Source organism: Trichoderma reesei (assembly GCF_000167675.1).
Source record: "Trichoderma reesei QM6a unplaced genomic scaffold TRIREscaffold_8, whole genome shotgun sequence".
NCBI lineage: Eukaryota > Fungi > Ascomycota > Sordariomycetes > Hypocreales > Hypocreaceae > Trichoderma > Trichoderma reesei.
In genome coordinates this window covers 1,286,133-1,351,318 of record NW_006711155.1, presented here as the reverse complement: position 1 = coordinate 1,351,318, position 65,186 = coordinate 1,286,133, and the positions used below count along the sequence as shown (strand labels likewise).

General features: G+C 55.0%; 20 protein-coding genes across 20 annotated transcripts in view; 11 read left to right on the top strand and 9 right to left on the bottom strand.

Moving 5' to 3' along the window:
• TRIREDRAFT_3847 (uncharacterized protein) overlaps positions 1-263 on the bottom strand; it is a gene marked incomplete at both ends in the record, with an annotated part of 1,166 nt that extends 903 nt beyond the window's left edge. Inside the window, 2 exons of the mRNA XM_006964767.1 lie at positions 9-135; positions 201-263. Coding sequence (XP_006964829.1) covers positions 9-135; positions 201-263 — 190 coding nt within the window. The remainder of the gene's footprint in view (positions 1-8; positions 136-200) is intronic.
• Positions 264-633: 370 nt separating this feature from the next.
• On the top strand, positions 634-2,353 carry TRIREDRAFT_22264 (uncharacterized protein; the record flags this gene model as incomplete). The annotated part of the gene is made up of 2 exons (XM_006964784.1): positions 634-688; positions 753-2,353. 2 exons carry the CDS (start codon positions 634-636, stop codon positions 2,351-2,353), a joined length of 1,656 nt encoding a protein of 551 aa, XP_006964846.1.
• A 648-nt stretch (positions 2,354-3,001) lies between these two features.
• TRIREDRAFT_77749 (uncharacterized protein) lies at positions 3,002-4,366 on the top strand (the record flags this gene model as incomplete). The annotated part of the gene is made up of 2 exons (XM_006965143.1): positions 3,002-3,962; positions 4,026-4,366. 2 exons carry the CDS (start codon positions 3,005-3,007, stop codon positions 4,364-4,366), a joined length of 1,299 nt encoding a protein of 432 aa, XP_006965205.1.
• A 687-nt stretch (positions 4,367-5,053) lies between these two features.
• TRIREDRAFT_60627 (uncharacterized protein) lies at positions 5,054-7,958 on the top strand (the record flags this gene model as incomplete). The annotated part of the gene is made up of 4 exons (XM_006965142.1): positions 5,054-5,346; positions 5,789-6,854; positions 6,913-7,179; positions 7,236-7,958. The coding sequence occupies 4 exons, from the start codon at positions 5,054-5,056 to the stop codon at positions 7,956-7,958; spliced, it is 2,349 nt and encodes a 782-aa protein (XP_006965204.1).
• A 2,654-nt stretch (positions 7,959-10,612) lies between these two features.
• On the top strand, positions 10,613-12,763 carry TRIREDRAFT_60931 (N-terminal binuclear Zn cluster-containing/DNA binding domain-containing protein; the record flags this gene model as incomplete). Its single annotated transcript, XM_006965141.1, has 3 exons — positions 10,613-11,310; positions 11,376-11,813; positions 11,920-12,763. 3 exons carry the CDS (start codon positions 10,613-10,615, stop codon positions 12,761-12,763), a joined length of 1,980 nt encoding a protein of 659 aa, XP_006965203.1.
• Positions 12,764-13,207: 444 nt separating this feature from the next.
• TRIREDRAFT_107172 (4-aminobutyrate aminotransferase-like protein) lies at positions 13,208-14,614 on the top strand (the record flags this gene model as incomplete). The annotated part of the gene is made up of 1 exon (XM_006965140.1): positions 13,208-14,614. One exon carries the CDS (start codon positions 13,208-13,210, stop codon positions 14,612-14,614), a length of 1,407 nt encoding a protein of 468 aa, XP_006965202.1.
• A 4,619-nt stretch (positions 14,615-19,233) lies between these two features.
• TRIREDRAFT_77747 (uncharacterized protein) lies at positions 19,234-20,391 on the top strand. Its single transcript, XM_006965139.1, has 2 exons — positions 19,234-19,376; positions 19,434-20,391. The coding sequence occupies exons 1-2, from the start codon at positions 19,300-19,302 to the stop codon at positions 20,209-20,211; spliced, it is 855 nt and encodes a 284-aa protein (XP_006965201.1). The 5' UTR covers positions 19,234-19,299; the 3' UTR covers positions 20,212-20,391.
• Positions 20,392-20,780: 389 nt separating this feature from the next.
• On the bottom strand, positions 20,781-21,079 carry TRIREDRAFT_61078 (uncharacterized protein; the record flags this gene model as incomplete). The annotated part of the gene is made up of 2 exons (XM_006964982.1): positions 20,781-20,861; positions 20,951-21,079. The coding sequence occupies 2 exons, from the start codon at positions 21,077-21,079 to the stop codon at positions 20,781-20,783; spliced, it is 210 nt and encodes a 69-aa protein (XP_006965044.1).
• Positions 21,080-23,443: 2,364 nt separating this feature from the next.
• Positions 23,444-24,676, top strand: TRIREDRAFT_77744 (uncharacterized protein; the record flags this gene model as incomplete). The annotated part of the gene is made up of 2 exons (XM_006965138.1): positions 23,444-23,761; positions 23,867-24,676. The coding sequence occupies 2 exons, from the start codon at positions 23,444-23,446 to the stop codon at positions 24,674-24,676; spliced, it is 1,128 nt and encodes a 375-aa protein (XP_006965200.1).
• Positions 24,677-25,218: 542 nt separating this feature from the next.
• Positions 25,219-26,571, bottom strand: TRIREDRAFT_107168 (uncharacterized protein; the record flags this gene model as incomplete). The annotated part of the gene is made up of 1 exon (XM_006964981.1): positions 25,219-26,571. The coding sequence occupies one exon, from the start codon at positions 26,569-26,571 to the stop codon at positions 25,219-25,221; it is 1,353 nt and encodes a 450-aa protein (XP_006965043.1).
• A 756-nt stretch (positions 26,572-27,327) lies between these two features.
• TRIREDRAFT_60988 (uncharacterized protein) lies at positions 27,328-28,869 on the bottom strand (the record flags this gene model as incomplete). The annotated part of the gene is made up of 3 exons (XM_006964980.1): positions 27,328-27,688; positions 27,790-28,764; positions 28,829-28,869. 3 exons carry the CDS (start codon positions 28,867-28,869, stop codon positions 27,328-27,330), a joined length of 1,377 nt encoding a protein of 458 aa, XP_006965042.1.
• Positions 28,870-30,394: 1,525 nt separating this feature from the next.
• TRIREDRAFT_61304 (Prolidase/Aminopeptidase P-like protein) lies at positions 30,395-31,780 on the top strand (the record flags this gene model as incomplete). Its single annotated transcript, XM_006965137.1, has 1 exon — positions 30,395-31,780. The coding sequence occupies one exon, from the start codon at positions 30,395-30,397 to the stop codon at positions 31,778-31,780; it is 1,386 nt and encodes a 461-aa protein (XP_006965199.1).
• A 115-nt stretch (positions 31,781-31,895) lies between these two features.
• Positions 31,896-33,468, bottom strand: TRIREDRAFT_77743 (uncharacterized protein). Its single transcript, XM_006964979.1, has one exon. It carries the CDS (start codon positions 33,389-33,391, stop codon positions 31,955-31,957), a length of 1,437 nt encoding a protein of 478 aa, XP_006965041.1. The 5' UTR covers positions 33,392-33,468; the 3' UTR covers positions 31,896-31,954.
• A 2,075-nt stretch (positions 33,469-35,543) lies between these two features.
• TRIREDRAFT_121717 (uncharacterized protein) lies at positions 35,544-36,425 on the bottom strand. The gene is given in 6 exon segments (XM_006964978.1): positions 35,544-35,573; positions 35,589-35,712; positions 35,770-35,953; positions 36,042-36,093; positions 36,156-36,324; positions 36,387-36,425. 5 exon segments carry the CDS (start codon positions 36,277-36,279, stop codon positions 35,554-35,556), a joined length of 504 nt encoding a protein of 167 aa, XP_006965040.1. The 5' UTR covers positions 36,280-36,324; positions 36,387-36,425; the 3' UTR covers positions 35,544-35,553.
• A 4,344-nt stretch (positions 36,426-40,769) lies between these two features.
• On the top strand, positions 40,770-42,471 carry TRIREDRAFT_77739 (homogentisate 1,2-dioxygenase; the record flags this gene model as incomplete). Its single annotated transcript, XM_006965136.1, has 2 exons — positions 40,770-41,074; positions 41,136-42,471. Exons 1-2 carry the CDS (start codon positions 41,007-41,009, stop codon positions 42,469-42,471), a joined length of 1,404 nt encoding a protein of 467 aa, XP_006965198.1. The 5' UTR covers positions 40,770-41,006.
• Positions 42,472-42,736: 265 nt separating this feature from the next.
• TRIREDRAFT_77736 (uncharacterized protein) lies at positions 42,737-45,303 on the bottom strand. Its single transcript, XM_006964977.1, has 4 exons — positions 44,524-45,303; positions 43,970-44,432; positions 43,763-43,899; positions 42,737-43,689 (listed from the first exon to the last, which is right to left on the bottom strand). Exons 1-4 carry the CDS (start codon positions 44,886-44,888, stop codon positions 42,960-42,962), a joined length of 1,695 nt encoding a protein of 564 aa, XP_006965039.1. The 5' UTR covers positions 44,889-45,303; the 3' UTR covers positions 42,737-42,959.
• Positions 45,304-46,925: 1,622 nt separating this feature from the next.
• TRIREDRAFT_107158 (uncharacterized protein) lies at positions 46,926-49,677 on the bottom strand (the record flags this gene model as incomplete). The annotated part of the gene is made up of 3 exons (XM_006964976.1): positions 46,926-48,853; positions 48,930-49,151; positions 49,314-49,677. 3 exons carry the CDS (start codon positions 49,675-49,677, stop codon positions 46,926-46,928), a joined length of 2,514 nt encoding a protein of 837 aa, XP_006965038.1.
• A 1,452-nt stretch (positions 49,678-51,129) lies between these two features.
• Positions 51,130-52,258, bottom strand: TRIREDRAFT_77732 (ubiquitin-conjugating enzyme; the record flags this gene model as incomplete). Its single annotated transcript, XM_006964975.1, has 3 exons — positions 51,130-52,025; positions 52,081-52,160; positions 52,232-52,258. The coding sequence occupies 3 exons, from the start codon at positions 52,256-52,258 to the stop codon at positions 51,329-51,331; spliced, it is 804 nt and encodes a 267-aa protein (XP_006965037.1). The 3' UTR covers positions 51,130-51,328.
• Positions 52,259-52,988: 730 nt separating this feature from the next.
• Positions 52,989-54,632, top strand: TRIREDRAFT_61208 (uncharacterized protein; the record flags this gene model as incomplete). Its single annotated transcript, XM_006965135.1, has 3 exons — positions 52,989-53,096; positions 53,157-53,343; positions 53,401-54,632. Coding segments are annotated over 3 exons (1,527 nt in total), but the record flags the coding sequence as incomplete, so codon positions are not given.
• Positions 54,633-59,782: 5,150 nt separating this feature from the next.
• Positions 59,783-64,727, top strand: TRIREDRAFT_47897 (uncharacterized protein). Its single transcript, XM_006964824.1, has 4 exons — positions 59,783-60,437; positions 60,744-61,783; positions 61,840-64,245; positions 64,314-64,727. Exons 1-4 carry the CDS (start codon positions 59,963-59,965, stop codon positions 64,698-64,700), a joined length of 4,308 nt encoding a protein of 1,435 aa, XP_006964886.1. The 5' UTR covers positions 59,783-59,962; the 3' UTR covers positions 64,701-64,727.
• The last annotated feature ends 459 nt before the right edge of the window (positions 64,728-65,186 follow it).

Below are 65,186 nucleotides of genomic sequence, written 5' to 3'. Positions count from 1 at the left end.
CCGCATACCTGCAACTGTGCTTTTGCCGACGCCGCCTTTGGCTGAAGACACTGCGATGACCTTGTCCACTCCGGTGATTTTCCGTCTTTGAGGCCGTTTTGGCCAGGTCGGCGGAGTGCCTGATCGAGGCAGGCCCTGATAGATTCTTCTTATGAGTATATACATTGCTTGATTATCTCGTGAGGTTGGTCATGACTGACGAGGGGGTTTTCATGTTGAAGAGCTCTTGAAGCTCGAAAGAGCAGTGAGGAAGTAGTCCGCATTGCCGATACCGAAACAATAGAGACTGGGGGATAGCAAAGAGTTACAGGCAGTTTTGGCTCAAAACAGCCATCCACTCGAAAATACCGTCAAATGCCGGCCTTTGTTACGACCTGTAATAAGCTTGGGTGAGTTTGACGCAAGAATCGAAGCTCTCTCATAATGAATGCCAGGTGACCCACCTCCTGGAGTGCGATGCTTTTCCGGGTCTGGCAAAGGTACAAAGGTACATGTAAGTCAACATTTTTGCCGCCACTCACCGCCTAAAAGTTCAGAACCCATTGACTGGCAGAAAAAAAAATCCCAGCTTGAGTCGCCCCAAAATAGGTTGCCTTTTGTTTCCAAGCCGAGCCAGCATCACATTCAACAAACATGGCCAAGGGACGCGCAAAGGATTTCAAGGATCCGGATGAGGAATTGGCCAAGGGTAGGATTGACTTTGATATGAGTTTATGTACAAATGGCAGGCAGAGATGCTAACTACTTCTCAGATTACGATCCCGAAGCCAATGGGCACAGCGACAACGACAATGGAAGCGGCGCAAGCGAGGATGAGCGTGCTGGCACCGAGCACTACGTGACTGTAGGGCGCAGCAAGCTTCGAGAGAAAGAAGGCCTTTCTCTGGGACGCCAGTACCGTGGATCTCGAGTGTCGCGACAGGCTTTAGAACAGGAGTCGGACGATGAAGTTGACGAAGACGAAGACGAAGACGAAGACGAAGACGACGAGGAGGAGGAAAGTGAGGACAACGAAGAATACGATGATCCAGAGGAGGCCAACTTGGAAGCCGACACCGCAGAGGCCAGCGACTCGGAAATCAGCAGCGACAACGCCCTGGCAGAGTCCGACGATGAGCGATTGGGCGACTTTGTGTTCCGGGGCAGCTCGAAGCCGAAGAAGCCCAAGAGCAAGCGACCTTCTGCGGCGGACTTTATGTCTGCGTCTGAGGATGAAGAGGGTGAGGATGAGGTGGACGACGAGTCGGACGAAGACGAGGATATGGACGACGGCCTCGACGACTTGCTCAATGGCATTGGAGGTTCTGACGAAGACGAAGATGACGACGAGGAAGAAGATGAGGAGGAAGACGAAGAAGAAGACGACGACGAAGACGATGACGAGGAAGAAGATGACGGAAAGGAATCAGAAAAGCAAAGCGCCAAGCCTTCACTGGCTACTCCATCAGCCCAGACCGAAGTACAGAAAGGAATTGCTATTCAGCAGCAGCGCAAGATCTACGACGGGCTCTTGAACATGCGCATCCGACTTCAGAAAGCGCTCGTTGCGGCAAACACCTTCCCCACGCTAGATGCAGACTCAAGCTCGGAGACGGAGGCTTACGAAGCCGCTGAAGAAGCGGCCATCAAACTGCTCAACACCATCAGCGACCTCCGAGAAAACCTGGCTCCCCCAACCGCCGCAGGCAGCAAGCGGAAGCGAACATTAGAAATCGGCCTTTCCAACGAGCAGATTTGGGAGCAGCTCCAAGAGGACCACCAAAGAGCCGTCAGGTTCCGAGAAGACAGGCTGGACAAGTGGTCTCGCAAGGTGCAGAGCGTGACCGTCGCTGCGCCGGCGAACAAGCTCGGCGCAAAGCCCAAGACGCTCATCGAGGCCCTGCAAGACCAGCTCGCCAACCCCGACGACAGGCTCGTCAAACGCACGAGGGTGCCCCGATCCTGCGCACCGGCCCAGGCAGCCAAGAAGATCACCGAGAGCGAGGACATTTACGACGACGCCGACTTCTACCAGCTGCTCCTGAAGGAGCTCGTGGACCAGCGCACAGTGGAGTCGGCGGCGGAGCAGTCCAGCGCGGTGGCTTCCGTGATGCTGACCGCCAACAAGGAGGCCAAGACGCGCAAAGTGGTGGACCGGAAGGCGAGCAAGGGGCGAAAGATGCGCTTCACGGTGCACGAGAAGCTGCAGAACTTCATGGCGCCTGAGGACAGGAGGAGCTGGGAGCAGGAGGCGATTGATCGCTTCTTTGGGACGCTGTTTGGTCAGAAGATGGAGCTTAATGAGGACGAGAGCGAGGATGATGAGATGGAGGCTTTGTATAAGCAGGATGAGGGACTGCGGCTGTTTAGATGAGTTTCCGAGGCCTGTGTTTATCTCTCTCTCTCTCTATACATATTGGCATTGATAGACGGTTGGAAAGAACCAGTCAGGTCGGGCTTGGGATATAATACAATGGTGTAAATGTTCAGCAGGAATCTGTCTTGATATTGGTGTTCTTGATTGCTGGGTTAGTAGGTGTGAGCTGAGGCTCTCACAATGCTATCGCACCATTTGGCACTCATCGTTACGACAAATAGCTACACATCGGTGAGATCCGCAATTCACACAGGACTCAAAGCGATGCATTCTACCGTCTCATTACCATGCAATTGTTTCCAAGCGCGCAAAGCGCAATTGACCAATGCTTCATTGATTGCTTCGTCTCGTCTCCTCTCTCTCTCTACCTACCTATTCTTCAGAGGCCTTCATCGAGAGCGGACCCATTTCCGAATCCGAATCCGCCTCGGAACGCATCTCCCCGTGCGCGGGCGGGTTTCTTCGGCTCTTCCCCACAAACGCGGAAGTGCCCCGTCGCCATTCAATCCCACTTTGGGGAATGCCGATGATGCCCAGAAAGCTTCCAAGCTTGGAGCTTCTGACTTTCTGAACTTCTTCCTCCTCTCGTCTTTTCTTTTTTTTTTTTCCGACAGCGCATAGATTTTTGCAGAAATTCTGGATAGCGAAATGGCTTCATTAACTTCTTGGGTCCCGCTCGACCGGAACGGCGACTTTTCGATTCACAACCTGCCCTTTGGCATCTTCTCAGACGCCGGCAGCTCGCAGCCCCGCGCCGGAACTCGAATTGGCGACTTCGTTCTTGATCTCAGTGCGCTCGCTGGCGATGCGCAGGTGAAGCAGCAGCTGGGCTCGTTCAGTGGCCTGGAGGGCGTTTTCAGCCAGACTTCGCTCAATGCCTTTGCCGAGCGTGGTCGCGCAGTCCACCGTGCTGTGAGAGCCGATCTGCAGCGCCTCCTCAGCGAATCCACAGACGTGCCGGCGCTGCTCAAGGACAACGAGGCGCTGAAGCAAAAGGCGCTGGTGCCGGTCGACAAAGTCACGATGCACCTGCCGATGCAGATTGGCGACTACACCGACTTCTACGCCGGCTACCACCACGCCTACAAGGTGGGCGTCCTGTTCCGCGGCCCGGACAACGCCCTGCAGCCCAACTACACGCACCTGCCGGTGGGATACCACGGCCGCTCGTCCAGCATCGTCGTGTCCGGGACGCCCATCCGCCGGCCGCGAGGCCAGATCCTGCCCAACCCGGCGGCGACCCCCAAGCAGCCGACGACGGTGCCCTGCCGCCGACTCGACTTTGAGCTGGAGCTCGGCTGCTTCATCAGCAAGCCCAACGAGATGGGCGATCCCATCGACATTAGCAAGGCCGAGGAGTACATTTTCGGCTTCGTCCTGCTCAACGACTGGAGTGCGCGCGATATTCAGGCGTGGGAATACGTGCCTCTGGGACCGTTCAACGGAAAGAACTTTGGTTCGACCATTAGCCCGTGGGTTGTTGTTCCTGATGCCCTGGAGCCCTTCCGAACGGAGCCGCTGCAGAACGACACTCCTATTCAGGATTATCTCAAGGAGACGCAGAAGCAGAGCGTATTTGACATCCAGCTCGAAGTTGGCCTTACAAGTGAGCAACCGTTTCCTCTGATATCACTCGTGAGCTTTACTTGCTAACATGATGTGTGCTAAGCCGCGGACGGTGATCATGTCGACCTGACCAAGACGAGCGGCCGCAACCTGTTGTGGTCGTTCCCGCAGATGATCGCGCACCACACGGTCGGCGGATGCCCTCTGCGGGCCGGAGACTTGCTGGGCTCAGGAACGATCAGCGGCACAGAGCCTCGCGAGCGTGGCAGCTTGCTGGAGATGACCGAGGGCGGCAAGGCTGACGTTCAGCTTGAGAAGGGTGGTGTTCGTCGGTTCATTGAGGATGGCGACAGCGTGAACATGCGAGGCTATTGCGAGAAGAACGGAGTGCGGATCGGATTCGGCGACTGCGAGGGCAAGATTTTGCCGGCTCACGGATCATGAGCTGTAGTTGGAATGAGAACTGAACAATTCATCAGGTAGACGACCTGGGAATAAGAACGTCGCACTGCCGTGGATTCTTACTTCATCTTGCCATCTGATACAACCTTGTATTCTTGCTATGATGCGTGACGAAATTTTTTGAGCCTGGACTCGAAAGGTATGCAGATGCGACAGATTGAGTATCGGGATGTAAGAAGCTTGAAGCCCTGAACAATTGATTGTACCTCGGCGCAGGCGGCTCATTCTCCACCTCGCAACCTGCAAGTTGCGACTCCGCTGTCAAAACGCAGTATGAAGCAATCACAATTACAAAGCCTATATCCAACTGATATCGTCCCCGTTTGTATAATCGAGAATATACGGTTCAATACGTAATAAGAGCATGAGACTCGTCTTGTTCTCACGCTTCTTTCCTTTCCATCTTCTTCCTCACCATTTCCCCAGCTTCCGTCGCTGGCCGTTGAGGTCACGTGGGCGCGGCTTTCTGCTCGGTGCAGGAGCGAGCCACAAAGTCCGAACAGTAGCAAGCACCTTGTTACTTCACTACCCGACCTTACCTTACCAACTTACTCACTTGGTAGCCTTGTCATACTAATTCTTCCCATCTTATCAGCCTCGAAATCTCATACAGCCCATGGATAAAGTCGCATAAGGCAAGGGGGAGCAGAGAAAAAAGAGACCTTTCGAATGGAGCAGATCGAGACGCAGGCCTCCGACCTGCGCTACCTCACGGCGCCAGTCGCCGCTTTGAGCGACTCGGCCAGCGTCTCGTACGAAACGCCGCAGCCACGGCCGCACATGAGCCCAGGTTCCGCCATGTACGGAGACAATTCCGCGCTTCACCAGCAGCAGCACAGCGATGCCTCGCCAGGGTTGGGAGATGCCGATGCTGGAGCGGGTGCGACCAAGAGGAAGTCGGTGGACGAGGCGGGCGGCGCGAAGCAGACGCGGAGCAAGAGGAACCGGGTGAGTCTCGTCATGTTGTTGCTGTTGTTGTTGTTGTCATGAAATGCCAAGCTGGCAGCCGATGTGAAGATGATGAGGAACTGGTCATGTTCGATATGCCCACCTTGAGATGGGAGGGAGAGATGATGAGATGCAATGAGACGCCGAGGCGGTGGGAAGCAGAACGCGCCATGGCGACAGTTTCACATAGCCTTTCCTCTCACGTCGCGCATCTCGTCAAGCCCCCTTTCGTGGAGTCGCGTCTACTGTACTCATGCCCTTTTAGTCGAACCCTCTCAGCTGACTCGGTGGTCCAGTACATTTCTATCGCCTGGTAAGCCCACACTCGGTGCTCTCTGTCATTCAGTCGTTTTGCAGAGGGCAATACTGAGGTTCGATTGGAGCCCATGAGAAGATCGAACGACTGCACGACGAATGATGGAACCATGCTGACGCTTTGGCGCAATGCTTGCATAGCAATGAGTGCAAGAGACGCAAAATCAAGTGCAACGGCGAAACGCCATGCCAACGCTGTGGCAACCTCAACCTGGCGTGTCTGTATGCGCCCAACTGCTGCTCCAACAATTTCAAGGACTCGGATGAGTTCAAGAAGATCACGGCGCAACTGAGCCGCCTGCAAGACGAGGTCAACTGGCTCAACCAGAACATGCGCACCATGCAGACGGAATCGCGATTCGCGCCCCCAGCTTCGGATCGCATCGTCCCAGCTCCGAACTCAATCATTGCCCCTTCTCCATCGCAAAGCTCAACATCCGGCCACCGACCGGACTATCTTGGAAGGCAAACGCCCTTTCAGGGCCCGACGAGCACGGCATTTAGTCTCGACGTGGCCAGAGAGACCATCAGCAGCATGGGGTGGAAGCCGACAGAGGAAGGTGATGATAACGAGCCGCCACCTATCAACCACATATCCTCTGCAGTCTCACCGCATATATCAGAGCCACTCCTGGAGTTTGACAAGGACGAAATGGTGCGCCTGTGCCGAGTTCACGAAGAGGAGATCGGCATCATGTATCCCGTGATCAATATCCAATCAGTGATTGCCCATGTCAAAAATGTTTCGTTATACCTCAGGAATCAGCGACCAACCGAGCCCCTGAACGATCTTCAGACCCTCCAGTTGAAAGCCATCATGTGCTGCGCTCTGGTTGTGGAAGGCCACGGCCACTGTGAGAAGGCGGTGCGGCTGTATGAGAGCATGGAGAATATTATCAACCGAAAGCTCATGTCGGACGTTCTTGAAGTCTCTGACCTCCCCCTTCTGGCACTTGTTGCCGGCTACAGGTTCTTGTCCAACGAGGAGGTGCTCGCCTGGCGAGTCATGGGCCAGGTGGTGCGCTTGTGTATAGAGCTCGGCATTCATCAGAAAAGAGGGCTGATGATGATACAAAACGAGACGGAGCGAAAAAATGCGCTCAACAGCTTCTGGTCAGCCTACGTTCTCGACCGTCGATGGGCGTTTGGGACGGGTCTGCCATACGCCATTCAAGACGATGAGATTGATCCGACTTTGCCGATGCCTGTGAGTTGAGATGCTGCAAGAGAATGTGCGACAAGGTGGTAGACTGACTTGTGACCAGGACGAATATCCCTACCTCGTTGCCATGATCACATACTCTCGAATAGGCGCCAAGGTCTGGCGCCAGGTATCCCATTTTGGGCCCGTTCTTGCGCGAGAATTGGGCCAGGAGGAGATTGAGCGGCTTGACCAAGAGATATTACGATGGTACGAGAGTGTACCAGAAGAAATCAGGATGCGTAGCTGGGACAAGGATACCCAGATGACCTCGACACCATCATATAACCTTCAGCGGCTGAGGATATGGACCTATTTGCGCTTCAACCAAGTAGGTGGCGAAACAGGTGACAAACGTAAATTCTCATCAGCTAACAGAAGCTTCAGATACGGACATGGCTGTACACTCCCGTCCTACATAGCGCCACCAGCATCATGTCGCATCCATTGCAGGCACAGCGCGTCGTTGATCTGGCCAAGGACACGATCCAATACCTCCACCACCTTAACAGCACCACCAACCTCTACCGGAGAACGCAGGTCTTTTACCACCAGTTCCTCGCAGCCGCCATATCCGTCGTCTTTCTTGCCTCGGTACACGCACCGGTGCGGTTCAGCGCAGTCTGTCGGGAGGAGTTCTACATGGCCCTCGACTTAGTCAAGGATCTGTCTGCCAAGAGCTGGGTATCACAACGCCTGTGGCGAACCATCAAGTCGCTCAAGGATGTGGCGCCGCGATTCGGCCTGAATCCGGACGAGGACCCTCACTCGAGCGCCGCTCTGGGTATGATTGGGCTCGCAAGGGGACACATGGACACCATGCCCGGTAGCCAACCTCTGTTTCAACATCCTCCAATGCCACCCAGGCAACCTACGGAGACTCCGATGAGCAACAGCAATACTAGTAAGAACAACAACGGGCAAAGGATACAGAGCGAGATGTCGCGTATATTCGAGGGCTACGTTGGCCTAAACGGGGTCCAGTTTGGGGGCAATGGAGAAGACCAACATGTGTCTCCCCACGCCGCCTTATCTTCTTCAGATTCGCAGAATGCCATGTTTGCGCCGGCAGACGGGACAGTTTTTCCTCATATGCGCGAGATGTTTTGAAGGAGCTTCTTTTTTCTCCCTTGTTCATATGGAGTATAGCACTGGTTGCTTTACGGGCGGTGTTTAAGGTGCTGAATAGCGACCACTTGTTTCTGTAAATAGTCAGAATAAAAACTCCCCTACTGGTCATAGCCACGAGGGGAAGTTACAATAACAAAGTTGCAGATGCTTGACCGTTGCTTTGTTGTCTCTACCTTGAGTACTCTGGTGGTGAGTCGGGAAGCGGAAGAGGCAGAATTGTCGCGGGCGGTCAAGTCACGTAGGGAGACGTCACAAATTGGTCTTTGCAGATTGTAGTCCGTTTGACAATTTCACCCACACTTCTCTGGCCAGCCAGTCATTCTGACAGCTCAGGTTGAGCAGCGAAAACAGGTTCAAAAAAAGTACACAATCAACGAAGAAAAGACCAAAAAAAAAAGCATCGTGTCATCGCCTGTTCACTGCTGATAACATACACGTATGTCGGTGATCTTGGAAAATCAGCCCAAAGCTGCCCGCGGCGTTTTTTACGTATCGACTGCGACAAAAGGTCGGGAAACGCCTGCATGTGGCACCATCCGGGGGGGAAGGGGGACTGAAGACCCAATGAAAAGAACAATGCACCCCTGAGCAAGGATTCCAGTCGATTCGATTGCTCAAAGCGGAAGTTCTCAGCAAAAGTGACCACTAGGAGTCCGCGGTTTATTTTTTCAGGGAGGGTCGGGTCCAGACTGGGTTTCGATTCATGGCTTTTTGCCTCCTGTGAGTTTCCCGCGGGCGACAGTGGGGGGAGGGTGGCCCGGAGCTTCTTCACCTTCTCCAGAAAGGAAATGGAAAGGAAAGGATTACGCTTGGCTAACGTTGATGATGCAAAGGGCGGTAGAAAGAGGAGGACGAGCATGGACCGATGACGGAAGGGCGCTGTTTGTTACGGACGGCATCGAGACGTTTTTTTTCGGATGTCGCCGGAACCTGGACCATCTGTCTTCGTTGCTTGCATTGTCAGGCGGCTGGTTTTTGAGAAAACAACGGGGGAAAGATAACGTCTGACAGCGGCAGGTTCAGCCACATTCTGCCGTCCGTTCTATCAGTGCTGTTGGTCGAACGACACACGACCGTGCAGCAGCAGCTTGTCCAGTATAAGCACTTGCTTATCTGCCCCATCATCTGTGCGAGAACCATGTGGCATCGATCTTTTCGGCAAGACTCGTATCTAGAACGTGTCTGGAATCGAAACCTCTTCCACCTGGTCCGGGCAGACTTGTCGGTATACCTTTCCCGCGGGAAAATACTAGGTATCCATTAGCTACTGAACAAGGATGATCGAATCAAACCCGCTGCGGCGCCGCTGCTACTGGCCCGACGACAGAGTTTCGACAGGCAACGCCCGATGTTGCAGCCGTCATCGGACGTCCTTTTACTTGTCAAGATTGGCCCTTTCAGAACAGTTTCTATGACGAGTGGCTTTGGTGCCAAGTCGACGTGGCACGGGAGCGGAGCGCGAGATGCAGTGAGGATGCGGCATCGCACGCCACCATCTGATTCGGCATGCATCGCCCGATCATGCAACAGCGGACCAGCCGGCTGAGCGTCGTTGTCTTGATAGGTTACTTGTTTTAGTATTTGTTCCGAATTCAAGGTCTGGCTTTCGACAGTTCTCCAGCAGCTAGCGAGGGCTTCGACGGCAGTGTGACAAGGAGCTATTGACGAAGAAGCTTGAGGGCCCTGGATCTGTGTACCACGAGCGGACCTCTTGTTTCTCTCAATGGCCGAGTCGTTCAAAGAGCGATGGCCGTACGGAGTTACACCGTCGCCGGTGTCCTATCAGCAGTGCAAGCAGCAGAGCTCTTTCACATGCCATCTGTCCAACAGGGGGGGGTGCGCTTTTGACAGCTGTACGGAGTACCCATCAATACCCCAAGAAGTCATTCCCCCTGTTCACAAGTTCTTGATAGTACTCGATTCAGACCAGGTTACAAGATACCTGACCCTGCACTCCACGCTCTGTCAAGAGGACGGGCAGAGATGTGTCATCCCAGCTGTTATATCAATGAGCAGTTTGATGATCTTGCCGGGTATTTGAAACACAATGCTCGCAAGCTGATCAACGGCTCGAAGACAAGACTTAACATCGAGAACGAAACTACGCCGACAATGTGCATCAGCTCGACTTGCAAGTATCTGGAAAAGGGCGGCGACACTGCATTTGACAGAAAACGAGAAGCGCTCGCTGGTGGATGTCATCGCTCAACAGCGGCTTACGGTCACTCAGCATGTTCTACCCGGATATCTCGCCCCCCCTTTTCATACAACTGGACTGCAGTCTACATCAAGCCGCCTGTGGTCGCCATAAACAAGCCAACGTCGCATGCTCCAGTTTCTGGCCTTCGAGCAGCTGACAGCTTAGGTATTCATCATTCTGAGCTAAGACTGCCGGCCCGGGCATCTGGCTTGCCTGGCTGTTGAGCGGGCCTCGTTTACTACTAGAGTTCCTAGCGTGGTCGCTTGGAGAACTCAATTGCTGCTTGTCTTTCCCGCGGACAACTTGGACCTGGCGGGATTCTTCTCTCCTGCATACATGCTTCAGCATAAGGTATGGTCTATATGGTTGTGCATATTGCCTACCACTGCTGAAGATTGATTCGATGCCTCAGATGCCAAAAGCGGGAGCGAACATGCACGAGAGTCAGCAGCGGCAGAGCGGCGGCAGGCCGTACAGATCTCACCTGCGGCCGGCGTGTGTGCCGTGCCGCCGCAGAAAGTCGCGATGCCAGACCGCAGGCGATGCTGCCGTCTGCCTGACCTGCCGTGCCCATCAGACCGAATGCTACTTTCCCGGCGACTCGCGGGAATCTGCATCTTCGGAACCTGCCCGCCGACGCCGCCGTGTGGAAGCCCGGCCCTCGTCTTCTGAGCCTTCCGGAGCGAGCCCCCTGAGGGTTGCACAGGCCGCGGCATCATTCCGCGAGGGCTCCAAGGCCAATACATCTGCGCCTGTGGTTGGGCCAGTGCCGAATATTCCTCCGAGACCTATCGCCGGCATGTCGAGAACCGGTCAAACCTATCACGACCCCGAGGAAGAGTCAACGCTGGCACTGGGCTCCGACGATGACCAGCACCTCAATCTACACATAGTAGGACCTGCTGCTACGAACGACAGCCAGGTGTTGTCCACATATCTCTCGGGTATCCCCGGTGCAACCCGGAGTACGCGGATGATTATCCCGGAGCCCGCAAGCTGTTCGCGGCCAGTGCTGTTTACCGAGGTTCAGAAGAGGCCGTTCGGCGTCAAGTTGAATCGTAGCCCTTCAGCTGAGAAGCTGGAGATCATTGAGAAACTCCTGGAGCCTCATAACGAGGCTGTTATTGACGAGTTGGTCGTCCTCTCTTTGACATCTTTGCCTTCTCACGTAGCTGACTCTTCTTCTTCTGCTGTAGATACTTCAGAAAAGTGAATGTGTGCCTTCCGCTGTTGGATGAAGCCTCATTCCGCCGTCAATACCAGGAAGATAAGACGCGGATCTCGCCGGCGCTCATGGCCTGCCTGTACGCGCATACGATTGTGTATTGGCAGAGCTCGCCTATTCTGAGCCGCTACAGGTGCCCAGAGAGCCGCTTCATCTGGAACCTTGCCAACGAGGCAGTATATTCCGAGCTCCATCTATCACCTGGCATGTCTATCATCAAAGCGATCGTGCTGAATGTAGGCGGACGCCCTACTACCTCTCTGATAGGCAACGGGGTGTTACTAGGGTCTGCAGTTTCAATGGCACATTCTCTAGGGCTGAATCACAATCCTCTCCCGTGGAAGATTCCGCAGCAGGAAAAGTATCTTCGCATGAAGATTTGGTGGGCGCTGTTGGTCCATGACAGATGGTACGTGAATTTCGCCTGTGAACGGCCAAGACGGATTAGAAGGGACTGAAGAAAATGGGAATGGAGAGAGAAGCCACAATGCTGACTTCCAGTCATGAATCTGCAGGACAAGCCTGGCGCACGGCACGCCGCCTCACATCCAGAGATCACAGTACGATGTGCCTCCGCCGACTCTGGAGTATCTTGGCGAGACTCTGACAGAGACCAACAACCCACGGTCTGAGCTGAGAGCCAACGTCTTTATCTCGCTGGTAACGCTGAGCGAAGTATTGGGCCGGTTTTTGCAATATGTGTACTGCGTTGGGCGAGATAAGCCGACGACCACCGATCTCGAGCATGCATTGCATCAATGGATTGAGACGCTGGAGGGCCCCTGTCGTCGGATTGTCCTCCGCGGGTCTCATCTGGACGTCACCGGGGCAGCAAACCTTCGCCTGGCATTCCTGACTGCTAAACTGCTTCTGCAGCGGATACAGCTCGAGGCCGAGAAGCAAGGAGACTGCGTCAACGAAGAGGGTGTAATGAACCGCTATTCGGAAGCACGCATGACTTCCGAGGAGATTCTCATGCTCATCCAGGACCTCCAGCCGGAGAATCTCGGTGACTTCTGGATGTCCGTGAGCGCCTTTTCCTTCCCGGCCGCCGTCAACTTTTTGCTACGATGCGCGCTGGAGACGGAGAATTCTCCCGAAGGCCTCGCCCAGAGCCCCTCGTTCAAAATCGCCCGCGATCTCATCACCACGCTCCGCTCGCACCAGGAGCAGCACAGGTGGGATCTGGGCGACGTCTGCCTTGCCCAGCACGCCGAGATTGTAGACAAGATGCTCACGGGCGCGGTGCCGGACGAGCAGGGCGGCAACAATAGCAGCTTGGACCTGCAGGACTTTGACGTATCGATCCTGGACCACATCTTCCCAAGTGTATGGGACCCTTTGCAGAATGCTTGGTAGATGCACAAATCCGTATCGACTTTCTGCTTCTGGGATAGACATAAAGGGGTGCGCAAAAGATGCTTGTGGAGTTGAGTCAGAAGCTCCGGGAAGAGTCCTGGTTTGCTCGCTGTCCGCGGCCAACAAGTTTCCCGCGGCCAAGCTAGGGAAGCCAAACACACTTGTCCGGCGAGATATCCACCGTCGCGATACGATATCGGAAGTGAAGAAAGTTGTGTTTGATAAAGATGTCTTTGGTTTTCTTTAAAAGGTCAAGATGGTATCAAAGTTTCCATTGTCCTTCATCGATCATCAGGAGTTGCAAGTCAAGATCGAGACTTATATATCAACACATTGCTTTACCTTGCATTTACAAGGTGACCTGCTTACATTGCGATTTGACATCTCCATCCAAGATCAGATTCACCTTCAACTCTCATCTCTCAGACTCTACAACCGTCCGACATGGCCCCAGGAGCTCTCATCGGATCCGAAAGTCCCCCTCTGGCCCCCCTGCCAGGCAAGCTCGACGTCGTCCCTGCCCTCTACGCCGAAGTTGACGAGAACGACCTCCGCGAAAAGGCCAAGGCTCACCTGGCCTACTACGGCACCAAGTTTCACGACGATGTGATTATTGGAGCTCGGGGGATGTACCTCTACACAGCCTCTGGCCACAGGATCCTTGACTGGACCTCGGGCCAGATGTCCTGTCTCCTCGGTCACGGACACTCCGAAATAGTCAAGACGATCCATGACCACGCCATGCATCTCGACCATCTCTTCTCAGGCATGGTCTGCCCGCCCGTCATCAGGCTAGGAGAGCGCCTCTGCAAAGCCCTTCCCGACGGCCTAGACAAGGCCTTCTTCCTCTCCACCGGCGGCGAGAGCAACGAGGCCGCCATCAAAATGGCCAAAATCTACACCGGCAAGTGGGAAATCGTCGGCCTCGGCGCGTCCTGGCACGGCATGACGGCGCAAGCCCTCGGCGCGCAGTACCACTTTGGCCGCAAGGGCCAGGGCCCGACCATCCCCGGCCAGTTCATGCTGCCCTCGCCCAACGCGTACCGGTCCCAGTTCCGCAAGCCCGACGGCTCCTACGACTGGGAGGCCGAGCTCGACTACGGCTGGCGCATGATTGACCTGCAGTCGACGGGCAACCTCGCCGCCTGCATCGTCGAGTGCATCCAGAGCTCGGGCGGCATGCTCGTGCTCCCGCCGGGCTACCTCGCCGCCATGAAGCGCCACTGCGAGGCCAGGGGCATGCTGCTCATCGTGGACGAGGCCCAGACGGGCGTCGGCCGCTGCGGCGACTTCATGGCCATCAACCACGAGGGCGTCGTCCCCGACATCCTGACGCTCTCCAAGACGCTCGGCAACGGCCTGCCCCTGAGCGCCGTCGTCACCAGCTCCGAGATCGACCGCGTCTGCGAGGAAAAGGGCTTCATGTTCTACACCACCCACGTCAACGACCCCTTGCCCGCCGCCGTGGGCGACAAGGTCCTCGAAATCGTCTTCCGCGACGACCTCGTCCGGCACGCCCGCGCGGCGGGAAAAGTCCTCCACGACGGCCTCGCCCGGCTCATGGCGCGGTACGGCTGCATCGGCGACGTCCGCGGCCGCGGGCTCATGGCTGGCGTCGAAATTGTCGCCAGCAGGGAGACCAAGGAGCCCGCCCTGGAGCTGGCCAAGCGCATCGGCGACGCGGCCTACCGCCTCGGCGTGTGGGCCAACCTCAGCAGCCACCCGAGCTTCGGGGGCACCTTTCGCATCGCGCCGCCGATTACCGTGACGGCGGAGCAGATTGAGGAAGGGTTGGACATGTTGGAGAGGGCCTTTAGGGAGACGGAGGGGACGATGCCCCTGTACGACTGAGGGGGTGTTGAGGAATCAGTGTTTGGAGATGGCGGTGGTTAAATGTTTATGATCGGGCTTTGGACGTAATACCATGAGAATCAACGGGTTTGTTTGAAACGCTGGCATGAGGAGATTTGAAAAGGGGGGTTTAACCCTTGATTTGCATTGGGCTTGTTTGGTTTGCGAGTTATACTGTTATAGAATGAAAGTCAGGCATATAGAATGTTGATATTAAATAGCCTGTGATGGATATACAAAGGCTTTCTCTCGAGATGCTTGTGCTAATCGTTTGAAAGAAGAATACCGCGGCCAACGTAGAGTCCTCCTACGCCGCATCACTCGAAAGTAGCTATCCAGGGCAACGATTTTGTCTTACCTATATCACTGGTGTAAATAATCTCTGTTTAAGAGACAAGAGGTAGAGAGACTTCTACTGTGGCTATGAGAGACAGAAGAGGAAAAAGGTATCATTCATAAGCTCATCATACAAAACCCAGCAACCTTCGCCCTGCCTTATCAATGAATCCGAAATATCACACAGTCCTCGCTTGCTCAGTTGCTTTTCCCCATTTTCATACCATGAACTTTGACACAAAATAAAAAAACAAACAAAAAGCCCCCTCGAGTCGGGTATAGTTGTTCCAGTCAATCAAAACGCCTGCTGTCGGAGTAAATTTTCGATAGAAAAGAAAGCCGCCATGCTCGCTCGCTATATGCCGCAACGTGGAGATCCGTTGAGAAAAATGAAAGATCTTCCAAGGAGTGTGTAGTTGTGAATTTTCGTGCTGCTCAGTTGACTGTGGTTCGCGTAGTTTAATTTTTGTACGACTGCGGACCTTTTCTGCTATGGATATCCGGGATTATGTGCGGTTTCGAGTGGTTTATCGTCCTTCGGTATCGTATAAATTCATTGTGACCGCAGTTTGAGGTGTGGGCTCAGCCGTCTGAAGATGCTGCGCGCAGCGACGCCGAGAACCATCAGGACCTCCAATCCGACAATGCCCATCCAAACGGTGTTGAGGAGCTTCTCTTCGTAGTCCGAAGCGTAGCCGTTGAAATAGTCCGAAGACATGGAGTAGCTGGACATGCTCCGGGCCATGATGAATATCGATGCGTGGACGGATCTCCTCGACTCAAGCTGTGCAACAATTGTACGCGGACAGGCTCCAGGAGGCGCCTTTGGACCTTGGGTGACAACTGCCCTGAACGACACTGCGGAATCCTCGTCAGAATAGGTGATGAGGCACGAGGGAGAAGGATATAAAGACAGCGAGAACCAGCTGGCTTGAAACACATTGGCATCACTGCATGCCCAACTCGAGCCCAACTCACATCCCCGCCGCAAAGGTCGGTCACGAGTGGCATACGAGGGTGGCGGCCACGGCAAATGTCGCAAAGGATCGGGCGATTTCCTTACCTCTTCTTATAGCAGGCTATCCAAGATTCACAGCAGAAGACCGTCGTATGGCATCTGATGGGCGCCAACGATGTTCACGGCTTGGGGGATGTCCAAGTCAAATCCTGCCACTTCGTACAGGTCACAACCAACTGCAAAGGTCCCGCTGGCAAGTGGGAGAGTGATTCAACGGCCGGCTGGCTGATCTGTGATGCGAAAATCTCCAGACCCTCAAGAGCGGCGGTCGGGGCGCAGAGATCGAGTCGGTGCTAGTTTGTATGCACTCGAGTGGATTCTTCCCTCCAGCAAGTGCGTCGCGTGAGCGAAGAATCTGGCTGGCCGTACCCTGTCCTGGCCTGGTCCAGCAGCGACTATTGGACGGCTATCGCGAAGGCGTCGAAACAGGGCCTCGAGCAAGGCGAAGTGAGGGCTGCTAGGAGGAAGAGCGAGGAGAGTGAGAACCAAGTTCGGTGACGCTGGACAACGGAAGGGACCGTGTTGAAAACGTGGCTTTTGCCGTCTTATGGTTCTGCGGGCGGCTGGCCTCCTGCTTTGCTGGGGGATAAATTCTCCTCTTGGCTGTCTTGTCTTTTCCATGGTAACGGGTTGCCCTTGTCGCCCTTCAGCACTCAGCCCCACGTGCGACCAGCTTCATCGTGCTCGGGTCAATGAGACCTACATGAATGTGTGAGCAAGACTAGCCACGGGCGAGATTGAGGCTGTTTTACGGCTGCCGAGAGTGGAGCCGCATCCCGGGCACGACAGACAGGTCTCGACGCCCAAAGTTCAGCCTCTTGAGTGTCTCTCGAGGATCAATAACGGAGGTTCATCCGCCAGACGAAGCGGCGTTGGTCTTTGCTTCGTGATCCGTACGGATACGCGAAGACGCTGGAAAACTTGCCTCTGCAAGTTGGCGGGTTGGGGCTTGCAGCATGCCAACAAGGGTCCAACTCATAGCCCCCGCTCGGTATCCCTGTTGTGCCCTATGGGGAATGTAGCCGTCGGACAAGGGTAGTAATAGAGGCAATCGCTGAAAATGCGGTGACGCCGATTCATACAAGTGCATTTGGCTTCGACATGGTGATTCGAGAACCATTGTCGATAAAGGTTCGCGATAGTACTCGTGTTGTAACGCTTTCTTCATCGTCACCTCGATAGCCCAGGATGTAGCTGAAGTTGCCAATAAGAGCCGCTCAGATATGCATCAAATGATCTCAAGGCTGGCAAAAAGCAAGAGTATACCCGGGCGGCGCGCAGCCGCACTAGCCGCAAGCAGGGAGGTGCAGCCGCGTTATTGGCAGTGTTGAAGGCAATTTCGTTGTCAATGGCTGGCTGTAAGACATGTTCCATATTGCTGAGTATGTGAGCACACCATCTTGAGGAAGGGAACCCCCTGCCTTCAGAGTGAGACAGTCAAAACCATGCAGTCGAGATCGTACTGTAGCCTCGACCACGACGAAACCATGATTCGACGCTCTGTGTGATACGTAAAGGGCTCCTCTGCTCTTGACAAGGGCGTGCATTAATGATGGCCTCGCTTAATGCAGACATCGTCGTGGCCCGCTCCGCATCAAGTCCCATTTCTCCAGACCTGCGGAGTCCAGCGCTATAATAGCCCATAGGCGATAAATGGTGCGTCTTGTCTGCACAGTGAGTAGTAGATGGTATCACTTTGAATGGTCTCAGCCGTTGATGTTGGCCATGTCTCTTTGACGGCCTCTGGATCTGCGCAGGTCGGCTTTGGTCGCAATATCAGACCCTGGCCCCAAGCAGTTAGCAAAGAGATTGCTCTAGGAGAAACTGAGCTAATTCCAGCGAGGTTCAGGTAGATCAAGGAGCTCCCCGAGCTGATCAATGAGTAGATCAAATGGCCTCCAAAATAGCACGATGCGCATAAAGGAGAACGTCTGCAGACGGGCAATATGCGATGTGTCAACAGGGATATCTGATGCATCATAAGATCTTCCTCACCTGCCGTCTGATCGTCCAAAGGCCTGATCGAGTTTCATGGCAGTTGCAGATTGTCAGGAGAGCAGTGAAGAAGAGAGATATTGCATCTTTGCACATCTGGCTGTCGAGAGGGAGATTTGATGAAGCTCCAAAGGTTTGATGCCAGGGAAGGCGAGTGGGCAGTGTTTCAAGTGAGGCAGGAAGTACATGGAAGGGTGTCCACGTGACCGAAGTCTCAGCCACAACCTACTGATGAGCGAACCTTGAAGCTTCTTCTTTTGAGGCTCGAGGAATGGGCTTGAAACTTGCATCACAGCAGGCGACCTTGCTCTCCTCCTGTGGGTAAATTGCGCAATGTTCGAGCGGCGGAGGACTGAGCTTCTATCGATAGGTATGGGCACAATTGACTGGAAATACGATATTATAGAGATTGTGGCGTCACTAACAGGCGACACCCGCTGATTAGCGCGAGCTCCATACTAGGTCTCAACGAGCTCGTCTTCCCGCTCAACTAATGTAGCTCCCATCTCCCATCTCAGTGGCTTGTCCTGGTTTGGTGATGGGGTCGCCCTAGATCAGCAGCTATCATCATGCACTCGTAAGCTCCCTACGAACAAAGGTGGAATCACCATCAATCTTGTAGGGGACTTTCTGACTCTCGACCAGACCCACGAAATCGGGACTCCAACAAGCCTTGCAAGTTATACCTCCCAAGAAGCGTGTGCCAGTTCGACCACCAAATCACGTCTACCTTACCTATATTTGGCTGCCTCGCATCCTTTGCTAGCGTTTTGCTTGCATCCATGCACCGGGTTGGTAGCCGGCCATGCAAGAAATGGCCTCGTCAAGGGGCAGTTGCAAGAAAATTCGAGCAAACACTCGAACAGCAAAGAAAGTCGAAGCCCTCGTCAAAAGGCCATCTTTCACATGCCAAACATGAGACGACGTCATCTAGTCTGCTGCTGAGCCACAGCGTTCGCACGCCTTGACAGCTTAGGTACGCACCGCCACAGCGCCTAGCTGCTATGTACCTGCTAGCTTCTGGTCTCGACCCCTTCTTCATGATGACGTCGCACAGTTGCCCCGCCTAAACACCCCTCAATCAAGCTGGTGCTTCTCCTGGGTGTTGCGATACTAAATTGCGCGGCTGCCTCCCGCCAGCTGCAGTGAAGCCACGATCCATATAAATTGCCACGCTTGTGCTCGTCATCGGCTTGCATCATCATCCTATTCCATTCTCACTCCTGGCAACACAACCTCAAACAAAGAAAAACATCTGCTTCCAAACATCTACGACACTTTCAACACACCCACCCACATACACACACACACACACAAACCATCCACAACCAACAAGATGCCTGCCACCGTCTACGTCAAGAACATTGCCGCCGCAACTGGCGATGCTGAAATCAAGGACTTTTTCAGCTTCTGGTTCGTTTTACCCCTCCCCAAGGTGCCAACCGAGAGTTAAAGCTAACATCTCTGCAGCGGCAAGATCAACGACATCAAGGTCACCACCGAGGGCGAGACGAAAAGCGCAGAGGTCATCTTCGAGAAGGAGACGGCCATGAAGACTGCCCTGCTGCTGAACAACACACAACTCGGCCCCAACCACATCACCGTGTCCAGCGCCACTGGCGACTCCGAGGATGACGGCTCGCACTTTGCCCACTCGGGCAACAATACGGACGAGATTACGCAGGAGATGAAGCCGCGCACCCGCATCCTGGCCGAGTACCTTGCCCACGGGTACGTTGTTGGTGATGCTGCGATTCAGCGCGCCATCGAGCTCGACCAGAAGCACGGCGTCTCGTCGCGCTTCCTCAGCACCATCCAGGACCTCGACAAGAAGTACCAGGCCACGGACCGCGCCAAGACGGCCGACCAGAGCTACGGCATCACCCAGCGCGCCGGCAACTTCTTCAGCGGCCTGAGCAGCTACTTTGAAAAGGCCAGCAACACCCCCACCGGCAAGAAGATTGCCCAGTTCTACCTCGACGGACAGCGACAGGTGCAAGATATCCACAGCGAGGCTCGGCGGTTGGCTGATCTGAAGAAGGAGGAGCACGGCGGCAGCGCGTACAAGGCTGCTGGCCTCGATAAGGTCTTTGGCAAGCAGCAGGAGAAGGAAAAGGAGCAGCCCAAGGAGCAGGAGAAGGAGCAGCCCAAGGAGCAGGAGAAGGAGCAGCCCAAGGAGCAGGAGAAGCCTGGCGACGCCAGCTATGCTGCCGCCGCTGCTCCTGGCGGCGACTCAAAGACTGCTTAAAGGAACATGGAGCGTGTTAAATCCCGTGGCATGCCGCGCATGATGTTATGAGTTAGGGAGATACGTGTTTACAGTATTCACGCAGTTGCATGGATTTTCTCGTCAAAAGGGTTTACGGATTCAAATCGCAGGCATGGGATAGTTTAGCGGTGCAATAATTGATGCTGTCAATTGACGAAGAAGTAAAAGATCCAATTTTGGTATCCAAGTTTGACTGGTTCAAAAATGTCTACGATATGAAGTTACGGGCGGTAGGATATTGTGGTGCGATGACTGATGATAACGACCTAGTAGTATTCCTAATGATGATGCTATTGTCTCTCATGCTCTCTTGCCCTCGGATGTCTCTCACTCTCATCCTTGAAAATAACGATTGTAGAGGTCATGTCACGATCATTGGATCTCAGTGTGGAAATTAAAGCCATGAATTCATTATTGTACAATAAATGCCAGTTTCTCCCATGTTTCCCAATGCTCCCCAATCTCCTCCACTTCCGCTCTTATTTGTTCAACGGAGTGTCTATGATGGTATTTAATGGACGGCCTGTGAAGCCGCGCAGCCTTAGAAGCTACTCACAGTTTCCAGGTTCCTTGGAAAACTTGTGTTCGAGGACATCGTCCAGGGGGCCCTTGGGGTTGGATGTGAGATTCTGTCATCACACGCCTTGTGGTTAGCAACTGATTCTGCGTGCTGTGGTATTAACGAATACAAAGAGGGTCAGGCTGGTTTCTGACATACATCAAGCTGGCTCTTGGGGTCTTTGTTTTCTGACTTGTCGTAGTTGGGTCCCTTGCCGGATCCTGTGGGATCTTGGAGCTGGCGGCCGCTCTGGCGTTCGGGAGGAGGGGATTGACGTCCTTCAGGCATGATGGATGGATGTGTCTGTTTGATTAAATTCGGTGGATGAAGGTGATGGTGATGTTGTTCTTGGATTTTCGCGTTGCTTTGATGGTGGTATGGGATGATTGCAGGACAAAGTTCAATTGATGTCGTGCTCTGGTTCAGTTATATGCAATCGCAGCCGTGCTTGAGTGGTGGATGGACCCCTGACGTCAGCGCCATCATTGGTCGCGCTATTGCATCATGTTGATGTCGTGCAAGGAGAAACGGGGGAGCATCGATCGAAGGGCGGATAAGATAAGTTAGAGGCGCGAATGAATGAGTGGGATCCTTTACATGGAAACTGGATTCACTGTGGAGAGGAATCTGGGATTGGTTGATCGGAGCTGGAATCTGCATCTTGAGATGCGGTCATGTTGGAATAAAGCCCCGTTGGATGTCGTTTGCCGGCAGTTGTGGTGGACACCTTGTTTGTGCCGCCAATACCCTAGTTATGGAGATGTAGGTACGAGATGGAGGCCGAAACTTCATTGTCTTGTATCATTGGACAGACATTGTCTCAGTGTGTACTTGCTCGTTTATTGAGTCAAGGTTCATCTCCTGCGGTCACCGTTCGATAGTAAGCACAGGTATACAGAACAAGACGTCATGAAGCTGACCAGTACATACACCGTACAGTAGGTATAAGACGTCTCTTTGCATACAGCAAAGGTCAGGAGTCGACATGATTAGACAATTTCTCGAATGATTGCGAACCCCTGTCTGGAAACCCCGCAGGTGAACATTGTTCAACACTCGTCAGTCATTGCTGCACTGTATAAGTGGACTGTGTCAGGAGATGAGGCCAAGGACGAGTGTTGAGATGGTAAGCTCTCCATTGGTTATCCGTGTGATCTATTAGGTATCTATCAAGGCACCCTATCAAACATGGCAACAGGGCGTGTTTGCTCCAGGTTGCTCAAGAAGTACAGAATGGGTTACGTTGACCTAAAGTGGCTGTATGTAGCAGCAGCTGTCCTTTGTTGCGTTCAAGGTAACATGAAGGAGTTACCATGGGCAGGCACCCTGATAGGAACAACTGGCCTCTTGCTGCGGTAATAGCTGAGGTCCACGGTGTCACGCATCTTGGCGCACCATTTGGTGGTCATCAATCGTGGACATTGTTTGATCAACGAAGCCGTTGATGCATCAAAGTTTCCTCAACTGTATCCAGGCTTCAAATAGGTGAGGTGCACAGCTGCTGAATAACCCGACCGCATGCACCCGACAGCACCCACCACCGCCTGCACCAACCAACCTACCTACCGAACCCCCTGAAGCACCAGCACCAGCACCAGCACCAGCACCAGCGGCTTGTCGGGATCCCCCGTAGTAGAACCCTCTGTAGGTGAGGCACCGTGCCACCCTGAGGCACCGTACCAAATTCTCGAGCCCCTGCCGGCACAGTACCACAGGTTGGCACCATGCCAAGTGGTGCCGGCACGGTGCCAACAAGGTGCCAACAAGGTGCCATAGAGGTGCCAGAGAGACCCACAGGTGCCAGCGAGGTGCCATAGCCCAAAAAGGAAATTCCGCATCTTCTTCTAGATACCTTCTATTACACCCACTTTCTCTATATACTATAGGTATTTTTTTTCTTACAGAAAATTTTACACTTATAGGGAATCGAACAGGGCAAAAATGCAAGTTTATTACTACTCTAACCACTAGACTATCTAATACTACAGCGTGGTAGAGACCTCTGTAATTGCCCTTGTATAGGGACCCTGCTGGTGCCTCAGTACCTTAGTACCTTGGCACCTGGCACCTCTATGGCACCTCTGTGGCACCTCGTTGGCACCTGTGGGTCCTCTGGCACCGTGCCGGCACCCTTTGGCACCTTGCCGGCACCTATGGCACCCTGTTGGCACTGTCCTTACAAGGTAACTCAATCCCACCATTTTCTACTACGGCCGTTTTAGTGCCCGCAGGCCACCACAAGATTCCACTCACCCCGCACCCAACCAGCCCAATAGCGAGCGCAACCACCAGACCGAAGGGGGTGCCTGGCCCGTATCAACAAATCCGGTGACCTCGGCCAGCACGTCTCAAGCTCTCTCTCTCGCCTCAGCCCGGCCTCGACGCCTTCACGACACGACACGACACACCGCCGCCGCCCCAATCTCGTTTGCCCGCCGCCGCTCTTCTTTCTGCTTCTCTGCGCAACAGCAGCCCCGAACCCTGCCAGCCACCGCCGTCACCGGCCCGTTGAGCGAGATTAAAGACCACACAGATCGAGCAAAGACCAGCAGGCGGGAACGGGCGAGGAAAAGGGAAATAGAAGAATAAAGGGAACACGAGATTGAAGAACCGAACAGAAAAAAGGGCGCGCCCCGTACAAAAAGCATAACAATGCCGGATCTCAACTCGGTACCTCCCTCCCCTCGCGTCCTGGCCAGCGCCACAGCCTCTCGTCGTCAGTCCGGCAACCTGCAGTCCGCATCCTCGCCGCCGCAGTCCGCCTCCTCAGTCAATATCCTGCCCTCCAACCAGGCCGCCGTCAACCAGCACGTTCCGGCCCAGCCTCTCCCTTCTCCCGGACTCCCGCCGCAGTCGCCCATGGGCTCGTCCGATGCCGCCGTCGGGCCTGGCCCGGGTCCTCTGCGACACCCGCGGCCGCTGACGGCTTCGGAACTTCACATGCAGCTGGAAAAGGAGCAAGAGGCAGTGGTATGGACAACTCCCCCCCCCCCCCCCCCTTCCCCCTCTCTGCGCGCCGTTGCCTTCCCTTATACAACAGCCACCATGGCGCAACCGTCGACTGACCAGTGGCAGGTGAATCGTCTGACTCGCGAGCTCTCGCTGCTTCGTGCCGCCCACAATGCGTCGGTTGCCTCCAACGCCTCATCGACATCGAACGCTACCTCTTCCCACGACCCCATCGTCGAATCCTCGCTCTTGTCTGGCTCCGGGTTCTCGATTCCCACCTCTCGCCGCCACCACAGGACCTCGTCCTCTACCTCCCAGACGTTCCCCAACCTCGCCTCGTCGTACGAAGCCCGAGCTCGAACGTCCCATCCGGCATCGCTATCACGTCAGAATAGCAGTGCGTCTCGCAGAAGCCAGACTGGATCGCCCGCGCCGCCCAGCTCGATAGATCCGTCCACCTACTTCCATCAACAGAGGAACCCGGCAGCCGCCAGCTCCGTCATGATGAGCTCCGTAGTTGCTACCCCTGGCAGCTCCGTCCCCGGTGACCAGATGAGCCCCGGGCTGCTGCCCGCAACGCTGCGTTACGAGGAGACGGCCTTTTACCGACAGGAGCTGGATAATGCAAAGAAGGAGAACGAGGCCCTCAAGCGCCGCATCCGAGAGCTGGAGAGAATCGTTCGAGAGAGGCGGTCGAGTGATGCGAGCAGGAATAGGAGCGACAGCGCGAGCACCACGGCGAGCGCAAGCATTGCACCGGGCGGAGGCGTCAGCATTGCTGGCCCTCGAGACAGCATCTATGGCCAGGGCCGAGACCGCGAGCGAGCCATGCAGAGCACCACGAGCTTGGCTGGCGGAGTCAGCATTGGCGTCCCCGACGAGGAGGTCAAGGTAGGCGAGAGTGCCGCAAGCGGACGACCCGTAAACGACAACTAGAAGTGATTCTCGAGTACTCCGTACCAAATCGACTAGATCACAAATTTGCAAAGACGAGCGGGTTTCGCTATGGAAGGGTTGGGCTCTACTGTCCTAGGGGGGATATCTTAATGGCGTTTCGGGAGCTTTATCAGCGAGACTGTTGAGACGATTCTCAGAACAGGGTTGCTTTCTTTTGTTGCCTTTTTTTTTTTCTCTGCCCTCTCGGGTTTGCTTCTTCACTTGGACGGGGCAGAAAAAGACCGATGGCTTTGGTATCTCGTAGAGTTGTTTTCTTAATTTCCTTGTTTCCTTGTCAGTTCTCTTACGGTATTACAGAGCACTAAAGCAGCTTGATGCCGAGTAAGGCAGTTTAGCTTCACCATCAGGAGATTAATGACTCATGATTTACACTCTTTGTTTGATACTACCTGCTACCCAGTTTCGCTACATTAAACAAAACAACTCCAACTTCCTCTGCTCAGCGTCAGAATACAAATGTCCAGTGTCCCCCCACGCGTGGTTACTCGGCATTAAAACAACACAGAGAGTCCTAGAGGTGCTCAAGCCACGGATGATGCCTCGTCGTGAGAGGACGTGGTCTTGAGCTTCTTCGCCCTCTTCTTGAGAACCTCTACCAGAGGCTTCTCATCATCCGTGTCATCAGATGTAGCGAAATAGTCGCTATAATCCGTCCTCTGCAAGCTCCGATGTCGTTTCGACCGCGTTGCCCTCTCGCTGAGAGGCAAGTCCTCCGAGTCAAGACCCGAGTCTCTAGCATCAGTCATCTCCAAACCAGGTTGGCCGTGCTGCGGTGCCGCCTCAACCTCGCCTTGCTCCCGCTCCTGCTCCTGCTCCTCGTCCTGGCCATCTCCATCTTCTTTCTGGCTGCTTCCATCGTCGTCGTCGTCGTTGTCGTCGTCGTCGCCTGCCTGCTGCTCCACCAATCGTTCACGTCGACGCTTTTCGCACAGGTACATGATCACGTCGCGGATGAGCTTGCCCATCTTGACGCGCTCGTTGGAGGGCGAGTCCTTGTAAATCACGCCGACAGCGCAGCGGAATATCCACGACTCGTATGTCTTCTCCTCGAGCATTCTGGCAAGGAGATTCTTTTCCTGGGCCTGCGCCTCGAGGACGGAAACAAGGCTCTCGTTTGTGGCTCGCAGCTCCTTTGCCTTGTTTTGCTCTTGCTCAAGTTGGCGTTGGAGGGCCTCGTGTTCTATGGATTGGATACTCTTGGACTCCTGGCTGGCCTTGTGCTTTTCCGCTGCGAGCTCCTTTCGGAGAGCAATCTGGGCTGTTTTGATTTCCTCAACGTCCGCTTCGGCTATGCAGAGTTCTTCCTCGAGGGCCTCTATGGTGTTTTCATAGGCTGCGATGTCGGCCGAGAGGGATTCGTTTTCGGTGCGAACATTGTCGGCTCTTTTCCGTTCTTTCTTGAGCTCGTTTGTGGCGGCAGTGAGAGCATCTTGGAAGTGTCTGTAATCTGCTTCGACGACGGACTTTTCCTTTTCTCTTTCTTTGTTCGAGAGTTCTAGGGCTGCGTCAAGCTCGCGGTATTTCTTCTTGAGGCTGTCGTATTTGCCTTGGGCTTGCTGTTCTCTCTTTTCGAGATCCAGGACGAGTCGAGCCACGGGATATTGATCGATGATGGATTCTTCGCGAGCTTTGGTTGTGGCTTTGGTCTTGGGAGAGGAAGAAGACTCCTTATGTGCAGAGATGCCGTTTCTCGCAGGGCTTGATCCAAAGAGAGGCTCCTTCTTGAGGCCCCTTTGCTGGCTTTGGCGAGAGTTTGGAGCTTCTTCACCTCCGGACTCTGTGGCTGAGGGCAATGTTGGTGGCGAAGCGAATTGCGCTCGATTGGAGCCGTTTGCTTGCTTCTGCTGGCCACGAGGAGTGGTGACGGGAGGCATCGTTTGCTGCTGACAGAATTAGCGACTGCGTCGGTAATTTGGGAATAGAGTCAGAAGGTTTTGCGTACTGGAGGCTTGCGAAGCGATTGAGTTGATATCGGGCAAACGCAGCAACCTTGACGGTAGGTGTTTAGTGCTTTCGAGAGATTTTCTGAAGTTGGAGGGAAGAAGAAGAGGAGGAGGAGAAAAGCAAGAGATACTTAATCAGCTCTTCTTTGCATATGCTCTATGCCTGCTGGTCCGCCAATGACATTGCAAGGGCTATGGGTGAATCAAAAGTGAGCGAGGGTTGAGCTGAACTTCTCGGGCGAGTGAATGAAGTGCCCATCAGGCCCCCTCCCCCCCTCCACTGTTCTGCCAACACGTTTCCAGTTCTACACCAGGAACTAATTCTTCTCGAGATTGTTGAACAATTTACACCAGTGGCTGGAGAATGATGTCCATTCGGGTTTTTTTGGCTTTGTTTCATGAAGCCATCGCGAGATTTGTGTCTCAAGATCCAGGGGCTACCAATTACTACCTTGGTATACAAAGGAATGCATGCCACAACACAAATTACCACAGGATATACCGTTAAAGACTGCAATCAATGCCATATTCAATACAATATTCATGGCCTTATTTCTTCTGGAAAGTCATTGTTGCTGATGCGTGTTGAAATCTCCTACTTGGGAGGGAGACTCCTCGGAATATACATTCAGCCGAAGCGATGCCAAAACCCCAAACCCCCTGAATCCTGCACTCACGCCAGCACTCTTAATCAGCCTGACAATTCAACACCACTCCCTTGGGATCCCTAGTCTCAGCATCTCCCCACGTCGCCTCCCATCCGTGATCCGCCAGATAAACCTTCCACGCCTCGTCATCGTCCTCCAGCCTGCGCGACACATCCGGGATGACGAAAAAGGCCACAAGCCCGCCCAGCACGGCAAACGCCGAGCCGATGAGGAACGCAACCTGGTTCCCCTTGTCGGGATTGCCGGCGTACTTGTTGAGGATGGCCGTAAAGACCTGCGTGCCGATGGCGGCTCCGGCCTTGGAGCAGGCGCTGATGAGGCCCATCATCTGGCCGCGGATGGACGTGGGAAAGCACTCGGAAGCAGTCAGGACGACGGTGCTGCCAAGTGTCATGCTTGTCAGCAGTCTGTTTCCGCGACTATCTCACTAGATGATGAAGGAGAAGGGAACAGGGCTGGATCTGATGACATTGATACATACCTTCCGGGTCCCACCTCGCCGAGCGTCAAGAAGATGCCATAGAGCACAACGAAGAGAGGAAAGACTGTCTGGATAGGGCCGATTGCACCCCCAAGCACAAACCCAAGTATCGCTTGCAGCCCGAAGCCGATGGCCATCGTCTGCCGTCTCCCGATCCTATCAGACAGATAACCTCCCAAGAAGGGCCCCGGGAGGTAGAAGCAGTTAATGAGAACTCCCCATCCCAGAGACTTGGTCAGGCTCTGTCCCACATTGGCACGGTTGATGATGGTTGAACTGAAGATGCCAAAGGGAATGGAGATCCAGTTATACAGGAACCAACTGGCCGCGGCTCCTACAAGTGGCCGGTAGTACCGCTTCAGGGCCAGCCGGTACGGCACTCGCTGCTTTCGCATGGCAGACTTTCGATACGCCGTGGCAACGGCCATGCGCATACGAAACCAAAAGATGCCGAGCGGAGGGATCGCGCCAAGGGCAAACGACGTCCGCCAGACAATGTCATACTTGTCCTCTCTCTGGCCGACGCACAGCAGCAAGAGGAGTGGCACCAGCCCGCCAAAGACATACCCAAGGTCCGAGGAGAAATCCGCCAGCATGGCAAACATGAAGCCGCGGTGCTTTCGGTACTGGTGGCTCTCGTCCGTGGCCTCGACGGCACCGGCGCCCGACACGGGATACTCGCCTCCGGCACCGACGCCGGCAACGCCCCGGGCGACGATGAGCATCCAGAAGAGGCCCTTGGGCGAGGTGCCGTTGGCGGCGGCGGACATGGCGATGCCCAAGACGAGGAGGATGGTGGTGGCCACGGCGCCCGTCTTGCGACCCAGCTGGTCGACGACAACGCCGAAGAAGAGCATGCCGATGATCATGCCGATGAGGAAGGCGTTGCTGAGGCGCGAGTAGATGGAGTTGGAAAGGTCATTGGGGTAGACGACTCCGAGGAGGAGCTCGACGTTGCCTATCACGGCCGCGTTACTGTGATGCGTTGAGCTTGTGGACTTTTGTCGTGGGAATCGAGAGACGGAGGACCGCGTCTTACTAGCCGTCGGATCCAATGGCCAGGCCTGAGAAGAGGACCATCAACCAGACTGAGAGCTTGCTATAGTAGCCCTTGGGAGCCTCAATCACGCTCCCGGCCTCAACATCGACATTTTTGCCCTTTTCGTCATCTTTCGTTACATCCTCGGCCACTGTCTCGCCAACAGTCTTGGATATAGTCTCAGAGGGTACAGCCTCCACGTCAAGGGCCTCGTTTCCCTTTGGTCCGGTAGCCATGGTGATTGCAGTTGGAGAGTTCTACCAGGTCCTCCTCTCCGCTTGGATTTGTCTTCATCCAAGTGCACCCGAGGCCGACTAACACGAAGAGGGGCTATAGAGAAGGAGGCTGCAGGTAGGGTTACATGGGCTCTTGTTCAGGTTCATGCTGGCCTTGGACGGATACAGAGACAAGACTCGCAGCACTTTAGGTGTTTTCCTTGTCCTGCTTGGGACGCTATCCGGTTATTCAGAGAAGATCGGCATCGCATTTGAGATAACGAACGGTCTGAGACAGGCATGTCTCTCCCTAGTGATGACAGCCAAAATGCTAGCTCTGGGAGCCAAGATAACCCCTCCTCGGTAACTTTGAGCTTCTGCACAAGACATTCTCATGAGACTACAAAGAGCATGATCATGCTTCTGCTCGATGCCGGTCTGTCAATCCGTTCCCGAATCGATAGTTTCCTACCAAAGCTTTCAGCGCCAGCATCACCTGCGACAAGAACCAGGGAACCGCATCGCCAATACGACGTCATGATACAATGCTGTCCCAATTCAGTTGGCCGACCCTGTGGCTTACTTTGAGTTAGAGATGGAGTGACATTCATTGTGGGTAGGCTCAGTAATCACATCCATGTGTGATAGGTTACTGCGATATGAAGCAGACGAGAGGTAACAAACATGCGGGCATAGTTTACAATGTTCTCGGTGCATCGAGCTAACTTTAGGACAGGTTCAACTCCAGTATTCGCGCAGATGATAAACAAGCCAAAGACGGATACAGCACTGTCCCCCACATATACGAGTACGTCCACATCAAGCAGCGCCGAGTCGATTCCCAAGCAATTCATTGCAGTATTAGATGTTGCTGCAAAGCAGGGGAGTGCGTCACATCTGCGGACTCTGGTGCGGCTGGGGACAAGTCCGTCCATTCAGCCTATTAGCCGACGACTCAAGCGGTTGTCAGACACTCGCTGTGCTTAATCTGCCATGAAGTCTGTTTGAGCCTCTCTTTCATCGCATCGCAGAAGACGTGATTGTATACTGTGTACACACTCGCGATAGTCCTGGCTTGTCGAACAGGTACGCTGCACAGGCAATCAGTCAATAGTCTCCGTGTTGCAGTTTGTATTCTGACCTCTCGACGACAGAATCCGGGATTACGCCTGGCTCTCTGTGCTTGTTATGAAAGCTATTGCAAGACACGATGGGCGGCCAGACAATTCCCGGTGAAAAGGGTGCAGCCCTTCCGACGACAGCAACACCATCACCACCACTCTTGCAAAGAGAACCATCTCAGCACCATGCTATATCAAGGAGATTCCGCATCTCCATCTTGGCAATCCTTATGCTCACTCCTCTTCTCCTCTTGAAAAACGCCCACAACAGCCCCTTGTCCCTCTACACCTCCCCAAGCTCCCATCACAGGCCAGACGTTGCCAGCGTCCAGAAATGCTCCATCGACAATCTCAAGTCAGACCTCTCTTTCCTCGACGGCGCAAAACCCATTCAGACCGCAGAGTTCATCCTCCGCAGAGATCGTCTGGCACAGGCCCTCGCCGCCAACAAGGTCGACGCCTTCGTTCTCGAGCCGGGCTACACGTTCCAGTACTACGGCAACGTCTCGCAGCAGGACTGGGAGCCATGGGAGCCCGAGGAGCGGCCTTTTCTCATGCTCATCATGCCGCAGGTGTCACCCAACGGCAGCGTCTCCGCCAAGACGGCGTTCCTGTCGCCCCATTTTGAAGAGGGCCGCGTGCGCATGCTGGGCATCCCCTCTCGTGACGATGCCGAGCTGGACATTGTCGTCTGGGAAGAGCACTGGAACCCGTACACGACGCTCCTCGGCTCGAGGCTATTCGCTGGCAGCGGCGACGAGGCACCGACGCTCATGATCGACGAGGAAATGCGCGACTTCATCGTCCGCGGGCTCACTGCAGCAAGCTTCCGTACCGTCGGCCTCAGCCCCGAGGCGGAGCTCGTCCGACAGCAGAAGACGGCGGCCGAGGTGGAGATCCTCCGGGCCGTCAACACGGGCACCGTTGCCGCCGTGCGGGCCATGCGGCCGTGCCTCGTCCCCGACCTGACCGAGGACCAAGTGACCACTATCCTGGACCAGACGCTGCTCTCCATTGGCTTTGGGCTGTTCTTTGACATTGTCTTGTTCGAGGAGCACGGCGCCCTCCCGCACGGAGGCTTCGTCACGGGGGGCAAGAAGCTGACGTACGACTCCATGGTCGTCATCGACGTCGGCGCGCACTACCTCGGGTACTCGTCCGACATTTGCCGCAGCTTCATGATTGATCCGCCTCCAGGAAGACGACGACGACGACGCGCCCAACAGCCCCCTGCAGACTCTCTGCGTGCCGAAAAGGAAAAAGTCTGGCGCATCGTCCTGGACGCGCAGACCGCGGCCGCCAAGGCTATGAGGCCCAACGGTACTGCTGCCAGCGTCGACATTGCTGCCCGGACAGTCATCGAAGGCGCGGGCTACGGATACGGGTTCACGCATCGCCTTGGCCACGGCATCGGCATCAAGGCGCATGAGTCGCCGTACCTGAATAAATGGAATACAGGCTCGCTGCTCAAGCCGGGGATGACGTTCACCAACGAGCCGGGTATTTATCTGGAGGGAAAGTTTGGCGTCAGACATGAAGACGTTTACTTGGTGACGGAGGATGGCGAGGCAGAGCTCCTCACAGGCCAGCGAGCAAGGGGAATCTATGAGCCTTAAAAGGAGGCGAATGTACCAAGGATATAACAGGTGGTGGGGGGGGGGGGGGGGGGGGGGGGGGGGGTATCATTCAGGACTCCTGTCTAGAGAATATCTCATGTGCCGATTCCTCTCCCTCTCCGTGCTTGCCTCCCGCTATATACAATGTCATGGAGCTACGACACCATCGTACCATCACATCACCACGTCCGAAGAAACAGCCCCATCCACAGGAAACCCACTCGCAATGGCACTCCTCGGCAAACTTCTCAGCCAGGGCGACCCATCAGCCTCAGGCACGATACTGTGATTCAGGCTGCAGCTCACATAGACGTTCCCGTCGGCATACGCCCAATCCGCCACCTCCGTCGTGCTCTCGGCCACCTCCCCGGGGAACGGCGACGCGCTCACCGCGGCACAGAACCAGGACATGTGCTGGAAGACGTCGACCAGGGTGCGGATCTTTGCGCTGACGCTCATCCGGATCCACGACCCTTCCGTCTCGACGTGGATGAACCTCAAGCCCGGACACTGCGCGCCCTGGCCGTCGCTGCCGTCCCAGACGGACATGCCCGAGAATGCCTCTCCCTGGAGGAGCGACGATGCCGCATTGAAGAGCGCTTCGTCCAGGCATTGCAGCACGATGGGCCCGCATTGCGGCCACTGCCGCTCGGTGTACTCTGCCACCGTCATGCAGACGTGCTCGGCCGCCGTCCCCGTCACCACCGGCAGGGACGCCAAACGGATATACGCGAGATCGCCGAAGCCGCCCCCCAGAGGATTGAAGAGCTGACACTCATACCTGAACTGGACAATGTGAAACCCGTCCGCGGGTGGTCTGTCCGGCCTCTTGAGGACAATGTCCCAGATGGCCGCCTCGGCAAAGTGCATCTGGACGTAATGCGGCGACAAGAGCAGCCTCTTCATCTCGGCGACGAGCGTCGCAGCCGCATCCCCCGTCGTGATGAGCGTGTGCAGCGCGCGCGCAATCTGCTCCGGCGAACCCCCCGGCGACTGCTCCGGAAACTCTCGATGCCAGAAGCCGCACAGCAGCCGCAGCGCCAGCTGGAAGTCGATGCCCCGGGCATTGATCGACCACGTCAGCGGCCGTCTCGACAGCCCCGGGCCGAGCTCCTCGAGCACGCAGCGCGCCGTCTCCGGGCCGTTGAGTATGAGCACGAGCTGCCTGACGGGGCCCTGGAACAGCAGCGAGACCTGCCGCGAGAGCTGCTCGCCTGAGGGCTGGTCGGCGTCGTGGTAGAACCGGAACAGCTCGTCCCAGAGCTGCCTCGCGAACGCGGCAAGGAGGCGGTCCACGACGATGTCGAGGTTGGGCCGGACGCGGCGGTGCGTTGGGAGGTAGCAGTAGTAGTGCGCGAGGAGGAGCTCGCTGCCGCCGAGGCCGTCGGCGAGCGTCTTTGCAAAGGAAGCGACGAGGGCGCCTGCGACGAGGGGCGGCAGCTGGACCTCAATGCTGTTGTTGCTTTGAGACTGCTGGGAGAGGCATGCTGGGAATGGGGGCGTGGGAAGCTTGATGCGGGAGTTGTAGGCGGATGGGGAGGATGAGGGCTGTGGTGGTGGTGGTGGTGCGGGTGTCGTGCTCCTCAGGGTCTCCAGGGGCGGTGGTGGCATTGTCTGGTCATGGCTGTGTGTCGACTGATGACGATGAAGAAGAAAGAAGAAGAAGAAGAAGAAGAAGAGAGTATGAAAAGAATAAGATGAGTTGTGACAAGAGTGGTTTGACGAGAAGGTGTCATGCGTGTAAGTCGTAACGTATCAAGAATGAACATCAAGGCGTCGTCGTCGTGTAAGCCATAAGCCGCATCACCAATAGGCTACACCACCCTTCTCAGACTTTGAACTTGAGCTTTTTTGCACCACCAAAATCCCCCGAACACGCAAACCGAAATTCCCCGCCCAGAAGAGAAAAAAAAAAGAGGGTGCGTTTAGTCCAGTGCTCATCTCAATACATAATGTCAAAAATCAAAAGGTAGGAGCAAAAGTTCAGTAATAAGCGTACCTAGGTAGTATAAGACCAAGCAAGTACTGCTAAGAAGAAAAAATTGGTTCAGAAACTGTGTGTAGTGTTGGGTACATTAGGTACCTAGTGTAAGCTTCTTTTTTGGGTGTGAAAAGGCAGAGGCTGACGTTGCAAGCATTGCGCGTCCCGGTCCCCCAAGCTAAAAAAGAATTAAGGCATTTGATGCGTCTCCAGTAAAGAACTCGCCACGCATTTGCACGTTTTGACCGCAGTTTTTTTTTTTTTTTTTCCTCATAGGGGGAACAACAATCTGCCGAGTTGTAATCTGCTTTGTTGAACTGCGAAGATCGAATTCTGGGTATATTTGAGGTACGTAAGCATTTCAGAGCCTGGAGTTCCTTATGGAGTAAAGAAAGTTGTCGAGTTGGAAATGAGAGGCATTCAACAGTGAGGACACATACCTTACCTAGGTACCTACCCAATAGAGGCAAGTCATTCGAGATACATAGGTTCGCAAACAACTGCCCCGGGTTCTTTGCAGCATTATCATAGTCATCTAAGCTTCTTATCCAAATTGGCTATCAAACAGCCTTTCAAGCATCAATTTCGGAAAACAATCAATAGACGCAGTTGGCGTCAGTCCAGGGTGAGCGACCCGAAAAAGGGTGACGTACCTCCAGTTGGGGGGGCCCCGAATCGGGTACAGCTGCCTTGATGAATGAACAGCCCCGTGCATCTCAACCTTCGACGACAAATACAGTCAGTACACCGCCATCAGCAAGCAAAGTCAATATTCCAAGCTCTACGATAACAGATCTCCTCCATATACAAGAGGCAGCTGCACGTATCCTCATATATATATATAAATGATCCCTTCTCCTTCTTTCTCGTGGGGCTCAGTACAGACTACCGCGGTGAGACCCAAGATCCTACAGTACAATATAGAGCACCATGACCAGCTCGCAACGACAACGAAACCTCGCCGACCAACGACGTCCACTTCCAAGCATAGCAGACGGCTCCACGACGTGTTACAAACCTCGGTAGCCTCTGTCCTGCATCTCACAAGCCCCGGGCACTTGCAATAGAACAAGTGACCTCTCTGTGGATGCCACATAAGCACAACATCCATACGTCAGTACCTACTCTGTAACAACTCCCCCTAAGGCTCTAAACATACCGTGGTGCCCTTTAGAAGAGCCGACTGTGGGCATGATCATCGCCCAGGGCCGAGAAGAGAAAACTCATGCTTTTTACGGGTTAAATCAGGCGCCATGAACTTCATAATGAAGAAGGATATCCCAATGCAGGCCATCGTGGGACCAGAGCGCCGTCCATCAACCCAATTGGACTGTCCCTGGAGACGCTGCATGCGGCTGCTGCGGTGCTTCTCTTGCTTGTTGCTCGTACAGTATGAGCATCACACAAAAGGTCTCGAGAGCAGCAAGACAACTGATTCGTCGATCGCTGCAACCCCGCATCCATCGACACTGCAAAGAGGGGAAGCCGACAATCACGCACCGCTAGATGTATTGCAAGGCCCATGATGAAAAACGTCCCTCAAGAGTATTAGACCAACATCACGCAGCAGCAGAGAGTCGAGTAAAGAGTCCAAGTTATACATTAAGAGCGCAGAGCACTCCGTTGCAAAAGCATTTCAGTACATTGGCGATGCTTCCAGCAATCGCAATATGCCCCGACCAACAACATCTAGTTGCAATATCCCGGGCGCCGACTCGCACCGAACCGCGAAGCCAAACAAAAACAATTGAAGGAACTATTGAACAGACATTAGGATGGGTGGATGGGTCATTTACTCGTCCGCATCCTTGTTCTTCTTCTTCTTCTTGCCACCGCCGCCGCCGCTTGACGAGCCCGTCGCCGGCTGGCTCTGGAGGTGCACTTCAAAGTAGTTTTCGCCTCGTTCCCATGCGAAGCCCTTGAGGTATGGGTTGTCAAGCTCATCATCAGCCTGCAGGCATGTTAGCCAGCCGTCTCGGGAGAGGGATAATGCGACGACGACACTTACTCGGTTCTTGTTCGCCTTGTAAATGGCCGACAGTGCGTCGCCTATTGTCAGGCCCTTCATGTTGCGAGCCACGACCTCTTTGCCATGGGGGAACTTGAGCGTTATGCTCTTGATCGGAGGCTTGGTGAGGGGGATCTGTAGCAGCTGATCATTGTCAAGATCCTTTGGCCGCTGGTTGATTTTCCTGTTGGCAGCAAACAAGGCGTCAGCAGGATTGCAGCAAAGAAGAAGAGTCACCCCAAGGTGCGGTAGATGAACAGGTGACAACGTACCAAGCAGTCTGCTGTGTCTCCAGCGCCAGATCCAAGGGCGCGTTGCTTTCGTCTATTGCAGGGCGTCAGCATTCTGCTCGTCGGAAGCGCGGAAGCATACGGAATGTGACTTACTGATTTCCGCAATGGTCATGACACCAGCCGCGCTAGAGCTTGTTCTCCTATGGCCCTTCTCTTTCGGCGGCGATGATGACAGGCCTTGGACGGCGGAATCGACCTTGGTGAGAGGTTCAGACATGGTGGTGGCTGTTTGGTGTTGGTGGGATCAATATGATTCCAAGAGCTGTTGTGCTGTGTGAGAAGATGCGTCGAGATCGAAAGAAGAGCCAAGGCACATTTACTCACCAGTTGATGAAGTGGAAGATGTTAAATGGAAGAAAGACGCGATGGTTTGTGAGGTGAAAGGAAGAAAAGAAGAGGAGAAAAGAGGAGAAGAGGATGCTTGGAGAGAGGGGAAGCAGCGGCCTGATAAAGGGAAGGAAGGGGCGGGAAGGGAATCAGCGAACTGGGAAGGCACAGGCACGGTCGTACTCGCTTCCGAGAGCAATCCCACCCACTGCCTGTCTGTTTGTCGGTATCCAAGGTATCTTACGCAGCTGGCAGGGTCGAGCGGGGTAGCAACTGCCTTCTCCCGGACGGGGAATGAGCATTGCCAAACCGGATCGCGTGACAATGATACCACATTATCCGTTCTTCACTGTGCAGGATTCCCGCTGGCGATGGCCGGGCCTGGACGTCTGAGTGGTACCCGATTAGGCTTAGCATCACCGTGCAGCGCTAGTAGCAGGTGCTATCCACCAGAATCCGGGGAAGGAATCTGGGGAAACGACCCACTGGCAGTCGAGTGCCGGTTGGAGAAAGAAAAAAACAAAAAAAAGGGAAAAGAAAGTCGTGCATCAGGGGCAGATGGGAATGAGGTCATGATGGCCAAGTATCGCGATCTGGATCTGATTTGGTCACAAGAAACAACCTCGGCCATCCATGTCCTCCCGGAGCTGCTGGGAGAGCAAACGAGCCGGGCGGTGGCATCACGAACTGGACTCAAATCAGCCCGTCCAATGCGACTAAATCGCCCCCCTCCCCGTCTCCGGCCGATCTCTCCGAGTGGACCCGGGTACTTGGCGGCCAGGTGCCCACTGCACTCTGCGCAAGGTATCCAGTACATCAGATACTACAGTGCATCATACCACTTCCACCACCTGCACCTGCAGCGCCCTTGTCTCAGAACAGAACAGAACAGAACCATCCATGCGTGAGGTGGGCAAGGGAAAAAGTGACGTACTCCCTCCCTCCATCATCCCATATAGCCCGACCAATGGTGTTGGCCATGGGCCCAGCCTGAATCGCATCCGGACTGTGACGCAGCGCCATTTCACTGCCCGTCTGGGTTTGGATGGCATGATGCTGGCCGTGATTGGCTGTTGCAGCTGGTCAGACGCTCACTGCGATGCATTCACTTGTACAGTACAGGCCGTACGGTATCAGCGGGCATCGCCAGTGTGGCAGACCCGAAACGCCAACATTTCCACTAGATATTGATTGTCACTCATTACCTACTCCGCAGCGGCTGATGGTGGTTGGGGGCACGCCTTGGATGGATGGATTGATTGGATCCAAAATGGCCTCCTTTCCCCTCTCCTGTGCTCGACTCGCCTCTCCTCATCTCATCCTCCTCTCCTCTCCTGAAGCACGCAAAATTCCCTGCTTCTTCCAGTCGTTTCATCTCCTTTTGCTCATCCTGTAACATAACAACATGGCCCCATTGAAGCCGCCCTTCATCATATCATGCCCTCGCCAGCCATCTCATCACCGCTCCAACGACAGATAGTCACTCAGCCAGTCGTGCTACTGCGGGACCGTCGGCCTGCACACCGAGCCCCGCTGTGGGCCGTGATAGCACGATGCATCGCGTGTTCTGCCGTCCAGCGTCAGCACAACAGGCCATCGATGCGATGCGACCAAGTCCTAAGACGCAACAAAAGACGAGACGTGAGACGTTATAACGCTCCTCAATCGCACGTCACGATGCTTTTCGCTCTCCCAATGCAGTGATATTGCCTCAAAAACGAGACTCACCAAAGCCTGCTCTGAACCCTGACCCCCCCTGCCACGGCGACCCCCCCGTCAATGAACGCTCACTCCCATCAAAACCCGCCGAAACGACAACTTGCGCAGATAACCATTAAAGCATCATGAGACCATTGTTATATAGAAACAGCCGAATCCAAAGCCAAACGAAGAACAAATCAAAACAGACCCCAAAAGCCTCTTTGTTGCTGACGTCCTTTTGTTGTCTGGCCATGTACTAACAGCCAAAGTAACCGCTGAGCACGATGACTCCTGCGACGCCCCCCATCTTCTGCCTTCCTACGAAGCCCGTGACCCAAACCGCCGTAACTCGATTAATCTCCTGCCTCGATGAAATCCGCCCGCGATCGTTGATGTCTTCCGACAGATCCTGAGCGCCAGGTTACCCTGTAGCTGGATATAGCGACCGGTGGAGGTCGGCGAAGTCCTGTTCAACACACTGCAAAGCTGTCCATGTGACCAACTGAAGGCTCCAGACACGCTCCAGACAACGCTCCAGGCTTCCCGGCGAAATTACGACTGCATACGATGCCGCAGATGTGATTTATCTGATATGCGACAACCCACGACGACCGTTCTCGACCGTCGAGCAATACATACCTCCAGACCAATGATGACCAACGATTACCTACGAGACACACTCTGAACCAACCGACATATTAACATTGCACAATCCACGATGATAGCCGAGACAATTCTGTGATGACGACCCCTCGATACTGGATGGCGATATGACGGTGGAAGATACCCCTCCCTCATTCGCATGCCGAACAAGCGCTCCCGCACCCGCGATCGCCTCAAGACTGCAATGCCCCTTTGTGGTTTCGACAAACAATTCTTTCGCAAAGCGATGGATTTCTTCTAGAGAACGAATGAGAAATTCATGATGGAACGAATGGACCAATGGAGCGAAGAACCTGCACTCCGATTCAAGTTTGCTTGAAGACCCCGGCGTTTGTATGTCTTGTACCTCCAAGCGTACGCTTACCCTGGAGGATTCGCTGACAATCACATCTCTTTGCAAAAGCCGTAGACGGCGATATTCGCAAAGAACCCCTCTCAAGCTCATTCGAGGTCCAAGTGGAATTCCAAGCGACTCGACTTCAAGGCGACGATCGAATCGGAACCTGAATAGTTGGGATCAGTAGGAAGGCTTATTTCGACAAGGTTGAGATGATATCGGAGGAGCCAAGGTATATAATCTTACCTTATCCCCGTGGTATAATTTGCACTAAATTGACCACGAGCTACAGACAAGATGAAGTTTGAGGAAAGGGAAATTGAAGATGTATTACTGGGGTTGATCTCTGGTCATCTTTGTGGTGCAAAAGTGATTGTATGCAGGTACATGTATCATGTTCCAAATGCAGGTTATGATGGAGGGCCTCAATCACCCCCGTGGCGCCTATTGGAAGTACCTTATCTGCATGAAAAAAAAAAAAAACCAAGAAGATGAAAGTACCAACAGATTCCTACAGACCGTCATGCTGGCGCTTCTTCAAAGTATGAATTCTCTTATGCTTCGCTCAGATATGTTCTTACAGTGAAGTGCACAGGCTTAAACTCGACTCACTCCACTATGTAGCAACACCAAGCAATGATAAGCGCAACTGCATCTGACATATGACATGCAGCGGCAACTTCTTCACCCATCCGGTTGGCTAGAGCAGAATCATCCAACCATCAAGAGGACCCTCTCTCAATTACATGTAGATTACACGCTGCACCTGTCTTTTGTCAGAACATAGAGCGAACTCTGGCGTGCTGGACACTTACAGGCGGAGATACGTCTGAGATGCAGTCAGCATCGAGGTATTGATTAGCCGTGCAAACGCTTCATGCAATGCGCCTCGCTGGATGTAGCGTAGCAAATGCGACGCAAAACATGATCTCAAGTCTCAAGGCGGACCTCTTAAAAGATGCCATGTCATGATCTTATGAGAGTCTCAATAGGTACTCAATCTGCTTCTTGGGTTCTAGCATGTCACGACCAAAGATGTTACGATGAAGAGCATTAGCAGCCCAAATGTAAGTGTCATGGCTTGGGCGTTGTAGACATCTCTGTACCAATTCAATGGTTGAACCGGGCATCACGTCAACATATAAAGGGGGATCCAACTGTACTTGGCTATATTTTTGACAACCTGAACATCACAACCTCTATCATGTATTCCTAATATACAAGCTCACAAAAGAATCCAGTGCGAGCAACGGCTCAGTCAGCCCAGCTTTCAAGCAAGCCTTAATAGAACCGGGGCAGCTCTCGGCTTTCAGCACGCAAAAGCGGGGCCATCAAGCGGCGGAACCGTTCCGGGCCAGAGCTGCCAAAAGCGGGGGGATCCAAGGCCAAAAGGAGGGGCGCGGGGCAGCTCCGCGCAGCTACCTAGCGGACAATGACGGCGCAATAAAAGTCCGCTCATAATGATGCTTGATTGCCCACATCTACTGCTCACTTATTTCTGTCACCTTGCTGTGCCGTCATCCTCCAAGATCCGATGAAAACCGTCGGATTCCAGGCGGAATCGGAACCAGCCGCAGAGCTACACCTCGTCCGGTGCGCTTGGACAGGCAAGAAGACCGTTTCTGGCGTCATCAGATGCAGCATTGTTTCACTCTCTGGAGGATCAAGAGGCAGCTTCGGCGTTTGTGCGGCACGGCGGTACTTCATCTGGTGCCCATGTGCCGCAATATATCTTGAACCTCGACCTCTTCACTTCACAACCATCCGCCTCAGCTTCTTACTCGACATCCTGCTATTAGCACTCAAAGAGCTGCTACACTGTTGGCGACCTTATCCAGACAAGCAGCACCGTCTCTCACTCCCATCGCATCACACCGGCAACTTCTACACCAAACAGCATTGAGAGACAGGTCAACATGCCCGTCACGCAGTTCGCCACCAAGGAGCGCTACAAATACCAAAATGGCTTCAACAACCACCTAGAGTAAGCCCATTGAACCCTCCTCACAAAGCAAACTTGTTCGCCAACTCCCAGCTCCATCCAGGTCCGAAGCCATCGAGGGCGCTATCCCCACGGCCCAAAACTCCCCCCAGAAGCCCCCCTATGGGCTCTACGCCGAGAAGCTCTCGGGCACCGCCTTCACCGCGCCGCGCAGCGAAAACAAGCAGACGTGGCTCTACCGCATCCTGCCCTCGTGCGCCCACCCGCCGTACCAGCCGGCGCCCGAGTCGCGCGCCGCGCAGGAGGGCGCCGCGCCGTCCAATCTGCGCTTCATCCCGAACCAGCTGCGCTGGGATCCCTTTGACCACAACGATTCCCGCGACCTCGACTTCGTGTCGGGCATGCGCCTGGTGGCGGGCGCCGGCGACGTGACGCTCAAGCAGGGCATCGGCATGCTCGTCTACGCCGCCGGCAAGAGCATGGACGAGACGGCGGCATACTACTCGGCCGACGGCGACCTGCTCATCGTGCCGCAGGAGGGCGACCTGGACATCCGCACCGAGTTCGGCTGGCTGCTGGTCCGGCCGATGGAGATCTGCGTCATCCCGCGCGGCGTCAAGTACCAGGTGCGCCTGTCGTCGGGCCCGGCCAGGGGCTACGCGCTCGAGCTCTACCAGGGCCACTTTGCGCTGCCGGAGCTGGGCCCCATCGGCAGCAACGGGCTGGCCAACGCGCGCGACTTCCAGGCGCCCGTCGCGCACTTTGACGAGGACTGCGGCGCGACGGCCTCGGAGGGCAGCCGGCTCTTTGACGTGACGGTCAAGCTCAACAACGCCCTCTTCACCACGCGGCAGGCCCACACGCCCTTTGACGTCGTCGGCTGGCAGGGCAACTACTACCCCTACAAGTACGACCTGGGCCGCTTCAACACCATCGGCACCATCTCGTACGACCACCCGGACCCGTCCATCTTCACGGTGCTGTCCGCCCCCAGCGGCGTCCCCGGCACCGCCGTCGCCGACTTCGTCATCTTCCCCCCGCGCTGGCTCGTCGGCGAGGACACCTTCCGCCCGCCCTGGTACCACCGCAACACCATGAGCGAGTTCATGGGCCTCATCTGCGGCGGCTACGACGCCAAGCGCGGCGGCGCCGGCGGCTTCGTCCCCGGCGGCGCCAGCCTGCACAACGTCATGAGCGGCCACGGGCCCGACGCCGACAGCCACGAGGGCGCGCGCAGCGCCGAGCTGAAGCCCGTCAAGGTCGGCGCCGGCAGCTGCGCCTTTATGTTTGAGAGCTGCCTCATGGTCGGCGTCACGGAGTGGGGGCTGAGGACGTGCAAGAAGGTCCAGGAGGGCTACAGCGAGGAGAGCTGGGGAGGCGTCAAGACGCACTGGGCGAGGCCGGCTGGCAAGGAGGTCAAGAGTCACCTGGCGGAGTAACTCGACATTGAAAAGAAAACAAGGAAAAAAAGAAAAGTAAAAAAGAAAAAGAGGGAGATGGAATGATGGACTGGGTGGGTGATTCGCAATAATGTCAAGCGGTGTCCTCTGCTTTGTCAATATGCCTTGTAGTCTTCTTTCTTGTACACGTGGGATCGATATGAAGCCCCCTTTGGATATTATAGGATACTATCATAACTCAGCCATTAACTCTTGATTTTCAGATGAACAACCTGATCTGTCAAGCTACGTGACCAACTCAAAGCTCAAGACTACCTAGACACACAACACCTTGATTCAGCGTAATAACGCCGCGCCTCTTGCTTTTTTTACACGAGGCACCGTTCAGAAACACGACATCACCCGCCCAGAGACCCCTATGAAGTAACAAAACACACACAGTCGACACAAATATACAAACGCCGGATATCAACAACGCCCAGACATCATACAAACCACAACATCAACATTAGCAGGCAGCCTCTCCCCTACTCATCCTTGTCCTTGCCCTCCCCATCCTCATCCTCCCCATCGTCCTCCACCGCCCAATCCTTCCACCCTTCGCCCCTCAACCAGCTCACCCCCTTGCGCCACTGCCCCTCCCGAATGGCCTTTGCATCCCGTTCATACACCACGCCCGTCACCATGAGCGCCAGCACAAACACCCACACGTCGCCTCCCCTCATGGCCTTCCACCAGCGCCTCTTGACGCCCACCTTCCACAGGCTGTCCACGCTCGCCCGCGCCGTGTACAGAAACACGCTGCGCCCGTGCCGCCGCTCCACCCACGCCCACATGCCCGCCAGGAAGCCGCCCAGGAAGACGCGCTGCGCGGCCAGCACATGCCGCGGGAGGTACTGCTGGAAGAAGCACAGCGACGCCCACGCCGTGGAGAGGGCGCCCGTGGCGAACGTCGACAGGCGCAGCGCCTGCGAGATGATGCGCTGGATCGTGGCGAACGGGAAGTTGTACAGGTTGCGGAACCGGGGGACAATGGTCAGCGCCGAGTAGAGGATGAGGAAGAAGCGCGTCATGCTCGGGAAGGAGTCGAGCCAGAAGGTGAGGTAGGTTCGCAGGCAGGACGGGTCGGATGGGTGGAGGGTTGCGCAGGAGAGGGACGTGATCAGGGGGTGAGCCTGTGAGCTCAGGGGCGAGATGCCGGTGAGCGTGGGTGGGAGGACTTCCTTGTTAGGGAACAGGATGGGAGATATGAATGGTCTGTTTAAGGGGGAGGGGGGATAAGCGGGTTAGCAGAGTTACACACAGCTACACTTCAGCGGTTTAAACTTACGGCCAGTTGAGTCGAGCCATCTCTGCGATATTTTCCAGGATCTGAGATGGCGAAGGCCACTTGAGATTTGTGGGATAGTTTTCTGGCCGCGGAGGCAGGTAGGTGGACGAGTTTTTGAAGATGAGATCCCCAAACGACTATAGAAGATGTCAGCAACACACCCATCACCATGAGAAAGAAAGGCAAAGGGAACGTAACAAAACGTACAGACGGGAAGCAGTCGGGATCAAAGACAGCCGCATGGAACAACTGCCCAAACGCAAAAGGCTGTAGCATCCAGCTCCCAAACCACCACGGCCGCTCGCGGTTCTTGCCGTTCCTGACGCCCCAGATCAGCCCGTCCTTTTCGCACACGTTCCAGCCAAACTCGAGGGCCCGGAACAGGGCGTAGATGGCGATGCTGACGCGCATCTGCTTTGACGGGTAGATACCCAGGGCGAGGCCGGCCAGCGAGGCGCCAATGGCCGGCGCAAAGGGCGACGTCAGCGTCGCCGTCGTCCGCGGGTTGCGCAGCCGGAAGGGCTCGGCCTGGGGGTCCAGGAGATGGGCGCGCAGCCGGGTGAGGAAGCGGAAGAGCACGCGGTAGAGGAACAGGATGGTTGAGAGGGAGAGGGAGAGCCGGAGGGCGGGAGACTTGTAAAAGGGCTTCTTCTTGCCACTTCCGCTTGACCTTTGGGAAGAAGACGCTCGTCAGCCACCACCACTGCCTTATCCACCACAGGCCGGCATAAGGCATAACAGAAACACCAGACCAAACTTACTCCTTGTTCCCCAGCCTCCGCATGATGGCGTCCCACGCTTTCATCCCAATCCACGTCGCCGTGAACACGCGCAGCGCATGCCGCACCGCCTTGGCATTGTAATCGTCGCGGCCCTTGCGCGGCTGCAGCGCCTTGTCCACGCTGCTCGGGGTGGGCGCCGCACGCCGCAGCGCACGCGACTTGGACAGGATGTACTTGTGCAGGGCGGCGTACTCGCGCGGCGAGATGGTGTACCGCAGGGCATTGCGCAGGATCGGGTCCGGCCCTGTGCTGGAGCTGCCGGGGGTGACGACGGCCTTGCCGCTGGGGGTCGATGGGGTCGGCGGGAGCGATGAGAGCGAGGCCGAGGGCGTTGACGATGCCATGGCGACGTGTGACGTGTGTGTGTTTGTGTGTGTGTCGTCGACTCGAGCGTCGCAGCGCTTCCCTTGCGGTGGTCGTACGCAGCCGTTGAAGCCACGCTCCAAACGGCCAAAGGTTTGTAAAGATCAAGTAACGGCGGTGTATTGTATTCCGCAAACACCGAGTTGGACCAGCCAGCAGCAGACAGAACCACGTCTCCTGACTCAATCGAGAGTGCGTCCCGACTTCACCGTCCACCAGAGACGAATCGTCGTCGTCGGCGCACCGGAACAGGAGACAGACAAAGCCAAAAAGGTGAGGAGGTGAGAGGGTGACCGCCCAGACAACGAAGAAACGGACCGCGACTGCACGCCCTGTTGCCCCTTGTAGCTGTTGATCCTCGCCTATGCAAAGCGCAGGCCCTCCCAGAAGGAGACTCAACTTTCGAGATAAAAGTCCCCGGAATTGAGGATGTCGCCAAACCACCAGGGACAGCTTGTCGGATGGGGTTCAGACCTCGTGGAGTTTGAGAAATAGCGGGAAGACGGGGACAGGCGAGAGGCTCCAGATGATGCTGCAGCCAGAGCCTCGAGTTGCCCCAAGCGCGGCCCCGGTTCGTGCCTTCTCCCTCTCACCTCCCCAGTTGCTAAAAGCCTCGGCAGAGCGGCAACATGTGAGCAACCCGCTGGTTCGTGCTCTGCGCAAGTACCGGTACATGTGACAGGGATGCAATTTCGCCTATGAAAGGCAGGTCTTCTCCACGAGATACAGGTAGAGAGTACATGCACAATGACTTCACTGCTCTCAAGCTTGTAATAGGTAGCCCACACAAGGGCTTTTGGGGTCTCGAATTAAGGGACCTTGCTTTTGGCGTAAGGGAGCTTGAACATGCCATTCACAGTTCAAGACAATTAAATGCCCAAGGCTTCACCGAACGCGTTGTTGTAAGTTGCATTGGTTTTTTTTTTCTTCAGATGTAAGGCATTATTCTAAAACAACCCTTTGAGTTGCAGTTAGCCCGGCAAGTGACATAAGTAGGCACCCACAAGCAACTCCTACTAGATAGAGTAATATTGCTACCTCACATATAAGGTAAACTACCTAGATAAGCTATCACAACTCATCGCCATTGACCTCCATGCCGTCAATATACTAAAGACATTACGGTACCTTCGGCCCATGACAAGATACTACCTAATCTTACTACCATCTAATACAAATCATCCGATTCACGACATTCATTCCCAAATATCAGGCTACCATGGCCTGTAACGTAACTGCCAGCCATCAATCATCTCGTCTCTGCCGCGTGCTCTAGATCAACGTGCGCTCCGGCACTCACTCAGACTCTCAACCGCCGCAATATGCATTCCATAGTACATATCTAGCCGCTACCTCGGTAGCTGCCCCTTGCAATCGTCAAACGTCATCATGCGCCCTCCTGCTAGGGCCATTTTTTGTTTCAATGTCATGTCGCCGTCCCGTCCCTTCCATTCACCTTCTAGATCTCCTCAGTCAACCCTCAAGCCGCCCTCTTCGTGCCCAAACTACCTAGGTATGTATGCAAAAACCCCTCAAGATAACGACTGGAGCCAACCGTCTCACGTATAGGGGTGCTATTGCCATCAACCTCCATCCCCAGATCTCACCAGAGTCAGCGCTTCGACCGGGAGCAATTTGTGTATGTCCCTGCGTCCCGGTTTTCCAGCACGGAAGGGTTTGCATCCCAGAAGATGCCCTCCACAAGTGCTGAGCGACCGCTTAATGTATGATGGGCGCTACCATCCCGTATCCTCCCTTTCACCTCCGAACCAAGAGTAGCCTATCCGCAGAAACAAAAACAATCCGCCGGCGATTTCCATGTTGCGTTCAAAGACACCAATGCACGCCAATGTTTGGTCAAAAAGAAGTAAAAGAGCTAAACGCTCTCCTGCAAAGGCAACATGCCAAAACCGAACAAAACTTTTTGAGAGAGCTGTGATGCAAGATGCTCAGTGTAAGGAGGTGTCAACTCGGTGACAGAGGACTCGTCAATCGTCAAACTAGACCAGCCATGACCATCATGGGTACTCGGCCACGTTGAGCAAGGACCCGTTCTGGGTGTCCATCAACGGGACCCATTTGCGTGCCAAGGTTGGACCATCCGGATTGCCGTAGGGCAACATCTCTTCCTGCCATCCCAGGGCCGTCCACCAGCCCAAGTCCCTCGGCTCGGGACTGGAGAGGCCTGCTCGGATCGCTTCCGCATCGGCAACCCTGCCGGACAAGACGGCATCCAGGACTCGGCGGCGGCGCGACTCACGCTCCTCGACGGCAAGCTTGATAATGCGGTAACGAGATTCGGCATTCGCCCAGCCATTGACGTTACCCGATCCGGAGGACTCAAGTATCATCTTCAGCTGGGTAAAGGGAATCTCGACCAGGATGCGAGACAGAATCGAGAAGGATGCCGGCTGAGCGGCTCTGGTGGCCTTGGGCGTGTTTGCGTCCGCCAAATTCCTGCCTTCAGTAAGGGCCAAGTCACCAAACTGGATGCCGTTGAGCTTTTGAGGACGGCGTCCCTTTCCAAGTTGCACAGAGGATCCCTCGTCGGCTGGCGAGAGCTTCTCATTGTCGAGGGCATCTTTGGCCGGCGGTGGCGGCGGGCTGATGGGCAATCGGCTATACGGCACAGGTTCCACGGCCTCGGTGTCGAGATTCAAGTGCGAGGGGAAATTGTGAACCACAAAGGTGACAACGGCATTGAGAAGCACCTGGGATCCGTTGCCGTACTGATAGATATCGTGAGAGCCCTTGTCCCTATAGCCATCCAGTGCAAACTCCAGCACCCGCTCCAGAGTTTCCCAGGTCAGGAGATGAGTGGCGACCTCACAGCCGCGTCGAACAACGGGGGTCCAGTCGAGAAGGTGGCCCGCCGCGGCGTACGAGATGGCAAAGTCAAGCTGTTCATTGACGGATCCGGCGGCAGTCACGTCGCCCGGCTCCATGCCAACTCGCCGAGGAGGAGCGTGCAGCAATGGCAATCCGTACAGACGCTGAACGGCCATGTAGAACGAATCCGAGCGGATCCACTTGCTACCCGTTTCGAGGAGGAGGGTCTGCAGAGATCGGTCGTTGGGGGACGTCTGGACACTCTGCTTCTGCTTTTGCAAGAGGTTGAAGAGTTGCAGGCTGCGAGCAAAGACCAGTCGGTGACCGGGAATCCTCACAGGTGCCGCCCTGTCGTCGGTGTAGCGAAGTTCAAGGACGCAATCGGCCAGCTCAGGAGACGCGAATTGCTGTTGCAAGTATCCGATGAACCCATCAGCATTATCGCCTTGGGCCATGTGAGGAGGCAGGCCGGGTGTGGGCATCATTCGAGGGTAGTCCGGCAGCCCAAACATTCTCCCCTGGTGATTTTGACCTTGAGCCTCGTCACCAGGCCCAACCGCAACGCCATTATGCATCGCTCCCGGGCGGTACTGGTTATACATGGCCGTCTCCTCCTGGTGAGCCGAAGACTGAGAGTCGTGGTAGCTATGCGGCGTCGATGGTCCCAGCGTGTTGCCATAAGGGGGGTACGAGTCCATCGGCGCAAAAGGCATCGGCCGGCCATAGCCATCAAAGTTGGCAACAGGCATCATGTCGGTCCCATACGGCACCATTGGCGGAAATCCGTTGCCGTTGGGAGGCATCATGGGATGCGGCCGTCCATCCGGCATTGGCATACCGGGTGGTGGTGCGATACCTCCAGAGTGCGGGGGCGCCGGCGAGGAGCTCTGGGAATCGTGAAAGGCCCCAAAGTGAATGCTGCCGTTGCTAGCATGGGCTTGATGCATATGAGGAGGTCCGTTAGGCAAGGGAGGCCTGGGTCCATGAGACATGTCTCCGTTTGCCACAATGCCCATCGGACGGTGAGTCGGTTGAAAGGGCGGCGGCATCTGGTATCGAGTCGGAGACACAGGTGGGGGAGGCTGCGAGGAGACCAGCTTGACAGGGGGGTATTGAGCTGTAGATGAGCATCGCCATTAGCTTCCAAGGCTCGGAATCTTAAGGGACAGACAGCGAGACGGAAGTTTGCTTACCTGGCCTCTGTCGGTGTTCATCCTGGCCAGCGTTCATGGCAGGGTCGTGGAACTTGGGTTGCATTTCGGAGGGGGCTTCTTGTGCGACCTGGGGAGCAGAAGCCTCGATATTTGTCGGCTGGACAGCGTAGTTTGTCGAGTCCTGGTTCTTGCCGGTAGCTTGGCTCGGTCGTGCGACGGGTTTGCTGCTGGCAATCACCACTTCCTTGGTCGAGTCTCGAGCTGTCATGTTTGGAGCCAAGAGTCAGCCAAGCCTTGTCTCATTGCACGATGTATGCGGGCCAGAGAGGGAACCAGAGCGCTGGTTTGAATGTTCCTCATCTTGCCCTTCTCACCCCTCTCGCCTCCTCTCCCCTCCGAGCAGGATCATGCATGGAAACTTACCATTGTGTAACCCGGCCTTGGCAGCAGACTTTGAATCTGGGCTGCCCGCCGAACGGGACTCGCTGGTGCGTGGCGTATCCGCGATCAGCGTGGGCGAAGACTGATTCATTTCGGGGGCTTGCACTTCGAGGGAGCCGTTCTGGGCGCTGTCGCTGGTGCTGGTGCTGGTGCGGGCATTGTCATCGACGTTGGTGCTCGAGGGCGACGCAGTCACAGTCGCAGTCACGGGAGCTGCTGCTGCTGCGGCCGCAGCCTGGCGTTTGACGTAGGGCAGCGGAATCGCAGGAATGACGGGCTTGGGCATCTGCTTGCTGGAGGGCACCGGCGGCCGGCGAGCCTTGAGGGATCCGTTGGACGGAGCCATGGCGAGTCGAGTCCGTCCGTCCGACGCGATGGATCGATCGAGCTGCGGCGAGGACGGCAGAGCCTTGAGCCTGGTTGCTGTTGCTTGTGCCCTTGCTCAGAATCCGCAGGTCGGCGAGGGGCAGCAGGGGAGGCCTTGGATTTCCGATCGCCCGCGCGCCAGGCCTGGACGACAAATCTGGAGATGTCGGCAAACAGGCATGAGTCCAGTCATGCGAGACTTGCGCTGGTCCAATGCCAGAAGCGTCGCCTGTTTGGGGCCGAAGAGGCTGAGGCTGAGGCGGGAGAGCGCGGAGTGGTGATGCTGGTGAATGGGAGAGGCAAGAGAGAGCAGACTCGAGGCGAGCAACGGGATTTGCCAGCAGCAGCAGCAGCAGCAGCAGCACGGCTGAAAGAGGAGTCCACCGGGCTGTTTCTCTCTGCCGTCTTGCTTCTGGGAGCCTCCCGCTCTGGCGCACCAAAGTGGGAACGTGCAGTGCAAGCAGCACGGCGCCTCAGCCAGTGAGTGATCCAATGCCACTAACAGCCCAGCTGCCCCCAGTGCAAGCAATTTTTTTTTTTCTCTCTTCTCCCCGCAGCTTCGAATCTAGGCGCTCCAGCTGCATCTCATCCCCATCCAATGCCTACCCGGCCTGTCCTCTTCTGTGCGCCTGCTCCAGCTCTCTGGAGGTCCGGCTTGTACTATGGACTCGTATTACCACCAGCTTGCGGCGCCACTGCCGCCGCTGGACGACTAATACAATACCTAGGTACTATAATCCATTGGATGTGCCAATCAACCGCCCATTATTCGCTGAGACATTCCAGTTCCCCCCATATGAATTTGTTTGTTTGCCATTGGCGGTTGAAACTCGGTGTCTCATAACCCCGTCATTTCGTCCAAACGAGGGACTCGAGAGAGCACTTCTGGTTTGCTTTCGGCCATGTGACGAGCTCGACTGCGTCCAGGGGTCCGAAGCCGGTTGACAACCAACTCTCAACGTTTGCGAAAGCGTCCGTGTTTCTGGGAACAAGATACAGTAACGTCGAACGCGTCTGCCCTCTCTAGACATTCTCTCTTACGTATCCCCGCCTTGTCTCAGCGGGCTACCAAGGTAAGCTGGGCCTGCAGCAACGTCATGTATGGCCCAGTACGGATCGAGGTAAGCAGGCCTGATCATGGCCTTTAGTTTTATGTATGGAATCGATGATGTGCATTTGATCGTTGTTCCCATGATAAGCACCCCCCATCTTACATAGCAAATGCTTTCCAGGGATGCCGTGGCAGGAAATGGGTACCCATGCGACCACGAACTCCGTGCGTGGTCAATCTCAACCCAATGACAGTTGGGAAGCTTATCATCGGGCATGAAGCCACGGCGGCTCAGGCCAGGATGGGCAGAGCCTTCACAATCGCTGCAGCGTGGGAAATCGCGACCTATGCAGTACCATTATCGAATTAAGCTGTTTATCGATCGCAACCAGAACGAGCCCATACGAGCAATTACTGATAGTGTTACCAAACCCATAAAGAACCCTGAACGCCCCTATTAAAAATCCGCCTCCAAGCTGCCGTTGGCGGTCTCCTCTATACCCTCGTTGTAAAGACTGTAAATAACCATGCCAGATGGCGGTAAAGTTGCCCCAACGCACAATAGCTACATCCTGGACTATCATGCCAATGTCTCATTGCCGCTCACCAACCTAGCAATCAGCACGTATATGAAAATCGCCGCGCCGGCAACCAGCAGCTTGTTCCGGTACAGCCAGCCTCGCCCAGCATCCCGCTGCTGGACAACGGCGTCCACCACAGCCTGAGCCTGGTTACTACTCGAAGCGGCAATGCTCAGCTGGGGCCCGCAAGGGGAGCCATTGTCGCCGTCTGCTCGATTGCCGGTGACTGGATCGACCTTGTGCTTCCTCATCCACTCCCAGTTCTCAAGGTCCACCTCTGGCCACTCCGAACGAAACTTGGCGCCTCCATCACCGGCCTTGACATTGCCCTTGGCAGCGACGTTCCCTCTTGCGTGCGAGCCACCACCAGTAGAGTTCCACCACCGCGACCGCGAGGCCAGGAACTTTCGCTCAGCGCTAGACGCTGAGACGGAACCAGTAGTCATCTCGTCGCTAGTCATGAACGACAGGAGGCCGATCAGGATGGTTGACACCTCCCATGCTGGGTTGAAGGATTTCGGATGGAAGTCGGATATGGAGAGGCAGAGTCTGGTCGACGGCTGGAATCGCCCCGATGGGGTGTGCATGCGGATCGCGGGGGGTGCGAATGGGTAGTTCGGAGGGAAGATGAGCGTCCCCCAGTACTGGCCTCCGTGATAGGGCGTATCCTCAGGACCAGTGATGATGTAGTGCCATCTAGAGTTTGACGTCAGCAATGCGCTGGGGTCAGTCAGGGCAGAGGGCGACATACTCGAGGATGTTGGATTCGGAAGGATGGGCAGTGATGTATGGCGGAGGATTCTCGGAAATGGCCTTGTACTCTCGCGTCAACTGGCAATAACCATTAGCAACAGTACTCCGTGAATGAACAGCGTCGCACTTGGCGTGAGTTGGAAACGTACCCGCTTGTGCGCCGCTTTACTGGCCATGGTGTTGACGTTGGTGAGAGGATTAAGGATTGAGTGTGTGGTCTTAGGAGAAGGCCGGAACGATCGCGTGACGCCGCCAAAGTAGAGCCCTCTGCTGCGATTTAATGAAAGGCGGAGAATGGAAGCAGACTGGAGAAATGGAGAAGTGAATACAGTGAAGATGGCAACGGAGCGCTGGCGGCCGAGAAATGGATTAAATATCTGAAGAAGAAGGACGCAGACAACGAGGGAAGGCGATGATGAAACATGGAGAGATTAGGCCGGATGACAGCGGCCCGGTGGACTCGAGATAACTTTGGGGCGGTTCGCCTTACTAAGGCGCCACACTACCTTAGGCGCGGCATTACTTGTAGTAGTACTCCCGCAATCCCGTCAAGCGAGAGAAAGAGAAGCAAGAGCGAGACGGGCCTTTACCTTAAGGTTTACGTAGCCGAAGTACCTAGTACAAGTATATGTCAGCCACATACGTGTGGCTGGTGCTGTCGAGGTCGAGCCACAGGTCCCAACGTCAATTGCGGGCAGGGATCGCGACCTCGAGCTGCGCCAAATCTTCCCGAATTTCATCACTTGCATGTGCTGCTGACTCCGTCGAGCGAGACGGCAGATTCAAGGCGTACACAATGGCGCCGACCTCAGAGTCGTCTGGGCGGCCGGTAAGCAAGCATTGGCTGGGACAAAGTCTTGGTAGAGCTTCCATGGCAGCTGCTGACCTCTCCAGCCCGCGAGCCACTTTAATAAGCTACATGAAGACGCCGACGAAGTCCTGCGCGAGGCCAGAACGAGGCCCGAGTTCCAGAGTGCCGAGGATGAAGCCAAGGAGCAGAGGATAGCTCAGTTGGTATTGTCTGACCGCGTCCCCGAAAGGGAGTAATTCTTCTCGGCTGACCATTGCTTCAAGATGGTAGATCAGATGTCGATGCCCATGACCGTCAACCAGGTTTCCGTCAATGGCGCAAAGAATATTCGCCGAGGCTTTCTTGATCCGATCCTGAATCCATTGCTGAGCGACAGCAATGATCCTCCCCATACGGTCGGGGAAGTGCTGTCAAGACTCCAGATAGCAACGGGGAAGCTCAGCGCACTGCGTAAGAAGGGTCACCGGGACAACATCTAGAAGGGATTGCTAACGGGGAGGGAGCTAGAAATCCTCAGAGAGCCCCCGCAAGTCTATCTGTCCCAGTCGAGCCATGCGGACGCATCGACGAGTCCTACTGATGTAGACATCTCCATCGGCCTTCGCGAACTACCTCGCTTCAAACTTCAGACCGGCACGGATGTCGGAAACGGCGAAGGGTCGGCATACGGCTCTTTGTTGTGGCGCAACATGTTTGGCGGCGCCGAGATGCTGACCCTGAACGCAAAGGCGGGAACTCGCACACGGTCCGCTTACAGCGCAAACCTCAGCGCTCCCGTGCTGAGCAATCCGGACATGCGCATCTCGTTGGAAGCCCTCTCGTCTGCCGTGGAGAAGCCCTGGGCCTCCCACGAGGAAGTCGTCAAGGGAGGAGCACTCCGCTTCTCATGGCTCAACCGTCAACGAGACACCCATTCCGTCGAGTATTCAGGATCATGGCGACAAATTACTGGTCTTGCGGCTGATGCCAGTCCAACCGTCAGGCAAGACGCTGGCGATACCATCAAGAGCGCTCTCAAGCATACCTTCTACAGAGAGAGGCGGGATAACCCTCAACTGCCACAGCAGGGGTACATGGTCCGGACTGGATTCGAGCTGGCCGGTGTTGGCCCGCTGGGTGGCGACGTTGCCTTTAGCAAAAGCGATTTGGAGGTCAGCGGCGCCGTCCCTATTCCTCTTCCTGGAGTCAAGGGACGGACGGGCATCTCCCTTGGGGCAGGATTCAGGACGGGACTGCTCTATCCCCTGCCTCTCGGGTACGACTTTGGCGGTAAAGCTTTGCCGAGCCGACTCAACGACCGGTTCTTGCTAGGCGGACCGACAGATATTCGCAGCTTCAAGCTTGGAGGGCTGGGTCCTCACGATGGCCGGGATGCTGCCGGTGGAGACGTGTTCGCTGCTGGCAGCATCAACATGCTCTTCCCGCTGCCCTACAAGGGACCCGATTCTGCTCTCCGCATGCAGCTGTTTGCGAACGGAGGTCGCCTGATTGCGCTGAGAAACAAGCTCAAATCCCGGGACACGTCGCAGGGTCTAGACGGTGAGACAGTCCGCAGCGGCATTGCGAATGCCGTTGGGGACTTGTTTAACGGCCCTCCCAGCTTGGCTGCTGGCGTTGGGCTGGTATACGCCCATCCAGTGGCCAGGTTTGAGCTCAACTTTGGCTTGCCAGTGATTGTCAGAAAGGGGGAGCTGGTCACGAAGGGGGTACAGCTAGGGGTAGGCATCAACTTTTTGTGAGATGCAAGTCCATAATGAGACGCCTGCGGTAAACCCCAGCGTGCAGTCCCAGAAAGGGGCTCGGATGGCTGGACTATACGACATATCACCAGCCGTCGCGGACTACATTAGTAGGACATATATCCACTCACCTGCTTCCTGGATCCATCTGCTATTTGAGCACGTTTTTGATCATGATGCTCGCTATCATGTCTTTGTTGAGATGTCAAACTAGTAGATACCAGCTGGATCTCCTGCTCAATCCTAGGACGACTTACTGTAGCATTAGCTTCTTGCTTGCCCTATGAATCTGAATATACATACAAGGGGATGCCTTGATCTACTGTGCTGGCGAGTGAGGATAGTCGCAGAGACTGGCCAGTCAGTTGTAGGGTAAAGGGGAGTTTAGTCGCTTGTCAATTGGCGTTTCACCCCGATTTCATTACCATGGAGCGCAAAGTTGTGCTACTTGTAAACGTTTAGATGCATCATACCTATGGTGAATGATGTCTGCGGCATGGCTTGAACTGAAGACATGGCTCTGGTCAAGGCAATGGCTCTGAGTAACCTCTAACAGATGTGTGGTGTAAGAAAACGGCATCTACTAAAATCTCGAATGCATCGTATCATCTACCCACGCCCAAGTGACGCAGCATGATCAAAGTCTCCAATGGCACGATCGAAGCAATATGGTGAAGTTACTCTGCCACTTTGCCCCCTCCAAGGCGTCTAACGATGTGGCATCTTTGTGCGAAGTTCGGCGAATGAGATTCCTATCCATCTGGAACCAACAGTCATCTGTGTATACACAGAATTCCAGACATGGACGGAGGATTACGTGTTTCTATACATACTGGGCTGTTTATGCCCGGGTACGGGAGACGGTGGTCACCATAAGCACTCTACGAGATGCTGGAGTTTATATTGTTCTATGATTCGCAATATATGGGAGAGTGGTACATCATATGAGAGGATCGGAATGATCTGGATTAGCTGTGATGTCCTCTAATAGTGCCCTTTTTCTGAAACCTCGATGGACCAATTTGAACACGCTGGTGTCAGGGTCACTCCTAGAATCCGGACTGTAAGAGTATGGGGAGGGACCCTGAACCAGTTCGTCCTCATTACAAGTCAAAAAGTAATCTGTCCTCAACACAAGTCAAAGGGTAATCTGCAAATGTTAATCAGATGCTCATCGTTTAATGGTAGCTTAGTCCCTGCGATCTTAATGTCTCGTGTATGAGGCAGCTCTACCATGTCCATTCTACTAGTATACCGGAAACTTGTCCAGGGGGAACCCCATGTGGCGGCGGAGTACGAAGACATAAGTCCGGAATCCAGAGTACAGTAGCATCGGAAACAATCTCGAAAACTGATATTCGAGAATAGTATTGCGGAGCGGAATTGGGGAAAGGGGGGCGTGCGGACATGGCCTGTTGAAATCTGTGGGAGCTGAGAACGAGAGGGGACATGGGATAGGCTTGGCTTGGGGGTGTCTGAGAAAATGGCAAGATAAGGTAGCCAGATATGGGGTACAATGTGAAACGAAAGGAAAAAGGGGGGGAGGGGAGAGCCGAGTTGATGAGTTGATGGATGCGGTCTGTGAGTAGAGTCCGAAGGAGTGCATTTACTTGATGGCCTGGCGGTTTGGCATTGGTCTATCTTGCGGTCTGACGCAGGGCAATTCCTTGTGCGACGAGGAGATCATCAATTGGTTGAGATTCCCGTGTTGACGATATGTATCTGTGACATGGGAGGTTGGTTTCTTTGAGTGACTGCATGCTACAGTACGTCCAGATATTATACCTCTCTTCTGAATGCGGATGAAACCAAAGTCGCCCTGCGAACACCAGACACACCTCGAAGTCTAAGGTACTGTTTCGACGGACAATTACCTAACATATCTACCTAGTAATCGAAGCTGGTGATACCTGCCATTTCTTGTAAGGCTGAATTGTCATATGAGACCGTCTGCGTAACGAGCTTGCAACTATACAGTAGATCCCTTCGGTGATGCCTCTAGGAATCAATGGTCCAACAATTGCCAACGTCTTTGAACTAGACGGCGAGTGTTTGACGCAATGTGTAGGTCATGCTGCTGCTGCTGCTGCGATGTATGTATAACTTGACTCTTGGCATCCATACCTCAGAAATGAAGTCCTGTTACTAGAGCCATATGGAACAAAGTTGCAAAGACTACATGTATCGGGGTCCGACCCGGGTCCGTGGCTTAGGTCCGTCTCCCGGGCTTGCACTCCTACTTATACAACTAAACTGCGTGGTACAAGCGTGATTGGTAGGAGCCAAGACGGCAGACAGAAAACGGTGGAAGCAAAAGAAGAAAGAAAGAAAAAAAAAAGGCGTGACGCGGAGAATTTCGCACTTGTATGATTGACGCCGGGAAATGATGCTTCAGATGGTGGTGTGTGTCTTGCGGAGGCCGGAATACTACGTCAGCAGCCCTGCGGGTGCGACAAGACGAGCGCATCTGGGCACGAGCAGAGCGTATTTCGGTACCCCAATCACATTGGTCCCTGTAGGAACAACCTATCTGGCCTTGTTGTACAGAGTAAGCCCTTATTGTTATTACCTGCTCGTCTTGTTGGTGTTGGTGATGGTTTATGCTGTAAAGTACCTAGGTAGGTGGTGGCACTTAGCCCGACAGCCCTAGAATCACTAGAAAAGAGAGAACTCAAGCAGACAGCTTGTAGCGAGCGATTGGGAGCCGTTCGGGTCCCACGCCACACGCTTCCCGGTAAATCAATCCCTGGTACTAACAAGCACCCGCACGTACTCGTACAGGCACGATGTCTGAAGAAACAAAGAGAGCCCTGATGATGGCCTGGGGCTTCCACGGCTCCTTTGGGCGGGGTGTCGGGCTGTTGCAAGACCCCGACAGCGATCCATGCCAGCGAGGCGCTGCGGGCTGAGGGACGGCCGCCCACTTTCGGGGTTTCGGTTCGTGGGGCCTCTGGCCATTGGATCTGAGCCACTAGCGATTGCTTCCAGGGTTGTTGTCTCCAGGCTTTGTCGGCCGAATGAATCCGCCCGGCGTACGTACAAGTACCTAGTAGGTGATGAGTATTAGCTGTACTAAATGGAGTTGGTGGAATCTTTTTTTGCTGTGTGGCTGGAGGCGAGCTGGGAACTAAACTCTTTTTCCTCTCCTTTCCTAGAGTGATGGAATAATACGCGTAAATGCGGACGGAGGCTAAAAGTCGGGTGGTTTGACTCCTATTTTGTGTGTGTTTGATTTCATCGATACGAAAGCGGCAGCCCGTAAAATTGCGCCGTTGTTATTGTTGTTGACGTTGTCGTCGTCGTTGTCGTTGTCCTGCCGATGAGATGGGAGTTGCGAGCACTTGCAGCTATCAATTCGTGAATCAGGTACTATTTTGATTCCGAGCTTCTACGATTCGTTGAGATCCATGAACAGGCAAAGGCAACACCCCCCCCGGCTGGTCTGATGCCCTGCCAGCGCCCATGTCCCATGCGCCTCAGCAGTGGCTGCGTTCGTACATACTACTACTAGTAGTACGGTACGATACGAGGATGGAAGTGTCACGCCCTGACCGATGCGAGTGCAAGCAAGCACACGCGAGATCGTTGATCGTGCTCGCCGGAATGCAACCGCACAAGCATGTATGTACCTAGTATGTGCCCTCTCAAGGCTGTATAGCATGCGCCGTTGATGTCATTCTTCAACGGTATCGGGGTTCTGGCACGAGGCTGTCTGTCATACATTTGCGCCGTGCTCATGGAACACTGTTGGGCTGAATGCCACTTGTCAAGAGGCAGCTCCTTGTTCGTATATCGTACTTGTACAATCACACTCCTCACGAGAGAAAGGCGGACTTTTCATCCCTCTTCTCGCGTCCCTCACCACTGACTGGCCTCAGGCTCATGCTCCTGCTCATGGATGCGATAATACGCGTATTGCGTGTAAGCCTCTAACCACGTCCGGAGTACTCCGTCCCGCCCCCGTCATTGACTGAGGGTACATGTAGGGTCGCTTATTTCGCCCAGTGAGCCAGGCGTCTCAAACAGCGGCCAGACGCTGTGACGACGTGCAAAGGCCGCTGTGGAGGGACTGGACACACTCCGCACGCTGTATGAGGTCGGGTGGACTGTAGCCTCCAGCCTCCAGTGGACTTCAACAGCACTGAAAGGTCGTGTAGTATGAGGGTTCATGCCTCCCATCACCAGACGTTGGTGGACTTTACTAGTAGTAGTACTACCTTACTACCTTACCTACCTCTGAGTATCCAGTAGATGTACTCCGTAGACGCCCGGGAACTGCCAACTCCGTCACGGCGGCGTGTGTGTGCGGTGAACTGGAGGTGTAATTAAGGCCTGGCCTCTCTGCTCAGGGACCCTCAGCCGGTGGAGTGCTGCGGACGCGCTACGGACAATGTACGAGCTGTTGTCCGGGTACAGGTACATGCAATGGCATGGGGCTCAGGCACCCTCTGCGGCGTGTCGTGTACCTTTCCGCCAGGCACATGGCGGCTGCCGCAGAAGACGGCGCCAAGAATGGCGGCCGCGGGTCGGGCTGCACCAGAACTGCGAAGAATCGTGACCCGGCCGCCACAGGAGCAGGTACCGGTACAGGTACAGGTACTCGCACCACACGCACCGCTGCAGTGAAGTGACCTGGACCGTGATTTCTTCACACGCCCCCCCGTTTTCCGCCAGGCGTGGCCCGAGTCTGTTCTGGAGACTTCAAGATCCTCGACGGCCAACAAAAGGAAGCTAGAGCCTCTCTTCCTGCGTCCGCTCCCCTCGTCTCTCCATCCCTTCCGCCTCTTGTCGCTGTCGGTGTCTGGATCGCCTCCTTTTTCTTCCAGTCTTCTAGATATTTTAATCCGCCGCTTCATAAGGAGGCCTTTGTCTGGCTTGCTGCTGTGGTGGCTCTTCTACCGACAGCTCTCTTGTGACCCCTTCCCTTCTTTTTTTTCTTCTGAGCTCTTCAGCGACCCCAGTCGACCTCAAGCGAGACACCCCTTGCGAGACACCCAATCGCGGCCGGACACCAGATCGACGGCACGGCCAGCGACAGCATTCGACATCGTTAGCGAGGTTTCGCACGGTCCCGTGCAGCAGCGGCTGAGACCGCCATCGACGCCTTGACGCTGCGCCGGCTTCAGCGCACCGCAGCCATGGCGACGTCTCACAGCGACTCAGACCTCACAACCAAGGAGGTCGGCTCTACCACCGACGCCAGCACAGCGCCCAAGACGCCTGTTCGCGATGAGGCTGCTGAGACCCTCAACGAGAAGGAGGAGGCTTCTCCCTCGCGGACGCTGGATGCAGACGGCGACGACGATGCCTCTGTAGAGCACACCAAGGAAATGCAGCGGAGGTCGTCGGTGGTTGAGGCCCTGGCCCGCTCCTATTCGCGGGCCTCGGGCGTCGAGAACCCCTTCCTCGCCGGCCCCAACTCACCTCTCAACCCTGCCTCGCCCAACTTCAGCGGCAAGGAGTGGGCCAAGGCCATCGTCGACCTCGTTCGGCAGGATGGCGGCTCGTTCCGCTCTGCCGGCGTCTGCTTCCAGAACCTCAACGTCCATGGATTCGGCGAGTCCACTGACTACCAGAAGGATGTCGCCAACGTCTGGCTTTCGCTTGCCGGTTGGGCCAAGAGCTTGATCTCCTCCAACAAGCAGCGGATTGACATTCTGCGCCAGTTCGACGGCATCGTTAACAAGGGAGAGATGTTGATCGTGCTCGGACCTCCAGGCTCGGGTTGTTCGACCTTCCTCAAGACGATTGCTGGTGAGATGAACGGTATTTACGTCGACGACGATGCCTACTTCAACTATCAAGGTAAATGACCCTGTTCCCCTCTTTTCCTTATTTCGAAGGTTGCAGAAGCGCGAGAAGAGGCTTGCCGTGAAGAGACGGTGGGAGCAGAGTCGCCCGTGGCTCTCGTGTTCGATGCGATGGTAGAGATGAGAGGCCTGAAGTTGGCAGTAAGACGTCAATTATGCTTCTCATCCCATCTTTTGATCCACCGTCGTCACGCCGCGTGGTGCCACAGCCGTCGAGGGATAAGCCGCCGCTTACACTCGATCCCGCGCCTTGGCTTGCACGATGCCGTTCCGTACAGTATGCTGACTCTTATGTCCACAGGTATTTCGGCCAAGGAGATGCACAGCCACCACCGTGGTGAGGCCATCTACACCGCCGAGGTGGATGTCCACTTTCCCCAGCTGAGCGTTGGTGACACCCTCACATTCGCGGCCCGAGCCAGACAGCCTCGACAGCTTCCCCAGGGCCTCAGCAGGAACGCCTTTGCTGCCCATCTGCGCGATGTCGTCATGGCCATGTTTGGTATCTCTCACACCGTCAACACCCGAGTTGGCAACGAGTACATTCGTGGTGTCTCCGGTGGTGAGCGTAAGCGTGTGACCATCTCGGAGGCTGCATTGTCTGGTGCACCCCTGCAATGCTGGGATAACTCTACACGAGGTCTCGACTCGGCCAACGCCATCGAGTTCTGTAGGACCCTGCGATTGCAGACGGAGCTGTTCAACAGCACTGCCTGCGTTTCCATCTACCAGGCGCCCCAGTCCGCCTACGACGTGTTCGACAAGGCCGTCGTCCTCTACGAGGGTCGCCAGATCTTCTTTGGCCGAGCCGACCAGGCCAAGCAGTACTTTATCGACCTTGGCTTCGAGTGCCCTGCCCGCCAGACCACCCCTGATTTCCTCACCTCCATGACCTCCTCCCTCGAGCGCATCGTCCGTCCCGGCTTCGAAGGCAAGGCACCCCGTACCCCTGACGAGTTCGCCGCCGCCTGGAAGAACAGCGCCCACTACAAGGCTCTGCAGGCCGAGATCGAAGAGTACAAGGTGGCCCACCCCATCAACGGCCCCGATGCCGAAGCCTTCCGCGCCTCGCGTGCGGCTCAGCAAGCCAAGGGTCAGCGCGTCAAGTCACCCTACACCATGTCCTATACCCAGCAGATTCAGCTCTGTCTCTGGCGTGGTTGGAAGCGCTTGACCGGAGATCCCAGCATTTCCATTGGTTCTCTCATCGGTAACTTCGTCATGGCCCTCATCATTGGTAGTGTCTTCTACAACCTCAAGTCGGATGCCTCTAGCTTCTTCCAGCGCGGTAGTTTGCTCTTCTTTGCTTGCTTGATGAACGCTTTCGCCAGTGCTCTCGAGGTAAGACTTTCTGCTCCTTTGTCGTCTGCTTCTAGTCAAACTAATGCTGGATCTAGATCCTGACCCTGTACGCGCAACGTCCTATTGTGGAAAAACATGCTCGATATGCCTTGTACCATCCTTCGGCAGAGGCCATTGCGTCTATGCTTGTCGACTTGCCCTACAAGGTCGTCAATGCAATCATCTTCAATCTTACGCTCTACTTCATGACCAACCTGCGGAGAGAACCGGGCCCCTTCTTCTTCTTCCTGCTCATCTCCTTCTCCAACGTCTTGGTCATGTCCATGATTTTCCGAACGATTGCTTCTGCCACCCGAACCCTGTTCCAGGCTCTGGTCCCCGCCGCCTTGCTGATTCTTTCCTTGGTCATCTTCACCGGTTTCGTCTTGCCCACCCGGTATATGCTGGGATGGTGCCGATGGATTGGCTACATTGATCCTCTCAGCTATGCCTTTGAGGCGCTCATGGTCAACGAGTTCCACAATCGGGAATTCGAATGTGTCGACTTCATTCCTTCCAAGGCCATCCCTGAGTATGCCAATGTCAGCTCCGCACACCAAGTTTGCAGCTCTGTTGGCTCCGTTCCTGGCCAGCCCAACGTCAACGGCGATGCCTATGTCAAGTCTGCCTTTGGCTACGAGTGGGAGAACCGCTGGCGCAACTGGGGTATCGTCATTGCCTTCACCGTCTTCTTCCTGGCCACCTACATGGTTGCTGCTGAGCTCGTCTCTGAGAAGAAGTCAAAGGGAGAAGTCCTGATGTACCAACGTCGCCACAAGCTGGCCGCCGTTTCCCATGCCGAGAAGAAGCCGCACGACCCTGAGGCCGCAATGGCAAACATTGGCCCCATTCTGACTTCCGAGCGAACTAAGGAGGGCGTTCTCCAGCAGCAGACCTCGGTATTCCAATGGCATGACGTTTGCTACGATGTCAAGATCAAGAACGAGACCCGCCGCATTCTGGACCACGTTGACGGTTGGGTTAAGCCCGGAACTCTGACCGCCTTGATGGGTGTCTCCGGTGCTGGAAAGACAACCCTGCTTGATTGCTTGGCCGACCGAACGTCTATGGGTGTCATTACCGGTGAAATGCTTGTCGACGGAAGGCCTCGTGACGCTTCCTTCCAGCGCAAGACTGGTTATGTCCAACAGCAAGACCTGCACCTGCAAACCACCACTGTTCGCGAAGCTCTCAACTTCAGTGCCCTTCTCCGTCAACCGGCTCACGTTCCCAGGGAGGAAAAGCTCGCTTACGTGAACGAGGTCATTAAGCTCCTGGATATGCAAGAATACGCCGACGCCGTTGTTGGTGTCCCCGGTGAAGGCCTCAACGTCGAGCAGCGCAAGCGTCTCACCATCGGTGTTGAGCTTGCCGCTAAGCCCCCCCTGTTGCTCTTTGTTGACGAACCCACTTCTGGTCTCGACTCCCAAACCTCATGGGCCATCTTGGATCTCCTGGAGAAGCTGACCAAGGCCGGCCAAGCCGTTCTTTGCACCATCCACCAGCCCTCTGCCATGCTCTTCCAGCGATTCGACCGCCTGCTCTTCCTGGCCAAGGGTGGCAAGACTGTGTACTTTGGTGACATTGGCGAGAACTCCAAGACGCTGACCAGCTACTTTGAGAAGCACGGAGGACACCCTTGCCCGCCCGAGGCCAACCCTGCCGAGTGGATGCTCGAGGTGATTGGCGCTGCGCCCGGATCTCACACCGACATTGACTGGTTCCAGACCTGGCGCGAGAGCGAAGAGTACAAGGCCGTACAGGCCGAGCTCGAGAACATCAAGCAGGAGAGGTCTCAGGTCGAGACCAATGTCGAACATGACCCTACCAGCTACAACGAATTTGCCGCGCCCTTCATGGTCCAGCTGAAGGAGAACCTCCACCGTGTTTTCCAGCAGTACTGGCGATCGCCCATTTACATCTACTCCAAGACTGCCCTCTGTACCTTAGTTGCTCTCTTCATCGGTTTCATCTTCTACAAGGCGCCAAACACCCAGCAAGGTCTCCAGAACCAGATGTTTGCCATCTTCCAGCTCTTCACCATCTTTGGCCAGCTCGTCCAGCAGTCCATGCCCCAGTTCGTCATCCAGCGGTCTCTGTATGAAGTGCGCGAGCGTCCTTCCAAGGTCTACTCGTGGAAGGTATTCATGCTGTCTCAGATCATTGTCGAACTGCCCTGGAACGGCTTAATGGCGGTGATTATGTACTTTTGCTGGTACTATCCTGTCGGTCTCTACCGCAACGCCGAGCCAACTGGCCAAGTCACCGAGCGCGGCGCCCTCATGTTCCTCTTCATCCTGGCCTTCCTTCTGTTCAGCGGTACCTTTTCGACCTTTATTATTGCTGGTTTCGAGACGGCCGAGGCTGGTGGCAACATTGCCAACTTGATGTTTACGCTCTGCCTGATCTTCTGTGGTGTCCTCGCTACCTCGGACTCTCTCCCTCGCTTCTGGATCTTCATGGTAAGCCCCTCTCACGCGATGCTCTATGCCTAGGATCAACAATGAACTTTGCTAACTCTTCCGTTCAGTACCGAGTTTCACCCTTTAGTTACCTGGTCAACGGCATGTTATCGGTCGCAGTCGCAAACACAAAGGTCTACTGTGCCGACAACGAGTTTGTCAGGATGCAGCCCCCTGCCAATGAGACTTGCGGCGAGTACCTCAAGACCTTTATCGACCTCACCCACGGCAACCTCACCAACCCGGACTCGAGGGACGAGTGCGTTTACTGCAGCATCTCCGAGACCAACACCTACTTGGCAACCGTCGGCAGCCACTACTCTGAGCGATGGAGGAACTTTGGCCTGATCTGGGTGTACATTATTTTCAACATTGTCGCCGCGTTGTTTGTCTACTGGCTGGCTCGTGTGCCCAAGAAGCAGCTCAAGAACGCTAAGAAGCCCAAGAAGGCCTAATCGCTTCTCTTTTGCGGAAAAGGGAACAAAAAAAAAACAGAAATGAATTCGAACATTGGGCTTGCCCAGCCATTTCTCCCCTCTTTCGATTTACCATCATACTCTATTTTCCCCCCCAAACACTTGAGCTCATATATGTCATTTTCACACACCATATACAGACGGAGATACTGCACATACGCAGGGGATGCGAAGAGAGATGCTGACTGATTTACGACGATTCTAGATGAGAAAGAATCTGATAGAAAAAGCGCTGACGGCGAGATGGAGAAGTGCGTTTCTTATAATGGTTTATATCTTTATGGCTTGGCATGATGTTTACGCAATGTTTGAATGGGCGGTCTCGCACATGCACATATATACCTGCTGCTGCTGCGCTGTGTTAGAACTTTTGGTTTCTTATAATTCTATAGATGGCATTTACCGTACTTATACCGACTCACATACTTACCTTGCTACTCAAACGCCATTGGAATCATTATGCTT

Bases quoted from the DNA above. Each gene is read 5' to 3' on its own strand.
- TRIREDRAFT_77743 (XM_006964979.1), bottom strand. From the start codon at position 33,391: ATGCCACCACCGCCCCTGGAGACCCTGAGGAGCACGACACCCGCACCA.
- TRIREDRAFT_47897 (XM_006964824.1), top strand. From the start codon at position 59,963: ATGCAGCGGAGGTCGTCGGTGGTTGAGGCCCTGGCCCGCTCCTATTCG. The intron at 60,438-60,743 runs GTAAATGACCCT...TTATGTCCACAG, and splicing joins TGCCTACTTCAACTATCAAG to GTATTTCGGCCAAGGAGATG. The intron at 61,784-61,839 runs GTAAGACTTTCT...TGCTGGATCTAG, and splicing joins CTTTCGCCAGTGCTCTCGAG to ATCCTGACCCTGTACGCGCA.
- TRIREDRAFT_121717 (XM_006964978.1), bottom strand. From the start codon at position 36,279: ATGTCTGAACCTCTCACCAAGGTCGATTCCGCCGTCCAAGGCCTGTCA. The intron at 35,954-36,041 runs GTACGTTGTCAC...TGCTGCCAACAG, and splicing joins GAGACACAGCAGACTGCTTG to GAAAATCAACCAGCGGCCAA. The intron at 35,713-35,769 runs GTAAGTGTCGTC...ACATGCCTGCAG, and splicing joins ACAAGGCGAACAAGAACCGA to GCTGATGATGAGCTTGACAA.
- TRIREDRAFT_77736 (XM_006964977.1), bottom strand. From the start codon at position 44,888: ATGGCATCGTCAACGCCCTCGGCCTCGCTCTCATCGCTCCCGCCGACC. The intron at 43,900-43,969 runs GTACGTTTTGTT...CATCTTCTATAG, and splicing joins ATCCCGACTGCTTCCCGTCT to TCGTTTGGGGATCTCATCTT. The intron at 43,690-43,762 runs GTAAGTTTAAAC...CCCCTTAAACAG, and splicing joins ATGGCTCGACTCAACTGGCC to ACCATTCATATCTCCCATCC.
- TRIREDRAFT_77747 (XM_006965139.1), top strand. From the start codon at position 19,300: ATGCCTGCCACCGTCTACGTCAAGAACATTGCCGCCGCAACTGGCGAT. The intron at 19,377-19,433 runs GTTCGTTTTACC...ACATCTCTGCAG, and splicing joins AAGGACTTTTTCAGCTTCTG to CGGCAAGATCAACGACATCA.